General features: G+C 44.8%; 1 protein-coding gene across 4 annotated transcripts; it reads right to left on the bottom strand.

Moving 5' to 3' along the window:
- Positions 1-19511: 19511 nt before the first annotated feature.
- On the bottom strand, positions 19512-54577 carry AZIN2 (antizyme inhibitor 2). Of its 4 annotated transcripts, none has more exons than XM_049878673.1 (11): positions 54466-54577; positions 54237-54357; positions 53398-53583; positions 51664-51837; positions 42775-42947; positions 41675-41809; positions 40752-40917; positions 39366-39528; positions 38075-38187; positions 23544-23758; positions 19512-19954 (listed from the first exon to the last, which is right to left on the bottom strand). In XM_049878673.1, the coding sequence occupies exons 3-11, from the start codon at positions 53500-53502 to the stop codon at positions 19816-19818; spliced, it is 1383 nt and encodes a 460-aa protein (XP_049734630.1). In that variant the 5' UTR covers positions 53503-53583; positions 54237-54357; positions 54466-54577; the 3' UTR covers positions 19512-19815. The 4 variants fall into 4 exon arrangements, with proteins under 4 accessions (XP_049734630.1, XP_049734627.1, XP_049734628.1 ...); XM_049878670.1 differs by lacking the exon at positions 54466-54577 and adding an exon at positions 53672-53811 and having other exon boundaries at positions 54237-54353; XM_049878671.1 differs by lacking the exon at positions 54466-54577 and adding an exon at positions 53672-53963 and having other exon boundaries at positions 54237-54253.
- Positions 54578-72089: the final 17512 nt, after the last annotated feature.

The following is a 72089-nucleotide window of genomic DNA, read 5'->3' as shown; positions in this document are numbered from 1 at the left end:
GCCAGTTAATACTACTATTATTCAAATTTACACACCAACCACTAATGCCATAGATGAAGAAATTGAAGATTTTTACCAACTTATACAGTCTGAAATTGATCAAACATGCAATCAAGATACATTGATACAATCCCAATCCAAATACCAACAACATTCTTTAAAGAAATAGAAAAACTAATCATTAACTTTATATGGAAAAGGAAGAAGCCCTGGATAAGTAAAGTGCTACTGAAGACAAAAAATAAAGTAGGAGGACTCGTACTATCTGACCTCAGAACCTACTATACAGCTACAGTAGTCAAAACAGCCTGGTACTGGTACAACGACAGATACATTGACCGATGGAACAGAATTGAGAACCCAGATGTAAATCCACCCACCTACGGTCACCTGATCTTCGACAAGGGCCCAAAGTCTATCAAATGGGGAAAAGACAGTCTTTTTGACAAATGATGCTGGCAAAACTGGATGTCCATCTGCAAAAACATGAAACAGGACCCATACTTCACACCACACACAAAAACTAATTCTAAATGGATCAAAGACCTAAATATAAAGCCAAAAAGTATAAAGTTCACAGAAGAAAAAATAGGATCAACACTCCCTATCCCCTACAGGCCCTAATACACAGCATTAACAGGATACAAACCATAACCAATGACACACAAACTCTAGAAGATAAGCTAGATCAATGGGGTCTTCTAAAAATTAAACACGCTCATCAAAAGACTTCGCCAAAAGAGTGAAAAGAGAACCTACAGACTAGGAAAAAAATTTTGGCTATTACAAATCAGGCAAAGGTCTAATCTCTAAAATTTACAGGGAAATCCAACACCTCTATAACAAAAAGACATATAATCCAATTAAAAAATGGGCAAAGGAAATGAACAGACACTTCACCAACAAAGACATTAAGGCAGTCAACGGACACATGAGGAAATGTTCGCAATCGCTAGCCATTAGAGAAATGCAAATCAAAACCACAATGAGATACCATCTCACCTCAGCATTACTGGAACAAATCAAAAAAACAGGAAATAAAAAATGTTGGAGAGGCTGCGGGGAGATCGGAACTCTTATGAACTGCTGGTGGGAATGCTAAGTGATGCAACCATTTTGGAAAATGATATGGTGTTTCCTTAGAAAGCTAGAAATAGAAATATCATATAACCCAGCAATCCCAGTCTGAGGAATATATCCTAGAGAAATAAGAGTCATCACACAAATAGACATATGCAGATCCAAGTTCATTGCAGCATTGTTTACAGTAGCAAAAAGATGGAAACAACCTAGATACCCATCAACAGCTGAATGTATAAACAAACTATGTTACATACACACGATGGAGTATTATGCAATGATAAAGAAAAATGGTCTGTCTGTGAAGCATCTCATAACATGAATGAACCTGGAGGGCATGATGCTGAGTAAAATAAGTCAATTACAAAAGGACAAATATTGTATGAGACCACTACTGTAAAAACTCATGAGAAGTTTTACACACAAAAAGAAACAATCTTTGATGGTTACGAGGGAGGGGAGGAGTGGGGATGGAAAAACACTAAATAGACAATAGGTAAGTGGTAACTTTGATCAAGGGTAACCCAGCGCCCTCGAGTCGATTCCAACTCATAGCGATATGACCAAGGGTAAGACAGTACAAAATACTGGGGAAGCCAGCACAACTTGTACAAGGCAAGGTCATGGAAGCTCCATAGACACATCCAAACTCCCCGAGGGACTGAATTGCTTGGCTGAAGGCTGTGGAGACCATGGTCTCAGGGAACATCTAGCTCAATTGGCATAACACAATTTATATAGAAAATGTTCCACATTCTACTTTGGTGAGTAGTGTCTGAGGGCTTAAAAGCCTGTGAGCGGCATTCTAAGATACTCCACTCGTCTCACCCCTTCAGGAGCAAGGGATAACAAAGAAAACTAAAGACATGAGGGAAAGATTAGTCCAAAGAACTAATAGACCACAACTACCACAGCCTCCACCAAACTGAGTCCAGGACAACTAGATGATGCCTGGCTACCACCACTGACTGGTCTGACAGGGATCGCAATAGAGGGTCCTGGACAGCGCTGTAGAAAAATGTAGGACAAAATTCTAACTCCAAAAAAAAAAAAACCAGATTAACTGGCCTGACAGAGACTGGAGAAACCCCAAGAGTATGCTCCTGGACACCCTTTTAGTTCAGTAACGAAGTCACTCCAGAGGTGCACCTTTTAGCCAAAGATTAGACAAATCCACAGGAAAAAAAATGAGACTAAAGGGGAAAGCCAGCCCAGGGGCAAGGACTAGAAGGCAGGAGGGGACAAGAAAGCTGGTAATGAGGAACCCAAACTTGAAAAGGGAGAGTGTTGACATGTTTTGGGGTTGTTAACCAATGTCATCATAAAACAATATATATACTAACTTCTTAATGAGAAACTAGTTTGTTCTGTAAACCTTCATCTAAAAAAAAAAAAAAGTACAATAATAATTTTTAAAAAAACTTAAAAAAAGATGCATTGAAAATTACTGGTGATTGGAATGTGAAAGCTGGAAACAAAGAAGGATTGGTAGCTGGAAAATATGGCCTTGGTGAAAGAAATGACACCAGAGCTTGCATGATAAAATTTTGCAAGACCAACAACTCACTCATTGCAAATATCTTTTTTCAACAACATAAACGGCGACTATATACATGGACCTCACCAGACAGAATGCATAAGAGTCAAATGGCCTACATCTGTGGAAAAAGATGATGGAAAAACCCAATATCATCAGTCAGAACAAGGCCAGGGCCACTGTGGAACAGACCATCAATTGCTCCTATGCAAGTTCAAGTTGAAGCTTGAGTATATCCTACCTGAATTTAGAGACCATCTCAAGAATAGATTTGACGTGTTGAACACTAATGACCGAAGACCAGATGAGTTGTGGGAAGACATCATATATGAAGAAAGTAAAGAGTTATTACGAAGACAGGAAAGAAAGAACAGACTAAAATGAATGTCAGAAGAGACTCTGAAAGTTGCTTTCGAACATAGAATAATTAAAGTGAATAGAAGAAATGATGAAGTAAAAGAGCTGAACAGAAGAGCTCAAAGGCGGCAGCTCCAGAAGATAAAGTATTGCAATGAAATGTGCAAAAACCTGGAGTTAGAAAGCCAAAAGGGAAGAATACGCTTGGCATTTCTTAAGCTGAAAGAACCAAAGAAAAAATTCAAGCCTCAAGTTGCCATACTGAAGGACTCTATGGGCAAAATATTGAACAGCACAGGAAGCATCAAAAGAAGATGAAAAGAATACACAGAGTAACTGTACCAAAAAGAATTGGTTGACATTCAACAATTTCAGGAGGTAACATATGATGAAGAAATTATGGTATTTAACAAGTCCAACCTGCACTGAAAGCATTGCTGAAAAACAGAACTCCAGGAATTGACAGAATACCAACTGAGATGTTTCAATGAATGGATGCAATGCTGGAAGCGTTCACTCATCTATGCCAAGAAATTTGGAAGACAGCTACCTGGCCAACTGACTGGAAGAGATCCATATTTGTGCCCATTCCAAAGAAAGGTGATCCAATAGAATGTGGAAGTTATTGAACAATATCATTAATGTCACACGCAAGTATAATTTTCTTGAAGATAATTCAAAAACAGTTGCAGCAGTACATCCACAGGAAACTGCCAGAAATTCAAGCTGAATTCAGAAGAGGATGTGGAACGAGGAATATCATTGCTGATGTCGGATGGATCCTGGCTGAAAGCAGGAAATACCGGAAAGATGTTTACTTGTGTTGTATTGACTATGCAAAGGCATTCAACTGTGTGAATCATAACAAATTATAGTTAAAATTGCAAAGAATGGGAATTCCAGAACACTTAATTGTGCTCCTGCACAATAGGCCAAGAGAGAGTTGTTCAGACAGAACAGGGGGATACTGCATGGTTTAAAATCAGGAGAGGTGTGTCTCAGGGTTTTGTCCTTTCACTATACTTATTCTATGTGTATGCTGAGCAAATAATCCAAGAAGCCAGACTATATGAAGAAAAACGTAGCATCAGGACTGGTGAACAACTCATTAACAACCTGCGTTATGCAGATGACACAACTTTGCTTGCTGAAAACAAAACCCATTGCCATCGAGTCAATTCTGACTCACAACAACCCTATAGGACAGAGTAGAACTGCCCCATAGAGTTTCCAAGGAGCGCCTGGCAGATTTGAACTGCTGACCCTTTGGTTAACAGCCGTAGCACTTAGCCACTACGCCACCAGGGCTGAAGAGGAATTGAAGCACTTACTGATGAAGATCAAAGACTACAGCCTTCAGTACGAATTACACCTCGATATAAGGAAAATAAAAATCTTCACAACTGGGCCTGTAAGCAATATCATGATAAATACTGAAGTTGTCGAGGATTTCATTTTACTTGGATCCACAATCAATGCCCATGGAAGTAGCAGTCAAGAAATCAAAGGACATATCACATTGGGCAAATCTGCTGCAAAAGACCACTTTAAAGTGTTAAAAAGCAAACATGTGAGGACTAAGCTGCACCTGACCCAAGCCATGGTCTTTTGAATTGCCTCATATGCATGCAAACGCTGGACAATGAATAAGGAAGACCAAAGAAAAATTGATGCATTTTAATTATGGTGTTGGCAAAGAATATTGAATATACCATGAAATGCTGGAAGAATGAACAAATCTGTCTTGGAAGAAGTATAGCCAGAATGCTCATTAGAAGCAAAGATGGCGAGACTTTGTCTCACATACTTTGGACATGTTATCAGGAGGGACCAGTCCCTGGAGAAGGACATCTTGCTTGGTAAAGTACAGGGTCCGTGAAAAAGGGGAGGACCCTCAACAAGACGGATTGACACAGTAGCTGCAACAATGGGCTCAAGCATAACAAAGATTGTGAGGATGGCGCAGGACCAGGCAGTGTCTTGTTCTGTTGTACATAAGGTCGTTATGAGTCAGAACCCACTCAACGGCACCTAACAACGATGGTTACCAAGTGCCAGGTGTCCTAAGTACCTTAAATGTATTGGTTTATTTAATCCTTGAACAATGGTATCAGGTAGGTACTGTATGACCCATTTTACAGATACAGAAACTGTGGCACAGAAAATCACCTGTCCCAGAATAAACAGCTAATAACTGGCAGGAACAGAATCCTAACACAGGCATCAGGGATCCAGGTCATAATATCCACTTCACAGGCTTCTAAGGATTAAATTAAATAATACAAGTGTACGTCGAAGGCAGGGCCAGAAGTTACTCTTTATTATTATAAAATGGAAAGCATCCTGTTCTGGAAGTCAATAACTCATTCACATCCCTTGAGGAACCGCACACGTCTATGGCTCTTCTACTCAAGGATTCTACTTCTTAGGTGGAAGCGGAAGTAGCTGGTAGTCAAGGAGCCCACTTCCGTTGTTACTTTAGGCCTTTCTAGCCCCACAGGGACCAGGTCTCCACCTTTCCACGCCGCCGCAGGCCCCGACTGACCCCTTTTCCGTGGGAGTCCCGCCCCCGGAGAAGGTTCGGTGTTCCATTGGTGGAAGCCGGGGGGCGGAGCTGCGTCCTTCCGTCTTTCAACCAATGGACTCCGCGGTCTCGTCTCACTGTTGGCTTGGTAAAGTCGGCCCACCTCCGAACCGGCAGAGGGCGCGAGAGCACGTGGCTCGAAGCCGAGGAGGCTCTTGGCCGTGTAAGTGACATAACGGCGCGTCACGGGAAATGTGCGGCCGGCGGGACTTGGGGTGTGATGCGGGGTTCCGGCTGCTAGAAGCCCGGCAGTCGGGGCTCTGATGGGGTGATCTTTAAGAACATTGTGTCCACTTCTCGCAGTCCGATTCTCCAGCTTGAAAACTGAAGCCCCTAGAGGAAGGGGCTCGCTCATATTCACTCGGCGAGAGACTCTCGAGACCAGCGCGCTTCCACAAGTCTCAGGACGGAGGGACGGCCCCTTGGGGGAGTTTTGCTCCGCCTGAGGAGTCCCAGAGATAAGTCTTACAGAAATATCCCCGTTTCACAGATGTCCAGAGAGGGATATGGACTTGCCCAGGGTGATCCAGCAGACAGGGATTTGCCAGAATAGGATTGCTACATTTAGCAAATAAAATGCAGTGTGCCCAGGTAAAGCTGAATTTCAGGTAGACGAATAATTTTTTAGTGTAACAATGTCCCAAATACTGCACTGAACATGCCCATACTAAAAAAAAAAAAAAGTTTGTCGTTTATCCGAATTCAACTTTAATTGGGTGTCCCATATTATATTTGGCAACCCTAGCCGCAGGTCACCCATTGAAGTCACCTGCCTTTCCGCACCTAGGACTCGCCAGTGTGTTTCCCTGGGCTCTTCTAAGTGTAACTGTGAGATGGTGTACAGGCTTCCATTCAGTGGCTTTGAACCAGTATCTCCCACTGCAGGATCTAGGCTACTGTTAAGGAGCAGAAGGGGCCAGATGCACTGCCTCAGGATTCAGGGACACCCCCAACTCTTCAAGACCAGTTCATTCAAAAGACACGGAGCACCACCTCTGCAGTGCGCTGTGCTGGGCTCTGGACACATAGGCAAGTAGGAGAAACAGTCCATGCTCTCATGAAATTAACAGGTTTGCAGGGAGGCAAGCAGAAAAATTTTATTACGTTGTGATCAGTAGTTTCTAATCGAAGTAAATACAGGATAGAGGCCCTGGGGCACAGTGGTTAAGTGCTTGGCTGCTAACCAAAAGGTCAGCAGTTCAAACCCACCAGCCACTCCATGGAGGAAGATGTGGCAGTCTGCTTCCATAAAGATTTACAGCTTTGGAAATCCTATGAGGCAGTTCTGCTCTGTCCTACAGGTTTGCGAATGAGTTGGAATGAACTGGATGGCAGCGGGTTAAATATAGGATGCGATGGAAACCTACAGAAGCAACACCTAATCGAGGCATAGAGACTAAGAGAAAAAGAAGAGATACACAAGCTGAGACCTGAAAGAGTCATCCATTCATTCATTAAACATTTATTGAACACCTATGTGTAAGACAGTGTTCTAGGCATTAGAGACACAGCAGTGAACAAAATAAACCACCACCACAACAAAAAAACTGCCCTCAAAAGCATCCTAAGTAAAATCTATAGTATGTCAGATGGTGATCAGTGAAAAAAAGACAAGGCTAGGAAGGGGATTATCAAGTGCTCAGATGGGATTGTTGGGGGTGTTACAGTTTTAAACTTGGTCAGAGAATGCCTCACTGAGAAGGTGACCTTTGAGCAAAGACCTGAAAGGGGTGAGGGAGGAAGGTCCATGAAGATTATTTAGGGCTGTAAGAAATGAACCTGGCATGTTTAGGAACAGAAAGGGAGCAGTTTGATTAAGGAAGGAGACTAGAAGGAGATGGGTCACAGAAGTAACAGGAGAAACCTGGCAGATTGTGTGGATCCTGGAAGCCTCTAAGGATGTTGGCTTTTACTCAGTGACTTGGAGAGACAGGAGATTTGACCAGGGAGTGACATGAACTGACTCTTTTTAAAGGCACTCTGGAAAGCTAAATCCATAAAGGGGAAATAATCCAGACAAAGGGAACAGCATATTTCAAAGCTCAGAATAAGAGCTGACTTTGGAGGAACTGAAAGAAGTGATGATGGACAAAATGATGGGTGGTTGGATGGACAGACAGATGGAGAATACAAAAAGAAGTGGATGTGGGTAGGAGATAAGGCAGGGACCAAATCCTATGGAGCCTTATAAGTTGTCTTGAGGAGTTTGGACTTGATTCCAAGGGCACTGGAACACTACTAAAGAGTTTGAAGCTGAGGAACAACATGGTCAGATTTGTATTTTAGAAAGACCACCAGTTGGGAGGCATGGCCAGGCCAAAGACGGTGGCCTGGCCCAGCAGGATGAGAGCTGTGGATGGATGTGAGCACTGATATCAAAGGCAAAATAGAAAGGACTTGGGAATGGAGTGGGTTGGAGATACAGAGAAGCCAAGACAGTGGTGCTGCTTACTGAGATGAAAAACACAGGAGAAGGAGCAAGTTTGTGGTGGGGAAAGGGGGCATTGTAACTTCTGTTTTGCATATGTTGAGTGTGAGTTAGAGTGGAGGCACCCTGTTGGATACGCAGGTCCTCAGCTGGGGCTGGGGGGGCAGCGGGGGGCATCTAGGCTGAAGATGCTGATTTGGGGCTCATCAGCATATGGATAGTAATTGGAGCTGCAGAGATGGCAAGAAGTGTGACTAGGGGAGTAGAGAAGCAAACACCTTGAAATCACTAGCAGATGGGACTGGTGTTATGTAATGATGGCATTTGTTGAGTGCCCACCACATGCCAGGCACTGCACTAAGCACTGTAGGTACATCATCTAATTTAATCCTCATAACACCCTATGAGTAGGCCCATTATACAGACAGGAAGACTGAAACTCAGAGAGGTATGCAACTTTTCCAGTGTTACATGGCTTGGAAACAGCAAAGCTGAAGCCTGAATCCAAGATTCTTAAACACTATGGGATAGTCTCAATCTTCCTAAGAAATCAGTGGCGCCACCTCCTGCTAAGGTCTTGGTGGGTTCCCACTGCAGGGGCTGTAAGTTTTGGATGTGCCTGGTGCCTCCTTAACACCCTAAACCCAATCAAGCTTGGGGTGGAGAGAAATTAGAAAGGAGTATTAGAATGAGGACATAAACCAACCTAGTACTTCCCACTCCTTGGAACTGTTCTCTGGCCCAGTCTCCTCTACCCAGGGTAAAGTCATTGCTGTAGGTGCACCCGAGTAATGGCAGCTCAGCACTGGGCCTTTTTTTTTTAGAAGGAAGGAAACCCTTAGCATGAGGAGGAGGGCCTAGTTGCTGTGGGGTTCGGTGCAGGAAGGAGCAAGAGGCCCCTGGAGGTCCAGCACCCAAGCATGTAGCTGATTTGTGTTCCCAGCACTCAGCACAGACCCTAGCCCGGAGGAGGCCTAGGTGTTTCCTTCATTCATTTTTGTTCCCTGACTTTGTGACTAGCACTGCTCTAGGTGCTGGGAATATACAGTAGCAAGACAGGCAAGGTCCTTACCCTCTCGGAGCTTTCAGTCTAGCAGAGGAAAAAACAAACACCCAGGACCATTTCAGAGCATGATAAGTTCTGCTAAGGAAATAAATAGGGTGATAGATAATGTTTCATAACTATACCTTCCTGAGCCAAGAAAAAAAACGTTTTTTTTTTTGAAATCCCCATTTAACAGGTGTAGAGGATTCCCCTTGCCCTTGAATTCATTGGGTGCATGACTCTTCAGCTCCTTTCCAGGGCCTCAGTTCCTGCACTCCTCCCATCACATGAATGCTCCATTACTCTGAATGTGAACCTAGTGCATAAAAAAACAAAAAGAAAATCCCATTGCCACTGAGTCAATTCCAACTCATGGCGACCCTATGTATGTTAGAGTAGAATTGCACTTTACAATGTTTTCAGTGGCTATACATCTTATGGAAGAAGGCCCCTGGGTGGCATAAATGGCTTGCACTCAAGTATTAACTGAAAGGCTGATGGTTTGAACCCATCTAGTGGCACCATGGAAGAAAGGCTTAGCAATCTGCTTCCGTAAAGATTACAGCCAAAGAAAACCCTATGGAACTCAGTTCTATTATGTAACACATGAGGTCACCAAAAAGTCAGAATTGACTTGCAGACAAATAATTGGGTTTTGGTTAATCTTACAGAAGTAGGTTGCCAGGCCTTTTTTCAGTGGTCCATTTGAGCCATCCAGGGACCTTCTGTTTCTTAAAGATCTCTCCATTCCAAGTAGTGTGACCCCTACATGGAAGGAAACTCAGGCATCTGGTGTCAGGAGAAAGAACAATCTGCTCCAGCGATGGAGGGACAACTGGCCATGTTGGGCTTGCTGAGATGACGTGCTACCCTCCAACATGAAAGCTTTCTAAGGGGGTTTCAAGGATAATTTTGACAATGTGCTTCTTGCTTTAAATACTGTCTTTAGAACCTAATTCCTGTGAAATGTGACTCCACATAACTTGGGTGGGGGCCACTTTGGATAGGGTGTTCAGAGAAGGCTTTCCAGGAAAAGTGCCATTTAAGCTGAGGCCTTTAAGATGAGAATGGGCAGCTCTGGAGAAGCTGGAGGAAGAGCTGTCTAGGCAGGGGGACAGCAGGGCAAAGGCCTGGAGCCAGGAACGGACTTAAAAAATGCTGAAACTGGAAAGAGGCCAGCGTGGAGTGTGGTAAGAGGAGAGTGGCCAAGATGAGATCGGAGAGGTGGGCAGGGGTCTCAGGCAGTTTTGCTTTGTAATGGGAAGCCACTGAAGGGTTTTCAGCAGAGGAATGACAAGTTCTGATTCCCATTTCAAAAAGATCCCTCTGAAAGGAAGTTCTGATACATGCTACAACATGGATGAGCCTTGAAAACGTTATGCTGAGTGAAATAAGTCAGTCATAAAACAGCATCTATTATATGCTACCACTTACATGAAACATCTAGAATAGGCAAGTGCTTAGAGACAAAAGTTTTTTTTTTAAATTAAGTTTGATGCCAATTTTATTTTTAGCATACACACACATATATATATTCATATATACATATAAAATACTAAAATGCAATGTGCTATGTGGGTAAATAATGTATAATTCCTAAACCATGAATCTTGTGGGTCAATTTTTTTTCTAATTATCAAATTTGATAAAACACACACACATATTATTTTTGTAATCAGAAAGAAAAGGAAAACATTACTAAAGAGATAAGCAACAACACATTATTTTTATCTTTAGTAGGAGTGTAAAGAAATCATTTCAATTCATAGTCCAGTGTACATCTATCTCTCTTTAAAGTTATCACACTCGTAAATTTTTTTTAAACCCATTTTAAAGTGTTAACTCTCAAGGTAATCCATTTGGTACAAGTGGAATGTGATTCTATCTGCCAGATTAGTGTTATCATTTTTAAGAGGCATAATGTGTAGGAATCATGTGAATGGTTAGTTCCACTGAATAAGTCTCTTTGAAGGAAATTTCCAGTGGGTCCTAAAGTAGCCATTTCTTTTGTGGCATGGTAACAAATTTTGAATCTTGTGAGTTAGGGTCTAGTTTTCTGCCTAGTGGTGGTAATCAAGGTAGTATAAGCTCTTCAAACCCACAGGAGATGAATGGGCATAATTAAGATTAATTTCCACTTTTAAATTGGAGCTGTATATGGCCATGGGAAGATTCATGACATGGAACAGAGTCCTTGCCCCTCAACAGGAATCTCTCTCAGTAACTGAATTATATTAAGAACGTTGTCTAAGGCATGGGCTCAACGGCCTGAGAGCGAGTGCCTCCTTAAATTTTGTGTCGTGGCTGCCTCCCTTCCTGGCCCCTAGTCCCACCTCTGGCTGGTGGATACTGGTGTTTGTATTGACTCCTGTTACATAAAACAGATTAAAATAGGGGTGAGATACAGTTAATATGTGTGTGTGTGTTTTGGTGTGGAGTGGGGCAGGCAGAGGTGTGGGCATGAGCCCCATCCTCTTGCCCTCCAACTTGCCCTGTAAGACAGTTTGTGGAGCTCACCTATACCTTATGAAATCCCAGGGACTGTATTTTGAAGCCACAGGTTATCTTGTCTATATAATGTCTAATGTATTCAAAAACATTTATGAATATAAGACTACTACTATAGTTATTATGCTTAGGGTATGCTTGACTATAGAGCATGCAACAACAAAAATTAGTAATTAGCTAAAATATAAACTTATTTCTTTATCATTTAAGAAGACAGGCAGAAATTTTTGGTCAGCAGGTACTTTCCTCCCAGCTGATTAAGGGACTGGCTTCATCTGTCCTACGGCTCTTCCACCCTTAGGGCATCATTGTCCCTTGGAGCCATCAGATGGAAGGGAAAAGAGTGCATGGAACAGACAGACCTTCATGAGAGCATAGCCTGGGAGTGACCCACATCCTGTAGTTGAGAACTAGTCACATGGCTGGACCTAACCTCAAAGGAAGCTGGGAAAGCTACTCTAGTTGTGTTCAGGATGGAGAGGAAATGGATGTTTGGTGAAAGCAGCAGACTGCTATTATACGAGGTACTGCGCTAAATGGTGGGGCAACACAGTATGTATTCAACTCGTCAAGTCTCTGTAGATTCTAGAGGACTGCCAGTGCGACAGAGTGAGACGACTACATAAAATAGAATCTAATGAAAAAAAGGAATGGATGCCTGTATATAGAGGCCGTCTACTCTGAGGGCAATATCGATTTATCCTTTAGTCTAACTGGTTTTAGACAGATGCCTACATTTGTTGGTTCCTTCATTCATTCATTCATTCAGCATTCTTCTCACACTGAAGTCTGCACAGCTGCTCTAGAGCACAGGAAGAAAGGAGCGAGGAGACTCACTTCCCGGCCTGGAGCACACGGAGTCAGCTGCAGGCGATGTGGAGTGACAGGCAGGTTTCACCCCGAGGCTAGGTTCGCTATCCGTGCGCTCTGCGGGAGGGGGAGGTGGGGATCGTTTATCACACATGGGGATGATCTTAGTAAAACTGCTTGAATGGAATTAGAGCCCTGATGGCACTGCAGGACTTAGATTTTTATAGATGCGGATGGGAGATGTGAGTTACTACACATCCGGGACCCCAACACCAAGCTCTCTGGGTCCCCCGGGAGGGGTGGGGGCGTCAGACCACGGGGCACGGTCACCAGAACTTGCTCCTGGACCTCTTACGTCCCGTCGTGAGGCGATGAAGCTCTTCTGTTCCCTTCCGGCCTGTCTCCAGTGCCTAACGTCGGCCTTCTGAAGTCCGTCGTTCTGGGCACTTTCCTGATCACTATCCAGCTTTACTGTCTAAATGTTATATTTTCCTTTGATCGTATTATTTCACCCAATTACTATTTTGTGTTCCTTGTATAACTGCACAGGTTTCTGTTTAATAGCCATTTTCCTTTCCATTTACCTGAGCTAAGGCCTTAAATATCTCACATTTATTTCTAGTAAAAGATGACCTTCTCTAACTGACCTTTAGTCTCTTATCTTTAAACATTGGGCTGATTTTTATAATCCACTCGAGAACCTGGGCCAATTCATTTCAAAGGCATTTTTCAACTAAATATCGTAAAAACCTAAGAATTACATAATATCTACCCCCCTGGGTGTACTACAATTATGACTGAAATTTTTCTCAGAATTTCATAGTACTGCCTATTCAGGAAATTGAAGTGCAAAACACTAAAGGCATAAATTGTTCAAGAGACATTTATAGTTTTAATACTATATGTTCTTCAAAGGACTTGTTTAGGTATTCATGGTCAGAAAGGTTTTATGTATTAACTTTTATTTTGGGCCTTAAAAATTTAGCTTGCTTCCATTCTAGAAAAATAAAAGCAATGACGTGAGAAAGATTTGCTTTGAGAGTGTACAGTGACAACTTTCTAACATTAAAAACAAATACTTACATTTTCAGCAGTTCTATTTCAACAAGATCAGCATGGTTGCTCTGCAGAATGGGGCGTGTGGGCCTGGCATGGCCTCAGTAAGGAGATAGCGCAAGGGGCTGGCTATATATATGGAACATTCTTGTGCACTGTTTGAAATACCCACTTTATAATTTAATTGTACAATGAGAGCCATTTATTCTCTTTCCTGTAATTATGTATCTCAGAACAGGATTTGATTCATGGTGTACCACCTCTGTGCAAAATTGTCATAAATAACAGGGTACCAGTTTTAGAGTATGCCAAGAAATCCCACCTGGAGGTGACAAACAAGAACTGGGAATAAACAGAAATCAGCACAGTCAGAGAGCACTGATGGGGACAAAAAGTTGCCTAGCCCTCCACACTTACTTCCACCTACATCCATCACTCAGAGGGACACCAGCAGATTGAATAGTCCAAGTCCACGGGGATAGGCCAAGCTCTTTTTCCAGTCAAGCCTGGCATAGATTACAAGGGATCTGAGCAAACAGGCCTGACATTACTGGAATCTACCTGAGTTGCCTGAGGCATGCCAGAATCAGGGGCTCAAGTTTCAGGCCTAACCCCAGGGGAAGGGTCTCCAAGGATCCAGCTGTGGAGCCTTGCCACCTCCCACCTACCTCCACCTGGGCTCCGTGACTGGGAACAAACACGTGGTTCCAAATCTTACTGAGAAACTCTGCGCCACCAGCAGCAGGCTGAACATGCAGACTGGTCATACACAGTAGAGGTGGTAGGTATGGAGTCCCCAACTTGACGACCACTGGCTCTTCAAGCTGGACACAGAACAGGTCCTACCCAAAGGCCGTCCTCCCCAGTAGCTATCTAGACTTCACGCCTGGCTCTGTTTGTGTTAGGTTTTAAGAGAAAACCACCAGTTGCTGTTAAGTCAATTCTAACTCATGGCAACCCCCTGTGTGCCGGCGTAGAACTGTGCTACCTTGAGTTTTCAATAGTTGTGTTTCAGAAGTGGATCACCAGGTTTTCTTCAGAGACACCTCTGGGTAGACTCGAACCTCCAACCTTTCGGTTAGCAGCCGAGCACGTTAACCGTTTGCACCACCAAAGGTTATCTCAGACATGTGGGTCCTCTTGGGGAAGCAGGAATACAGTATATATTTGTAGTGAAGACAGTAAAACATGGCCAGGTAAAATACTTTCAGATATTGAACTTATGGGGGTACTGGAAATGATCAAATAACAAGATGTCATTAAACTCCTCCTAATAAGCTATTAATATTTATCAAATAATACCTGTGGGATTTCCGATAAAAAGCAGTTTCGCATGTGGCAAGGAAATTTTTCCCAATGTTGATACACTGAAATCAATGTAATTTTGTTTAGCATAGGTATCTAATTGAGGTACCAAAGCTTATTAGTGGTTACCGGGGTGGGTGGGAAGGACGGGGAGAGGAAGCCACAACGCCTCTGCTAAGGGTGGTGGAAAAATTCAGGAATGGTTGATGGTGATGGTTGAACAACATGATGAATTTATGTAATGTCACTGAGCTGTACATGTGAACCTTGTTGCAATGGCATATGTGTTTACCTATATGTTTACCACAATAAAAAAGAAAGATCCATCTGGTTGTGTGGAGAAAGGATTGTTGGGGAATGTTCCCAACAATGAAATAAGAGACCAGCTAGGAGACTATAATGTCAGATAATTTTGTTGGGTGAATTTATATAGGTTTAGCTGTTCACCCCAGGGGTGCCAGGAAGAGGGTTTAAAATGGAGCAAAGGGGTGGGTGGAAGTCCCCACCCAATTGCCTTCCCTACTGCCCGCTTATAGCTGGAATGAGCTAGCTTAGGCAGGTGGGCTTCCCAGGAGAGGGATGACAACCACCCAGAGAGCCACCAGCCCCCTCTTGAGCAGGGGTGGACAGAGATGACAACTTGAGTCCCTCTGACCCCTGTCAGGCTCCCTGGCTCAGCCTGTGTTGCCTAGGCTGGGGGCTGAAGGAAGTGTATGCTGCCACCAGCCTACCTGATCTCCTCTCTCTGCCCCTTTTGAATGCACCTCTTCACAAAGGTCCTGTCCTGCTTCTGCTCCAAAAGTATCTAGGGCTCCCTACTGCCTGCAGAATTAAGTTCAAACCCCTTGCTCTGTCATTCAAGACCCTCTATGACCTCACTGTGCTGTGAGCTCCTTAAGGACTCACAAGGACTCACCGCTGCATCGCCAGTATCACAGAGGGCATGGCCACAGAAGTGCTCAATAAATGCTCATGGAATTATCTTTCAATGTTATTTATTGAGTACCTAGGGATGTGCTGTCCCTGGGTGGTGCAAACAGTTCATGTACTCAGCTGCTAACTGAAAGGATGGAGGTTCGACTCCACCCGCAGGTACCTCAGAAGAAGGGGCTGGCGGTCTATTTCTGGAAAATCAGCCATTGAAAACTCTCTGGAGCACAGTTCTACTCTAACACACACAGGATCGCCACAAGTTGGAGTCGGCTCAGTGTCAGCTGGTCAACTGGTTATAATGATGTGCTAGGTAGGCTCTGAGCTGAGTACTTCGTACCTGTTTTCTTATTTAATCCTCACAATAATCCTCTGAGAGAAGTATATTTAGAAGCCACATTTACAAATGAGCAAACAGGTTCAGACAGGTTTTAGGTGTTATGTTTATTTATTCTATTCGTCCATTTTTGAGCACCTACTCTGTTCTAAGTCATAAGGATACAACAGTGAAAAAGCAAATAAAGTTTCTGCCACCAAGGAGCTCACATTCTAAAGCGGCTGACACGATACAGAGACAAGCATGTTATGCAGTGTCGAGCAGTGATAGGTTCTATAGAGAAAAAGAAAAGCAAGTAAGGTATAAGAGGTCGGGGAGTGCTGTTTTCTGGCGCAGAAGCAGGTCTTCTAAAAACCAGGGAAGGCCTGTCCTAAAGAAAACATTTGAGCATGAATGAATGAATTGGGTGAGCCCCACAGATAACCAGGGGGATCATTCTAGAGTAGGACGGTAAGTGCAGGCCCAGCAGGAGTGATGTGTGGAGTGTTTGAAGAGGCCAGTGTGGCCGGGGCCCAGTGGAGGAGAGGGAAGAGTGGGAGTCAAGAGGTAGTTGGGTGAGGACTTTAAATTTCATTCTTGGTGAAACAGGAGTCACCAGAGTGACAAGATATGATGATGTTTTTAAAGGATCTCTCTGGCTGTTGAGTGAAGGGTAGACTGTAGAGGTTAAAAGGAAGTAGCAGGGCCAGCCCCTGGGTAGGAGAGGACAGTAGCCTGGTCTGGGGCAGAAGCAGGTCTGTTAGCCTCTCAGAGTGAGTGAGTGAGTGAGTGAGTGGGTGGGTGGGTGGATAAGTAGGTGGATGGGTGAGTGAGTAGGTGGGGGGTTAGTGACTGGGTGGGTGGGTGAGCAAGTTAAGTGGGTGAGCGAGTAAGTTGGTGGGTGGGTGGGTGAGTAAGTGGGTGAGTGAGTGAACAAATGCCTGGTCTGAGCACACAGGAGGAGATTCGTGAGGCACAGGTGGGTTGTGGGAAAGTGTTGGGAGGAGGATGTCCTTCAGGTGAGGCTCCAGGAGGTCCCTGGACAAGATGGGCCTGTGAGAGGCTAACAGAAAAGTCTAACTTCCGGGCCAGCTAGCGTGGCATGAGAGGCCACTGCCAATGGGTTACTTAGGGAGGAGCTTGAAGGAACCAAACGCCTGTGCAGCCAAGGCTGCAGGGGACCTTGGGTCAAGTTTGCCCTCGCAGGCCTGAAGCCCCTCAATGTTCTCCAACATTCTCTACATATTTAATGCTTTATTGTTCTTTCTCTTGGGAAAAAGATGGAAATGAAAACAAAGAACTGAAAAGTGATCGTGAACTATTTTTCTCAAGTAGGTCACATGAAGTTCTACGTGTATCTTTCTCAGAAGGTAAATCTCACATCCTTGCAACAATTGGATGCGCAGCCCTTGAAAAGTCCCTGTGAGAAATCTATTCAAAATCCTTGCCAGCTGCTATCACCGTAAAAGCCAGAGACAGCCCAGCAATCCCAACCCTAGGTATATATCCAGAAGACACTGTACACCAATGTTCACTGCAGTACTTTTCACAGGAGCCAAAAGATGGAAACAACCAAAATACCCATCAACAGATGAATGGATAAACAAGATGCAGTGAACACATGCAAAGGAATAGTACCCAGCCATACAGAGAATGAAGTCCTGGTGCATGTCACTACACAGAGGAACCTAGAAAACACGCCGAGTGAAGTAGTTAGTCACAAAGGACAAATACTTACCTGAAAGAAGCAAATACATAGAAATCAAGGACTATTAGTGGCCACCAGGGGTGGAACGGAGGGGAAAAGGGGGAGTTTTTGCTTAGGGGGCATTGACTTTATATTAATGGTGGTGGAATAATTTGGAAAAGGATAGCAACAAAGGTTGCACAATATGAAGACTGTCATCAATGTCACTGAATTGTACATATGGATGAATGTTTTGTTGTGTATATTTTTACCACAATAAAAAAATTTGTTTTATATATATATACACACACACACACACACACATATACATATATATACACACATGAATTAGTATAGGGAAAAACAAAAAAAAAGCCAGAGGGCCTTCCCCCAAGAGCCTGCCTCAGACAAGGTAATGGCCTGGAGCTCACAGTGGCCAGTCTTACCTACCTCAGGGCTCCTACTGCCTTTGGAAGCAGATGCCAGGTTCCCAGAGAAAAATCTGCTGCCCTCCCCCCCAAACAAGGAAGCATGAATGGGTCCAGATCCACGTGGACATCTGAAACGGAAGAAATCTCAGGTATAGTCTCATAGGTGGAGGGCTGAGGCCAGGCAAGCTTTGGATGGATACCAAAAGGACAGTAGAGTAACCCTTGTTGATTGCTCTCTACGTCTCTGGGTGTTCTGAATGTTCAGCCTGGAAAAGGGAGACACCCCTGCTTCTGGCAGGCACCTTGTTCACTTAGAAAAGATGGGACATTGATGACCTCATTAGATGACCTCAAAGCCATGTGCAGGACCTGCAAGTGGCTAAGATACTAGAGTGGGGTGGCCAGGCATACTGGGAGAGAAGCTCAAGTGAAGGTATAATAACAACTGCAATGAAATTCCAGAAGAGGCAAATCCACAGAGATGGAAAACAGATTAGTGGTTGTCTAGGGCTGGGAGCATGGGAGGATGGGGAGTGACTGCCAATGGGTACAGGATTTCTTTTTGGAGTGATGAGTATGTTCTGGAATTAGACAGTGGTGATGGCTGCACAGTTCTGTGGATATACTAAAAAACACTGAATTGTACACTTCAAAAAGGTAAATTTTGTGGCATGTGGATTATATCTCAATTTAAAAAAAAAAAGAAGAAATTGCAGAAAAACAACCTGTAAGGCCCCCGGCAGCACTGGGGAGCACTCTAAGATCTGAACTCCTTCTTTGCCTGGCAGCTCACACAACCCAGGTGTGCAGCTGGGGACCCTGGCAACGTGAAGGAAACGTCAGGGCCCTGGGCGCTGGACATGATGGCATTCTATGGCCAACCCTGTTCTAACAGTTACTGCTGGGACAAGCAAAGTCAACCACCACGCAGTTTGCTTACTCTTAACTGCCTTGCCGAACTGCAAGGAGGGTAAGAATGCAGGGTCCCTTCAAAACCTCCCAGCCTTCCATCCCTTTGGTCTTTATCTTTGGTATGAATTTCCCAAGCTGTGTCAGATAGCTGCCCTTACTCCGGCCCAGGCCTCCGCTGGGTGTTAGATTGACACAGAGGCCACTCATCAGCTGCAGAGCTGAAGGGGGACTACTCTGATCTCCCACCTTAAGCTAACAGCTCACCCTTCCTCATGACACCAGGCATGGCGGCCTGCAAAGAGGAGAGAGAAGAGTCAGGGAAGGTGGGTGCCTGTGGGAGATGCCACACTGCAGCCGGGGCTCAAGAGAGTGGTCAGGACAGAAGCTGAGGGCAGGGGTCAGCAGTGCAGTCAGTGGAGGCATCTAGCCCCAGGCCTAGCCTAGGCTGCCTTGTAAATCAAATTGCCAGATTCCACAGGAGTATTTAAAAAAAAAAAAAAAACCTAAGTATTTATTTGCTTCATATTTACAAAGGTGGGAAGGAACCAAGCGAGACCCCAAAAACACCCCCACACCTGGCTGACCAGGCCCGATGCACTGCAGAGGAGGCAGACACGGCTGGAAGGGACAGGATTTATGTTGCATACTTGAACTACAGCAAGTGTAAGACTGGTCCTATTTACAGGGCAGAAACACTACAGGCAGAGCGCAGGGGCGGCCGAGCCGGCACCAGAGTCCTGGCCAGAGGGTGCCGCTGCTTGCCACCTCCCCGCCTCTCCTAGAGGCATCTCTGTGGCCCCACTGGGGAGCTGGGGGCAGTGGGGCCTGCTCACATGATGCTCGCCGGGGTGAAGACGGGGGCCACGCACAAGGTGTCTGTGATCTCCCAGCCACAGGACAGAGGCTTGCACATGCCTTCGGCGTCCTCGTCCTGTTCTGCAGGCAGCAGCTGCCCACGCAGCGCTTCCCTAGAGGCAAGAGAGAGGCCATGGAGGCAGCCAGCACCAGGCCTGCAGGCCTGGGGCTCCTGAGGGCCCCTGTTCAGGGAGATTCCGCCCCATGGGGCACAGGGCTCTCACCTGAGGCCCAGGAGGAGCAGAGGGAAGGCCTGCTACCCCTCCACCCCTACTGCTCTCTTCTCCCCTCTACTGCACCCCCCGAGGGAAAGGCACCCACATTTATTGAGCACTTACTACATGCCAGACACTGCCAGGTAATGTAACAGAAAAAAAAAAAAATCCTCTGAGGGAGGCATTACTATCCCCATTTTACTGATGAGGAAATTGAGGCTCAGAGGGCAGTGACCTGCCCAAGGTCACATGCCTAGTAGGCAGTAGAGCTGGGACTGACCCCAACTCTCTCCCTTCCAAAGCCCCTGAACTTCATGCTTTAGGACATGGGGAAAATCACCTCCTGCCCCCGCCCCCAAAAAGCTCTACAAACTTTCTCCTCCTTCGTACCCATGTTAGTGACAACAGCTCCACAATCGGATCAGCTGCTCCAGCCACAAGCTGGGAATCGCATTCCCATACCTGTTCCCACACCTGCCACGCCCACCTCCCCTGAACACCTTCACAGGGACCCCCTTCTCTTCATTCCCACAGCCACCACCAGCACTAGCCCCGTCTCCTGATCTGCTCTTGCCTCCTGCAGGCAACTCTCAGCACTGCCCCAGGTTTGTCTTTCCAGAAGGCAAGTCTCTGCTTTCGAACTGCTAGCAGCTCCCCTTCGTGCTCAGACGCTGTGAGATCAGCCCCTAACCGCCTCTCCTGCCTCAGCGAGGGCCATGTTTGCCCCCACACACATACCACACACACATACACCACACACGCACACACACCCGGTGCCACCCAGAAAGGCCAGGTTCTCCCACGCTTGTCCCTCTGCCTGCATCATGGCCCTGACCTGGCTGACTCCTCCCAGCCTTCAGGTCTCAGCTTCAATGATGTAATCTCAGGGAGGCCTCCTCCAAGTCCCACTGCATATTCTACTTCTTAACGATAACAAAGGTTCAATATCTGCTCCCCTGATATTCCTTAAACTTCAGCCGAGCAGGGCATATATCTTCAGTCGTCACTATGGGGATCCCAGCCCCAGGCTGGCTCATATAGTGAGCACTCACTCAGTGGGATGGGATGGATGGCAGGTGGCAGGGGTGGGGGCAGGGAGCGCTGGATTCAGTGTCAAGAGGCCTGGCTGGGCATGCTGCTTGCCCTTACTTCTGCTGGGACCTGCTTCCCTTCCCCACAAGACCCTCCTCCTCCACATAGATCCTCCCTTCCCTCCTCTCGTACTTCCAGGCCCTTGTCAGCCTGTCTGCCAACAGGTAGGCCTCCCTCTTTGCTGATCCATTCAATACCACTGCAAATCAGTAGTCAGTGTCTTTATACAGAGCCCAGTCAACCTGCTTCCTTCAAGGTGGGAGGCTCTCTAGGCCAAGCACCCTGTGTTTGAGCCTCAGTCTCCTTATCTTTAAAAATGGGTTGGTCCTGTGTCTTAAAACCCCTCAATGCCTCCCTGTTGTTGTAGTTGTCTTGTGCCATCAAGTCGATTCCAACTCATGGCGACCCCATGTATTACAGAACTGTGCTCCATAGTGTTTTCTTGGCTGTAAGATTGCCAGGTCTTTCTTCCGTGGTGCTGCGGGGTGGGTTCAAATCGCCAACCTTTCAGTTACTAGCCAAGTGTAAACCTTTGCACCAACCACCCGGGGACAATAGCTCCCCACTGCCTTCAACATCAAGTCCAATCAGGGACTTAAGTTCCGGTTTGATCCAGTCTTCCCCCACATGCCACTCCAGCCAGGCTGAATGGCAGGACCACACCTCCCATGGCCTACCTGTCCCCTGTGCCCACTAACTCCTCTTCCCCTCGGGGCTCACTTTAGGTGCCACCTCCTGAGAAGCTGCCCCAACCACCCCTCCCAGCTCACTGTTCTTCCCTCCCCAGGGACCTCACAGTCTTTACACCAATGTCTGTGTGCAGGCCTACAGCCCCCACTCACCACATCCTCTCAGATGCTCTTGTATCCCCAGTGCCCGGACCAGAACCAGGCTCTACAGAGGAACATTTTCATGAGACCCATTTGATATGGGGAATTTTTGACATGGCGATTTTAGTACATCAAAAGATCTTGTTCCCACCGATGAGTGTGACTGCCTCCCTGCAGCCTCATCCAGTGGAATTCCTGATGACATGCCAGGGTCGGGGTAAGGAAAAGTCCCCTTCATGGTGATTTTTTTTTAGGCCTTATCAAAATACCACTGGTGCCAAAATGACTGCATCAGTCTGTATGGTGCCCCGACATGGAGTAGAAACAACAGTTTGTCGAATGAATAAGTGAGAGGTGACTTTGGTCGCTGATGCCCTCTGAGGCCTAGTGTGTCCTGGTGATGCTCCTGGGAGTCCTCAAGAACCCAGCATTTAAGGCCTTCCCAACTGTTCCTGGTGTTGGGGAAGGACTCACCCACAGAGGGCCCCCTCACCACTGACCAGCCGTGTCTCTGTCTGTGATAGTGCTGACCCCACAGAGCTGTGGGTGGGTACAATAATCACCAATGCCTAACGTAAGGCCTGATGTAAGGGCCCCACAAATCTGACTTTCTCTCCACCCTGCACACCTGTTGCCTCACTGGTTCCCAGCACCAGCCTGGTGAGGCAAGCAGCATAAGTGTGGTCATGCTCATTTTCTGGATAGGAAGACTGAAGTCCAGCAAGCAGGCAAGTCTGTCCCAGGTCACAAAGCAGCCACCCAGTGGGTCAGGTCTGTCTGCATCCTCTGTCTTCCCTTAGCCCACGCAGTAGCTAGAGTGGTCTCTCTAAGACACAAATCAGACCATGTCACTCTCCTGCTTCAAGCTAGTCCACGACTTCTGTTCTTCTCAGAGTCCTTCACTTGGCCTTCAAGGTCCTTCCCAGATCTAGCCCTATCTCCCTCTCCAGTCACGACCAACCTCAGTTCCTTGAAGGCACCACGCTTATTCCCCATTCCTTCTGCTTGGACCCCCTTCCCGCCACTCCTGCCTCCTGCTAGCTAACTCCCACTCCGCTCTCAGGCTTTGGTTTAAACACTCCTTCCTCAGGGAGACAGAAACCCTGGTGGCATAGTGATTAAGAGCAACAGTTGCTAACCAAGAGGTCGGCAGTTTGAATCCTCGGAAACCCTATAGGGCAGTTCTACTCTGTCCTATAGGGCCACTATGAGTTGGACTCGACAGCAATAGGTTTTTTTTGTTTGTTTTTCCTCAGGGAGACAGGTCTGGGCCTCAGGGAGGGCGCTAAACTTCCATGGCCCCCACCCAACTGCCCAGCACAGTATTATCACGAGTGTCTATCTACTTCTCTGTGTCTCTCACTAGGCTGTGAGCAGTACAAAGGAGGCTCGGTCTCATTCATGAGCACAGCCAGGTGCCTCGCCTGGAATCAGCAGCCAAGAGCTACTTTCAAATTGGAGAACACAGATGCTGGTCTCACATCTCAGGTTTCCCTCATGGCTTCTGCCCAACCTGCCCCCTTCCCTGCACACCCCCTCCCTAGTTCCCAGCAGAGCTCTCTTACCAGGCCACACGGGACATGGCATAGGTGACACGGCAGGCCTGGGTCCCCCCGAGGAGGGAACCCACACCCACGGTGTACGCGCCCATGTTCTCAAAGACCAGCCAATCGCCTACATGTAGTTGCGGCAGCCACAGGCCCTCGGCCACACAGTCATAGCCATCAACTGCCGGACCCCACAAGCTGCTGCTGTACAGGGGCTGCTCCGTGGATGGTTTCTGCAGGAGAAAGGGATGGCCACGTTCAACTTTCCTGGGCAAACCACAGCCTTAGCACTCCCCCCCAACCAAAGGCCTCCCATGGCTCCCATAAACCAAAACATACCAAACCCAGTGCCACTGAGTCGATTCCGACTCATAGCGACCCTACTGGACAGAGTAGAACTGCCCCATAGAGTTTCCAAGGAGCGCCTGGCGGATTCGAACTGCCGACCCTTTGGTTAGCAGCCGTAGCACTTAACTACTACGCTACCAGGGTTTCCGTGGCCAACAAATAAAGACTGAGCTGGGCCTCCTAGCCTGGCATTGAAGGCCCTCCCCACCTCTTGTATTCACTGCCTCCTACACTCTGAAGCCACGCTTCCTGGTCTAGGCTCTACCCTGTACTATCTATATGACCTTGGGCAAGACACTTAACCTCCCTATGCCTTAGTTTGCTCATTTGTAAAATGGTAATAATAATAGTACCTACCTCATAGGCTTACTGAAAGGACAAAAGAGTTAGTGTATGGAGAGGTTTAGAATAGTGTCTGGCACATGATAAGGACTCCATAAGTTCACACGGTTATTATCATTGTTGTTACTGTTACCATCTCTATGCTTTGGTCTTCATGGGCATACCTGCTGCTTTCCAGACCACTGGTGTGTCCATGCCTCCACAGCCCTTCCCCAGCCCTGAAATCCAGCCTATCATCTGGGCCAAGCATGGGGGTCCCTCAACTCAAAGTCCTCCTTAGACCCTCTCATTCCATGCCAGGCCCAATAACAAGAGTCAGAAATACACAGGCAAGTTAGACTCACCCCTGCTTGGGGCTCTCAGTTGGGTAAGAGAGACCCGCCCTCCAACAGACAATCAGAGGGCGACCTGGCAGAAGTCATAGAGGACCCTATGGGGTAGACATGATCACTCTCACTTTAGGGAAACTGAAGCCCTGAGAGGTTAAGTGACTTGCCCAAAGGCACACCTTCCAGTTACATAAAAATGATCATTTTTTTCTCAAATGACTTCCAAATCTGGAAAATAAGCCTGTAATACAGACCATTTTTAGACAACCAAGGTATCAGTGCAATTTGTCATGGTGTGGGATCCTGGCAAGGGCAGGTCCTAGAAAAAGAGTCTTGACTCTGAAAGTCTATGGGGGGAAATCTTACTGTGCCCTTCGAGGCCCCGGCTCCACCTTATGCAGCACTCACTGTGTTCCAGTTACTCCAGCTGCTGTAGGCTCCCCAATAAACCCTGCTCCCCTTGCCCGCCCCAGCTGTTCCCTCTGGCCTCAAACTTGCTAATCCTATTTGTCCTTTAGATTCCAGCTAAGATGGCCTTGGGGAAGCGTTTCCTAGCAGCCCTAAGCTCCCCTGCCTTGCCTTCATAGTATTTACCCTAACCTGTAATTAAATATTTGTGAAATGCATCTCTCAGTCTCTCTTCCTTATAAAACTATACACCCCATGACCCCAGGGATCATGTCCATCTTGTTTACCCCCATCTCCTCTGTGCGTAGCATCTGGTACACAGTAGGTGCTTTTCAGAATAATAATTTTTTTAGATAAATGAATGAACGAATGGGAAATAGATGAACAATGAGAAGGAGAGATCTCAAGAGAGAAAGAAAAAAGTAGAAACAGAAGCCATCCAAAGAGACTAGGGGAGCCCTGGCGGCACAGTGGTTAAGAGCTCGTCTGCTAACCAAAAGGTCAGCAGTTTGAATCCATCAGCCACTCCTTGGAAACCCTATGGGGCAGTTGTACTCTGTCCTATAGGGTCGCTAGGAGTCAGAATTGACTCAATGGTCACAGGTTTTGTTTGTTTGTCTGTTTTTTGGTTGAAGAAACTAGGAGGCAGCAGTGGAAAAGACCAATAGAGAAAAAGCACCTTAGCCAGGAGCAGGAATCTGTAAAATCGAGAAAGAAAAGGCACAGGGTTCATAAGCAGGACTAATATTCATATATTTGAAGAAAAATTAATAACTTCTTACACTAATAAAAAAGAAAAATGTGCATGTTATTAAAATCAAGAATGAGAACTATTCTATACTCATGCATTCATTCATTCATTCCAACCAAACCTGTTACCTTTGAGTTGATTCAACTCATAGCGACCATATAGGATGAAGCAGAACTGTCCCACAGGGTTTCCAAGAGCAGCTGGTGGATTCAAACTGCCGACCTTTTGGTTAGCAGCCGAGCTCTTAACCACTGTGCCACCAGGGTTCCTTCATTCATTCACTAAATGCTTACTGAGCACCTACTATGTGCCAGGCTCTGATCTAGGAAGTGGGATGCAGCAGTGAACACAGAGAAACAAAGTCCCTGCTCTCCTGCAGCTCATGTTCCAGGAAAAGGAGACAAATATGTCCTTTTTCAAGTAACTAACATGCTCGTTTACAACCTTCTGTTAATGAGTAAAATTAATCTCACTTGCTCTCAATGATTTCCCTTAGCTCCAATCACTAAAAAACATGAAGCCAGCTTTTAAAGATTTGGAGGGGAAGGGGAAAATGCTACATAAAAGTATCCACAAGGATCCTTGAGAAAATAGGTGTTAAATATTCTTCCACAATAAAGTAGAGAGGTTATAGTAAGTTAGCATTCTCTCACTTCTTAGTAGTGGTATAAATTTTAAAAATAGGTTGGGGGAAAAAAAAAGATTTTAAAACTCCACAGGAAATAATGTAACGCTGCCCTTTTGCCATTTAAAGCCATTATTTTAAAAAAGAAACCCGCAAAATAAATATTTCAAATGCATGTAGCGACAGGCTAACATTTCTCAACTCTTGTTTACAAGTCTGATAACAGAATACACATGGACAAGCGCCTATAAAAATCTAAGACACCCAGTCTGCCACTAACCCCCCTGCAAGAGAGGGCAGGGGATCCTAGTTTACAGGTCACACCCACCACTTATTCATACCCCATCTGGGAGCTGGTGGGACAAGCTGTAGTTCCAGAATGGGGAAGTGAAACCGCCCCAGGTTCTGGAGGGAGTCAGTGGCCGAACTCTGAGTGGTCACAGACAAGGGGCTTCCCGGGCCACACCTGCTGTCCTCCTCAAAGAAGCCCAATGTGTGAACAGGTCCACAAAATAAACAAAGTCAAACATTTAAAAAGGCACATGGCCCTGATGGAGCCCTTCCGTAATACCCTAACTTTTTAAAGGATAAATCAAAAATTCCTATACTACATAAAGTGTACAAAAATACTCTAAAAGCAAAAAAAAAAAAGGATGAGACAAGGGGAGCACACGGAAAGAAAAAAAAAGGGAACAGAAACCTATGGTTAAACGCACTTGTGAAAACATAAACTCAAATCCTAAAGGAAATCTCAGCTGATCAAGCACACCTTCATATCCAAAGGGCCATCACCAATGAGCAGGTAATTTATTGTTAAAATGGAAAGCAGAGACAATAGAAGCAAAGTCAATCACTGGCTTCATCCTCATGTGGAAAACAGAGATCTACAACTCAAATTTAACTTTCCAGTGCGTGTCAAAATGGCATTCAGTAGCCTGTAGCATCTTTTTTTTTTTTTGGACTTTAGATGAAGGTTTACAGAACAAACTAGCATTCCCTTAAACAGTTAGTACACATATTGTTTTATGGCTGTAGCATCTATTCTTGATTAAAACTACAGACAGAACAAAACCCCACAATGAAGAGAGACTATTTTAAATAAAAAGTCAACATTAAGCTTAATGGAGAAGTACAAGAATGACTTCATTGCAGAACCAGAAGAAACCTTAGTAATTAACGTTCAGCCCCCTCATTTTTCAGATGAAGAAACTAGTGAAACAAAGCTCAGAGAGGTTAAGTAACTTGTCTAAGGTTACTCAGCTAGTACATGACAGAGCCAGGACTCGAACCCATGTCTTTTGACTCCAAGTCTGATGCTTTCTGTCATTCCTATTTTATATATATCATGAGAAACGCTGGCCATAGCTTTTTGGAAAAAAAGGAAACAAAAAGGCATAATACATAGAAAATGAAGAAATAAAACATGACATGGAGGATAACATGCTTGCCTACCTGGAAAATCCAAAGAAGGGTGCTTATTAGAGGAAACCAATGAGTTTCAGCATGTAAGCCAGAGTCACAGCTCAAAAACACAGCGGAAAGTTTCCACCCATGATAGTAATGAAAACATTAAACTGTTAAAATTCTTGGATGTACTTGGGGTGCAATAATATTTATTCAAAATAAATAAATAAAATCTTAATGGGAGGAATAAAATACACAAGCTCTACCCTCTCCTGGCTAGGAGAACTCAGTAAAGCAAAAAAGAATATTTATAAATATCTACTAAAAAATAATATTCGTAGAAGGTGTAAGGCATAAACTGAGTATGCCTGTACACACGTTTACTATATTTTAATAATGCCAAGTTTTTTCCAAAGTAGATACACGAGTTTCTATGTCATTTATATTTTTAGTGTCTGAGAAATCCTATAGCTCTATATCCTCAGCAATACTTGATAGGGTCAGGCTTTTACATTTTTTTCAGACTTTTAAATTTTTTATAATCTAGTAATGGCATCTCATTTTCATTTTAACTTCTGTTTTCTTCACGACCGATAAGGCTGAGCACATTTTCATTTTCTATTTGACATTCCTCTTCTATGAACTGCCTGTTGAAGTCTTTTGTCCATATTTCCATTAGGCTGTTTTTTTTCCTTATTTTCTTAAAATTACTTGTCTCTATTTCTTATTTGGAAACCCTGGTGGCATAGTGGTTAAGGGCTACTGCTGCCAACCAAAAGGCCGGCAGTTCGAATCCACCAGGCACTCCTCGGGAATGCTATGGGGCAGTTCTAATCTGTCCTACAGGGTCGCTATGAATCAGAATCAACTCAGCGGCAGTGGGTAGTAGGTAATATTTCTTATTTAAGAATTCTTCACGTATTTTGTCTACTAATCCTTTACTGGAAATCCTGGTGGCAGAATGGTTAAGAGCTCAGCTGCTAACTGAAAGGTAGGCGTTCCCTGCAAACCCTATGGGGCAGTTCTGCTCTGTCCTATAGGGTCACTGTGAGTCCTTTACCAATTATGTGTTTGAATACTTTCTCCCAGTTTATGACTGCCCCTTTATTTTAACTAATGATATTTTTTGATGAACAGAAGTTCATCCTAATATAAACAAATTTATCAGGTTTTTTTTTTCCTTTTGGGTTTGTACTTTTTACATTTTAAGATATTCTTCCCTGTTTCAAGGTCAGATATGCTCCTATACTGGTTTCTAGATGTGCTGTGTGAGACAGGGATCAATTTCATTTTTTGCATATGGGCAACCAGTTTCGCCACCACCATATACTGAATAATCCCCAATAATCTGCTTGGAAGCCCTGTCAAAAATCAAGTTCCCATATATGTGTAGGTCTTTTCTGTGCTCTCAACTATGTTCCACTGGTCTATTTTTTCATGCTGGTATCAAAACTGTTTTAATTGACCTCTATGTTAGAAGTATTCTATTGAAGGATTCTATGGGGAAAATATTAAACTATGCAGGAATCATCAAAAGAAGATGGAAGAAATACACAGAGTCACTACACCAAAAAGAATCAGCAGATATTCAACCATTCTGGGCGGTAGCACATGATCAGGAACTGACGGTAATGAAGGAGAGATCCAAGCTGCACTGAAGGCGCTGGAGAAAAACAAGGCTCCGGGAATTGACAGAATACCAATTGGGATGTTTCAACAAACAGATGCAGTGCTGGAAGTGCTCAATCCTCTAACCAAGAAATTTGGGAGACAGCTACGTTGGCCAACTGACTGGAAGAGACCCATATTTATGCCTGTTCCAAAGAAGGGTGATCCAACTGAATGCGGAAATTATCAAACAATATCATCAAGATCACGCGCAAGTAAAATTTTGCTGAAGAGCATTCGAAAGTGGTCGCAGCAGTACATCAACAGGGAACTGCCAGAAATTCAAGCTGGATTCAGAAGAGGACATGGCACCAGGGATATCATTCTGATGTCAGATGGATCTTGGCTGAAAGCAGAGAATACCAGAAAGATGTTTACCTATGTTTTATAGACTATGCAAAGGCATTCAACTGTGTGGATCGTAACAAATTATGGATACCATTACCAAGAATGTGAGTTCCAGAACACTTAATTGCACCTATGAGGAACCTGTACATAGAACAAGAGGCAGTCATTTGAACAGAACAAGGGGATACTTCATGGTGTAAAGTTGGGAAAGACGTGTGTCGGGGTTGTATCCTTTCACCATACCTATTCAATCTGTATGCTGAGCAAATAATCCGAGAAACTAGAATATCTGAAGTAGAGTGGGGCATCAAGATTGGGGGAAGATTCAAAACAACCTGTGTCATGCAGATGACACAACCTTCCTTGCTGAAAGTGAAGAGGACTTGAAGCACTTATTGATGAAGATCAAACACCATAGCCTTCAGTACGGATTACACCTCAACATAAAGAAAACAAAAATCCTCACAACTGGACCAATCAGCAACATCATGATAAATGGAAAAAAGATTGAAGTTGTCAAGGATTTCATTTTACTTGGATCCACAATCAACACCCATGGAAGCAGCAGTCAAGAAATCAAACGATGCATTGCCTTGAGCAAATCTGCTGCAAAAGACTTCTTTAAAGTGTTCAAAAGCAAAGATGTCACCTTGAAGACTAAGGTGCACCTGACCCAAGCCATGGTGTTCTCAATCGCCTCACATGCATGTGAAAGCTGGACAGTAAATAAGGAAGACCAAGAACTGACGCCTTTGAATTGTGGTATTGGCAAAGAATATTGAACATACCATGGGCTACCAAAGGAACAAACAAATCTGTCTTGGAAGAAGTACAACCAGAATGCTCCTTAGAAGTAAGGATGGCGAGACTATGTGTCACATACTTTGGACATGCTGTCAGGAGGGATCAGTCCCTGGAAAAGGACATAGTGCTTGGTAGAGGGTCAGCAAAAAAGAGGAAGACCCTCAATGAGATGGACTGACACAGTGGCTACAGCAGTGGGCTTAAGCATAACAACGTTTGTGGGGATGGCAGAGGACCAGGCAGTGTTTCATTCTGTTGTACACAGGGTCACTGTGAGTCGGAACCAACTCAATGGTACCTAACAACAACAACAACTATGGAAGATAGAGAGAACAAGTTGGACAAGGTGACTACCCTCATAGAGTCTACATACTAGTGGGAAGACAGACTAATCAATTGTTTAAAAAGATAATTAAAGATTATGATCTGTTCTAAGGAAAATAAACAGGACGACAAAATTATCTGGTGGTGGAAGGTGAGCTCACTTTAGCAAGGATGGTCTGTAAAGGTCTCCCATGAAAAGGGGACATTTGAGCTGAGACATAAAGGAAGAAAATAAGGCATTGTCTCGGGAGGGAGCAGAAGAGCATTCTGGGCAAAGCAAATGGTGAGTGCAAGGCTTAGGTGTCCCTGGAGTACAAAGGAGGCCAGTGGGGCTGCAGTCTGGTGAAAGAGGAGCGGGGTGGTAAGAGATGGGGCTGGAGAGGTGGGCAGGAGCCTCACCAGCCATGGTGAAGAGTCTGGATTTTATTCTGAGAGCAATAGGGAGCTGCTGAAGGTTATAAGCAGGGGAGGAACATGACCTCTGGATTTTTAGAAGGCCACTGTCTCAGTTATCTAGTGTTGCTTTAACAGAAATACCACAAGTGGATGGCTTTAACAAACAGAATTTATTCTCTTACAGTCTAGGAGGCTAGAGGTCCTAATTCAGGATGCCAGCTCCAGGGGAAGGCTATCTCTCTGTCCGTTCTCGAAGAAGGTCCTTTTCATCCATCTTCCCCTGGACCAGGAGCTTCTCCGCACAGAGACCCCAGGTCCGAAGGACACGCTCTTATCCTGGCACTACTTTCTTGGTGATATGAGGTCCCTGTGTCTTTCTGCTGGCTTCTTTTATATCTCAAAAGAGATTGATTTAAGAAACAATCTAATCTTGTAGATTGAGTCCTGCCTCATTAATATAACTGCTACTAACCCCATTTCATTAACATCACAGAGATAGGATTTACAACACATAGTATAATCACATCAGGTGACAAAATGGTGGACAATCACACAGTACTAGGAATCATGGACTAGCCAAGTTGACACACATTTTGGGGGAACACAATTCAATCCATGACAGCAACTTAGCCTGCTGTGTGGATATGGGCAGCAGGAAAGCTGGAGTGGATGCCAGAAGGCCAGTTAGTGTTTACTGCAGTAGCCCAGGCAGATGATGGGGGCTTGAATGGGTGGGGGAGGGGGGTGGCAAAGAAAGAATGAGATGGATTCAAAATGTATTTTGGAATTAGACTTCACAAGAATTGCAGGTGGATTGGCTATGGTAACAGAGGGAAAGCAAGAATAATGCCAATTTTTTTTAGCTTGAACAGCTGGCTGGCTGACAGTGCAATTTACTGAAGAGGGGAAGACTTGGGGAGGAAGAAGTTTTGGGTTGGAAATCAAGGGTTCAATTCTGGAGTTTCCATTAGCGGTGGTAGAATAACTTGGCAAAGAAGAGTGGCAATGGTTGCAAGACATGACAGACATAATGTCACTGAGTAATACACGTAAAAACTGTTGAACTCACAAATGTTTTGTTATATATATTTTTACCACAATTATATAAATACATATATGTATACCCAGAAAACAATTACAACCACCAAAAAGAAAACACTATGGAATTTAAAGAAAAAAAAAAAACTTGAATTTTCAAAAAAAATTCTTGAACCGATATGTTACTTTTGTAAAGCAACAGGATATAAGCTCAATATATGTAAAAAGCCACTGTATTTTAAAATAGCTCAGTTTTGAACAGTTAAATTTGAGAAGACTGTGAAATACCCAATTAGAAATGTCAAGTGGGCAGTTGGACACATGAGTCTGGAGCTCAGGGGTACAATCCAGCATAGAGATAGAAACTGGGAAGTGGCTAGGGTACAGAAGATATGTAAAGCTTCGGTCTGGAAGAGTTCACCTAGGAAGTGAATGTAAACAGAAAAGAGGATCAAGGACTGATGGCTGAGCTAGTCAACATACAGAAGGTGCACAGTGGAAGAATGGCCAGGGCAGTTAGGTGAGAGTAGTCAGAGGGATAGGCAAGGCCAGCAATATTATCACAGAAGCCAGGAGAGTCAAGGCAAAAATGAAGAGAAGGAGGATCGGCTGTGTCAAATGTCACTGCTGAGGACAAAAGAGCCACCTTTGGGCTAGCATCATGAAAGAAACTGGTGGACTTTCCAAGGCATTGTCTATGAAGTCATGGGACAGACACAAGATTGGAGCACTTCCAAGAGTGGAAAGAGCTGAGGGAGCAGGGGCAGTGAGTATAAACCACTAGGGGGAGAAGCTTGGACATGAAGGGCAGTAGTATGAAAGAAAGAGGTTGTGGGTTGAATTAAAAAAAAAAAAAATGTGTCCCCCCAAAAGCTATGCTGAAGTCCTAACCCCTTCTACCTGTGACTATGACCTTAGTTAGAAATAGGGCCTTTACAGGTATAATCAAGTTAAGACGAGCTCATACTGGATTAAGATGGGCCCTAAATCCAATGACTAGTATCTGTATAAGAAAGTCATATGGAGACACATACACGGGGAGGACACCATGTGACAACAGTGACAGAAAGTGGAGTGATGGAGCTGCAAGCCAAGGAAGGCTAAGGATTACTAGAAACCACCAGAAGCTAGGAAGAGTCAAGGAGGGATTTTTCCCTAGAGCTTTCAGAAGGAGCATGGCCCTGTCGACACCTTGACTTTAGACTTCTAGCCTCCAAAACTGCAAGAAAATTAATTTCTGTCGTTTTAAGCCATCCAGTTTGTGGTATGTAGTTATGGCAGCCCTAGAAAATTAATACAGAAGGTTGAAAAGTCCCTGGAAGAAGAGGAAACATGTATGGTGAATAAATAATGTCCAACTTCATTAGTCATCAGGGAAATACAAATCAAGACGCAGTGAGATACCATTTCACATTCATTCAATTGGGAAAAATGTTCAAGTCTGACAATACTAAGTGCTGGGAAGGAAGTAAATCCACTGAGTCTCTTAATCACTGCTGGTGGGGCTGTAAATTAGTACAACCACTTTGGAAAACAGTTAACACTATCTCATAAAGCTGAATGTTCATGTGCCCTATGCCCAGCCACCCCACTCCTTGCTCATGTACAAAAGAGACGTGGATGACAGAGACGTGAACAAGAATATTCATAACTTCAGTATTCACAGTAGCAAAAACCTGGAAACAATTCAAATGGAGAGTTGGATGAAGGATCTGCAGTGTATTCTACAACAGTGTGTTATACAGTAGTTGAATGAATATACCCTAGCAACATGCAGCAGTAGACTCTTAGACTATGGTATTTAATGGAAAAAAAAAATGGCTGCATATATCACAATACCCTTTTTATAAAGCAAAATAAAGCATCACCACATGTAGATACATTTTAGGAATATATTTGGATATAATAAAACTACACAAAAGAAGGGAGCAAGGGCATGATAAACACATGATTCAAGACAGTGGTCACTTTGCATTGGGGGGAGACGGGGATAAAGTGGTAAGATGATAAGGATTCTTGTTACACAAAAAAATGAACAAAATATTTTTATTGGAAAAAAAATATATCAACCCACAAAATCTAACTACCTAGTCTCAAAGAAATATAGGACACAATGAAACATGTTCAATAACACCAAAGGGAAATCCAGGAAATTCATCAATCTGAAAAACCCAGAGTGTAGAAAATTCTACAGGAAAAGCAACTCAGCTTCTTCAACAAATAAAATGCCAATAATAATACTAATAGGTTAAGCAGTAGACCTTCTCTAGCTCCTGAGTTCAGCAAATCAACTATAAAGAACATTCATGAAACAGCAGGGATATTTGAACACCAGCTAGATAATCGTAGATACTATAGAGTTGTTAATTTTTTTTTACCTGATAATACTATTGTGGTTGTATTTTAAAAGTCCTTATCTTTTAGGACTATATACTAAAATATTTTTTGAAAAAAATTAAATAAAAATTGTTCTTTACTTTTCTCTTGATACTGTTGTAGCTTGTGTACAAGTCACACAGACGTGCACACACATACATCTACATACCCAAGTCTTTTTACCCAACAAGGTTGTACTTCCGAGGCACAGACCATTCTTACTCACCTATTATCCTCTGCAAGCCTAAGCACAGGGCTTTGCGTATTGAGGGTACTCAATAAATATTTCTTGAACTTAAGGAAAAAAAAAAGAGGGCCAAGCATGATCCAAAGATGGGAAGTATGCTTTGAACCAAGGATTATATTTAATACAACCTTTTACACCTGATGTCAAAAAATAAAGTCCCCGGTTTCTAAGTCAATTGGCAAAATAATTCTATTATGAAAACATTCTGCATCCCACTTTGAAAGGTGGCGTCTGGGGTCTTAAATGCTAACAAGCGGCCATCTAAGATGCATCAGTTGGTCTCAACCCACCTGGAGCAAAGGAAAATGAAGAACACCAAGGTCACACGACAACTAAGAGCCCAAGAGACAGAAAGGGCCACATGAACCAGAGACCTACATCATCCTGAGACCAGAAGAACTAGTTGGTGCCCGGCCACAATCGATGACTGCCCTGACAGGGAGCACAACAGAGAACTCCTGAGGGAGCAGGAGATCAGTGGGATGCAGACCCCAAATTCTCATAAAAAGACCATACTTAATGGTCTGACTGCGACTAGAGGAATCCCGGTGGCCATGGTCCCCAGACCTTCTGTCGGCACAGGAGAGGAACCATCCCCGAAGACAACTCATCAGACATGAAAGGGACTGGTCAGTGGGTGGGAGAGAGATGCTGATGAAGAGTGAGCTAATTAAATCAGGTGGACACTTGAGAGTGTGTTGGCAACTCTTGTCTGGAGGGGGAATGGGAAGATAGAGAGAGAGGGAAGCTGGCAAAATTGTCGCGAAACGAGAGACTGAAAGGGCTGACTCAATAGGGGGAGAGCAAGTGGGAGAAGGGAGTAAGATGTATGTAAACTTACATGTGACAGACTGATTGGATTTGTAAATGTTCACTTGAAGCTTAATAAAAGTTAATTTAAAAAATAAATAAATAAATAAAGTCCCCGGGAGCAAATAGCAGGGGTATAAAGCTGCCACAGCCACCAGCGAGGGGGACCTTCCTTGGGGAAGAAGGTGCAGACACCCAGGCCAGGCTGAGTCCCTCTGACACACTCCAAGCATAACTGTAGCTAATTTATATTATGTGTGTTGTCATCAGACTACACAGGCCCTATGCTGGATCCAGCCACATGACCGGGCTCGGGGAGTGTTTGACAACCTGAAGGAAGAAGCTCAACACTGCCCAGAGGAAGAATGGCACAGATCGCAAAGTGGGTCAGTAAGACCCCGGTGCCCAAGTCAGCAATATCATATCAACTAGAGATTAGTCAAAACAGAAACTCTGGAAAAACTGGCTACCACTATTGAACGCTCTGAACAGGATCACAATAGAAGGTCCCAGTTAGAGTGGGAAAAAACGTAGAACAAAACTCAAATTCATAAAAAAGACCAGATTTATTGGTCCAAGAGAAGGCAGAGGAACCTCCAAGACTATGGCCCTTAGATACCCTTCTAACCTGGAACTGAATCCATTCCTGGAGATCACCTTTCAGCCAAATGCTAAACAGGCCAATAAAATAAACGGTAACACCCATGAGGAACGTTCTCCTTAGAACAATCACCTATGAGACCAAAAGGGCAACATCTGCCCAAAAGCACAGATGAGAAGGCAGGAAGGGGCAGAAAAACCAGACGAACGGAAATAGGGAGCTCAGGGTGGTGATGGGGAGAATGCTGACTCATTGCAGGGATTGTAACCTATGGCACGGAACAATTTTTGTATACGCTCTTGAATAGGAAACTAATTTGCTCTGTAAACCTTTGGTTAAAGCAGATTTAAAAAAACAAAACAGAAATCCTGGAGGGGTGGACATGGTCTGGGACCATAGTCTTGCTCATCAGAGGAGCTGATAAAGGGAATGGAGGTCAGGGTTGGGGGGACATTGGCATGCAAGGGGAAGAGGGAAAGCAACTGGGAAACAACTGCTGCCTGCTCTGCAGCTTCAGGTTTGGCTGGCCTGGTCCCTCCCATGTGCAGTAGGATGTGGGAGACCACAAGAATACAGGCAACGCGACTGCGTCAGACAGCGAACTCTGCGGTCCTCAGCACATCAGGGAGGCCTAAGCAGACATGACATATAAACAGCCATGCTGCTACCGGATGAGGAGTCCATCAAGCACGCCCACGGCAAGCACGTGGAGTCTGGAGGAGGGAGTTCTTTACACCTGCAGTCGGATCAGGAACCAGAAAACCTACAACTAGGTGCTGACATCCAACTGGGTCTTGAGACCACACAGGATGAGAAGAGAAGGTAAAAACACGTATCAAGTCTCATCATGTTCTAGTAGCTGGCGAGACACTTCAATGAACATTTTCTTCCAGGAAGAAGAGCAGCACAAGCAAAAAAAAAAAAAAACTCCATTGCCATGGAGTCAGTTTTGACTCATAGTGGCCCTACAGGACAGAGTAGAACTGCCCCATAGGGTTTCCAAGGCTGTAATCTTTATAAAAGCACGCTGCCACATATTTCTCTCAAAGAACGGCTGGTGGGTTTGAACTGCTGACTTTTAGGTTAGCAGCAGAGCTCTTAACCACTGCACCACCACTGCACCACCAGGATGTGAAAATATCATAGCGCCCTTTCTTTCGCCTTTGGAAGATGCTCACTCAAGCTGCTGGAGGCCCTGGACTGAGTTCCACAGGCTAGGGGAAATGTTTTCTCTATCACTGTTCCCTTGTTAATATGGAAAAAATCTACTAAAGATGAATTGTTTCTTTCTACTTCTAGGAAGTCACCCCAGAGCAATAATCAGAGATCTACACCAAGAACAGGAAACCAAATATCCAACCATTAGAATTAGACTGTTTAAAATACCACGTAGTCACCAAAAAGTATGTTGCAAACAATGAGTTAATGGCAAGGAAATAGCTACAACCATATTAAATTAAAAGGGCAAGCTATAAAACAGTATGATCCCAATTTCATGGAAAAAAGGAGAAATATACATTAAAAAAAAGTCTGAAAGGAAATACATCAAAATATTCAAAGAGCTTCACTCTGTATGGTGGGATTATGGGTAATATCCTTCTTCATCCTTGTTGTCTATTTTCTACAATGAATGTGTTTTGCTTTTTTTAATTAGATAAAAACACAATGCTTTTGTTTTTGTTTTTTTTTAAGCACTTAATTGAAAACAGGCCCACGTGGGGTAGGCTCACCTTCTGTAGGATGGGGGTGGGGCAGGCGTTGTCAAACAGGACTGAGCTGAAGATCCCATACACGCCCTCCTCAAGGTGGTACACGATGGTCTTGGGGGTGAAACCGTTTTCCTCTGCAGGGAGGGGAGGGGTCAGGGGCCACACGGGCAGCAACGTGAGGGGGGTGGTAGTTGGGAGCTAGCATGAAGGTGTACTCAGCAGGCCTGACAGATCTCTGAAGCAAAAGGACAGGCCCCTTCCTCAACTATAGGGTGGGTCATGTGGGGTGTGCCATGAGGTTCAGCAGCGTGTTGGGAACACTAGTGCTTGCAAGTGAGCAAGCCTGCCCAGGACACACTCCCCTACCTGCATGTGAGGCCCTTGATGCAAAGGCAGCCCACCTAATCACAGAGACCCCCAAGAGGTTTGGCCACTTGCTCAGGGGCACACAATGGGGCCAGGGTGAGCCAGAACGAGAAGCCAAGTCTCCTGGGTGGACTAGATAGGTCAATCCCCCAGATCTATAAAGGAGGCCAGAAGAATGCGGTTCCCCGCCACACACACAGGACATTCTACCTGGAACCCACCACTCTCCCCACAGATTCTCTCTGAGGAAGAGCACATTAATCTGTCTCTGCTCTCCTGCCTGAGGGTCCCAGAGCAGAGGCCAAAGCTCCAAGACCAGAGTCCCTGACACCTCTCACTCACAGGGAGTAAAGGAAGGTCTGATAAGGAAGGGCAGGGAAGAGCGCTGATGGAGGCAGGTGGGCACAGAGGCTTCGTCAGCCTGGCCTGAACTTGAATCCCAGCACTGACCCTCATCAGCTGTGTGACCTTGGGCTAGTGACTCAACCTCTCCATGCCCATGTTCTGACACCTGTCAAGTGGACTTAAATACAGTAATTAACTATTTTCATTACGTTATGAGAAGCAGCAGGGTGAGTAAGACCCTGCACTTCGAAGAGGAAACAGACATAGGGTCAAATTCTGGCTTACGTCTTACTAGCTATTAAGCAAGTCACTCCTACTTTCTTTGGCTCTCAGTTTTCTCATCTGTAAAATGGGAGTTAATAAAATATTCTTTCTAAGGTTGTTTTGATCACAATCTTCACAAAATATGAACATGCCTAGCAAAAGGAATGCTAAGCATCTCTGAGGTGCGGGAAATTGATTGTAACTTTCCCTAAAGCAAGGGCCCCTTGTCTAGATTCCGTCACCCTTTGCCACTAGGCCTAAAACCAGACCCTGCTCAGTCAGCCACTGTCCCCAGCCACAGGGGAGAATGGGGCTTTCCTGCCCACCTGGCACCTACCCTCCCTGCTGGGCTGATCTAAAAGAACCTCCTTCTTGGCAATGATGTTGACAGCCAAGGTGAACGCCGAGGTCACGTAGTAGCGCCCTAGCTCGGCAAGGATGTCCACACCACAGCCCTCTGGGAAATACAGGTCCAAGGCCGAGTTGATCACAGAAGCAATCTGGGTAAGAAGAAAGGTGGGGGGACAATTTCATGTTTAAAATGTGAGGTTTATGCTAAAGACTTACAATAGCTCCAACTCTATTTCTTGAAAGATTCTTTGATTTCATGAAGAAAGATTTGGCAGCTGCTGCGGTCCCAGCTGGTAACTACAGACAGCTGGCGAGGGAGGTAGGAAGGAGACAGATCTGGGTTGAGACCTTCATCATGTATAAATAGCCTCCTCTAATGCCCCCAACAATGGGAAGGGGCACTCTTAATATAACAGCTGGTACTCCAACTCCAGAAGTCTTGATGTAGATATTTTACAAATAACCAATTTGTTAAACAACACATTTTGATTATAAAAATTTCAGAAAATACAGAAAAGGAAAAAGAAGATAAAGTCATCCTTCATTCCATCACCCAGAGGAACCTACACATCGTTAACTTTTGGGAGTAGCTCCTTTAATTCTTTTCTATACAAACAAGCCTATTCTTTTATAGTAAACATGGTAGGGCTGCATGATTTTTATAACCTGTTATACTCAACTAACTGCCTGCGAATGACCTTCCCATATAATTATTTTCATCATAAAAAATGTACCAATCCCCAATCGTTAGGTAGACCAGGGAAATCCACTAGATTCTGTTATAACCAATGCTGCAATACTCATCTTTGAGGTTAGCACTGTGTCCACCCCTGATTATGTCCTTGGGGTCATGCCTAGATGTATTTCAAGACAGGAAGCTTTTTCTAAAGGAAGCGACCCCTAGTGGTTGGAGTGGGGAGTGAGACACATCTTTCTTGATTTCATCTCACAAGTGAGCAGACAGATGGACTGGGAGTGGACACAGAGGTGGGCTTTTCCTTCCCTTGCTCTCCCACCAATATCTTACCAGTCCACCTGAGGCAAATAGGGGATACTTAGACCCTCAAAGAGTCTATGACTTATGCAGATATGTCCTGTGAGGCTGGTCATGTGCATGGGCTGGCGTCAGGCAGAGCTAAGCGTCCGGCCAAATTCTGCCGTCGACTCAGGAAATGAGTTAACTTCTATAAGCCTCAGTCTACTATGCTGTTGTAGCATGGGATAATAAGTGAGATAATCCAGATAAAGCACCCAGCCCAGCATGCAGCACACAGGACCACTCACAGCAGGCTCCCTGTAATCACTAAACCCTCAGTGGCCCCTGCCCCCACCCCCTAGAAGGCAGTGCAGACACTGCTGGCCCCAGGGTTACCTCTTCAAATCTCACTTTGGCTCCCTCCACACCAGGGAATCCACCACCAAGGTCCAGGATGTACATTCTGTGGCCCAGCTCAACACCCATTTCAAACACAAGCCGGGCATCTGCGATGGATTGAGCGAAGGCCTGAGGGTCAGGACAGCCACTGCCAATGTGAAAACTGGAGAGGGAGGGAGGGATAACCTTGGCGTACATGCAGGGCACCAGTGCCACCACCCCAACCCCAGCTGGTCAGGCCTTGTCTTTGGCAGGCCTGAAAGGTTAAATGGGTTGCCAATAGCCATGTGGCATGTAAGGGGTGGACAGGAGGCTAGACCCAGAGTCTCATCACTTGGTGCTCCTCCCATCCCGCCATGCCACGCTGCCCCTGGAGCTGCGCCTTCTGGGATGAGGGCTGGAGCCCCAGCGTCAGCCAGAGCTGGATATGCCTCTTAGTTAGCCATGTGACCCTGGCAAGTTACTTAACCTGCCTGTGTTCTAGTCTCCCCATCTATAAAATGGGGATAAGACCCCATACCACACAAGGCTGTGGGATAATGTACATAAAGCATTTAGCACAGTGCCTGGCTAAGTAGAGAATACATGAAAGCAATATTGCTGGGTCATTATTATACCTCTTTCCTCTCCCTGCAAGAAAAGAGGCAGAACAAGCATGTGAATGTACAATCTTTGGCTGATAAAAGCCCCAGGAAGCCAGGTCCCTGGGTGGACCTTCTGGGGACTGTGGGGGTTAGGATAGAAGAACACTCCAAACCTTCTTTTAAATGAGAGGGCACTCTCGAAGGGCCTAATTCCAGGCCCAGTGACAGGCCCTTCTTGGAGGCCCTGGGGGAGGTCTCATCCGGAATTGATCAATTCCTGGGAAACAGACAGTGGGCCTGGCATGGCGGGGGGATGGCAGAGATCCCAGAGCTCACCTCACACCCACCACCTCTATGTGGCTCTTCTTGGCATTTTCAAGTAGGTGTCTGCAGGATTTCAGTGACGCTCCAAACTTCATGCTCAGTCGGCTCAGGGAGTGGGAGTCATCGGTAGCGATACACAGAACCATCCTGAGGAGACACGGAGCCCACTTCCACTGGGGCAGCCCCGCCTCCTCCACCCCAAATACGTCTTCTCAGAGTCCAGTATGTGACCCACATGGCTCAGAACTGCCTCACTCCTCCCCAGGCGCTGCTCCGGTTCCCTGAGTGCTGTCCCATTTATCCCCCAAATGTCCCTGGGCTTCTCCTTCTCTGGGTAGCTCCAATCGCCCTCCACAGCAGCCAGAGTTTTAAAACTTTTCATTCAGGAAGGGAACCATTTTTAAACAAAATCTTAAGGAGAACCCCAATACTACATAAAACAGACAAAATGGAAAGTGCTCTGGGTGAACCAGAGTGATCCCGCCCACCTGGCCTCCCCTTCACCAGGAGACCCGCCCTGGAATCCCCACAGAGTCACTAACAGTCTGGAAACCACGGCCTCAGTGAACGGTCCAGCCTTGACCCATTTGCATCAGGTCCCTGGCCAGCATCATTCACTGTCTCCTTCTACCTCTTGCCTGTGGCACATTCCAGCCACACCAAATTTCTGATTATCCACCAAACACCCCATGCCGTTTCTGACCTCCATCCATTTCCTTATGCAGTTCGCTCTATGTATATTTATGCTCCCCTCCCAAATTCTATTCATTCCTCAAGGCCCCCTTCAAATGCCACCTCCTTCGAGAAGCTTCCCTGACACGCCATCCCACCCTCTTAGCCTGTGATTCTGACCTCCATAACACCACGGACTTTGCTCTGCCTGGGCTGCTAACAGTTATTTCTGCCTTTGTTCTAGCCAGGCCCTGGAATCCTGAGTCCAGCCCAGGAGTACCTGCCCCAACCTCCTGTGACTACGACCAGGTCTACTGCAGGGGACACCAGCACTACCTCTTTCTCCTCAAGCTCAGTCCTCTGCCCTAACTCCACTCCCCAAACCCCCTCCTCCCTCATACACCAGCCCAGCCTCCCCATGCAAGTGGTTCGCAGCTTACCTGGCACCAGGGTGACTCTTTGCCACCTTTGCCAGCTCCATCTCATTGTCAAAGCTCAGCAGCCGGACCCCATGCTTGGCAGCATACTTGATCTGTGCAATTTGCTTACAGGGGTTGGCGTAGATGATCTTACTGGCAGGGACACCAATCTGCTGGACCAACTCCATCTCTGCCTGTGGGGTCCCAAACGTGGTGGTGAGGAGGCACCAGGGCCTGCTGAGCCCACGGAGCCCAAGGAAGCACAGATGAGGTCCATAACAGGTGGGCCTCGCTTTAAGACAATAGATATACAGAAATTAGGACTGATGCTGGTTCACCATTCTTTGACAGATAGGGCTGCCACGGAGAGCAAAGCAGGTTAGATACTGCACAATCCGGGTGGGGGGCATTATTCACATAGAATAAAGGGCAGATTTATATATTTATTATAATTTCCTGATAGTAAAGCATCTTTTTTAAAATAATATTTTATTGTTTTTGAAATAATATTTTGTTGTAAAAAAATTACACAGCAAATTAGGTTCCCATTTAACAATGTCTACACATTTTGTTTACTGACATTGGTTACATTTTTCAGTGTGTCAACATTCTCATTATTTCCATTCAGGTTGTTCTGTTTCTAGTACTCTAGCCTCCCTGCCCCCTTGCCTTCTCATCTTTGTTTTAGAGTAAATGTTGACTGTTTGGTCTCATGTAGATGACTTTTTAGAGGAGTGCAGTACTCACAGGTGATATTATTTCAATCTGTTATTTAGCTAAAAGATGACCTCATACAGTAATTTTGGCTCAAGGTTTAAAGAGTATCTCAGAGCCACAGTCTTGGGGAGTTCTCTAGTCTCAACCGACCCAGTAAGTCTGGACTTTTTAAGAATTTGAGCTCCGTTCCACATTTTGCTCGCCTTCTATCAGGATCCTTCTATTGTGTCCCTGATCAGGATGGTTGGTAGTGATAGCAGGGCACCATCTAGTTCTTCTGGTCTCAGCAGTGAAGCATCTTGTTCTGACAAAATCAGTATACTGATTATAACTGTTATAAAAAAATAACAATAACAATCAGTATACTGATTATAAAATAAATAAGGGATGCATTTTCTAATTCACACAAAGGCACTCTATGGACTCATAGGGGCCCTAACAACGGGATTCTGACATTTTCCTGGCTGATTTAAATGTTTAGAGAATATTACTTGGTGTATTAGAAAGCCCACCAGATCATGATAAAAATTTGGCAATGGATATTGGTTATGGTTGCACATGATTAATGTAATTGATGTCTCTAAATTGTACATTTGAAAAAGCATTAAATTGGCCAATGTTGTATTATATATATATGTACAATAAAAAATAATAATTAATTAATTAATTTTTAAAAAAGAAAGTCCACCAGACCAAGCATCTTTTTGAAACAGGTTACCTAACCTCCAAAGACCTGCTCTGTATGTGGCACTATGCTGGGGGACCTGTCTCCCTTCAGGGGCTCGTCTTCTTCACATTCCTCTACCTGACTGCTGTATTAATGATACAGACAATAATAATGACAATGTGATGATGACGATGGTAACGATGTTCGCTGAGCACCTACTACAAGCCAAGCACTGAACTAGACGATTTACATCTGATGTCGGGAAACTTTTTCTGCAAAGGGCCAGAGAGTAAATATTTTAGACTTTCTGGGCCATACGGTCTCTGTTGCAACTATTCAACTGCCATTGTAGTGTGAAAGCTGACAGAGACAATACGTAAATCAGTGAGCTTGGCTGTGATCCAATAAAACTTCACAAAATCAGGTGACAGGCTGGACTTGCCCCACCACCCATAGTTTGCTGACCATTGCTTTAGCTTACTATTTTATTTGATACTTACAATAACCAATCAGATGGTATTAGTGCCATTCTACAGAGGAGGAAACTCATGCTCAGAGAAGCCACATAGCAAGTAGGTGGTAGAACCAACTTTCAAACTCAGGTTTGACTCTCCATGAATAATGGAAGGAAGTCATGAGGAAAGCAGTTTTAAAACACAGTGGGAGACAGGAGAGCAGCTTTTAGCCATTATGATTCTGCAGTAAGACCCTAGTTTTAATCTAGCAACTTTCAGTCCTAGACATTTATGCACGTTATCTCATGTGATGCTTCTAACTACCCTATGATATTATTTATTGGTATATCCTATGATCCTATTTATTATTACTATCCGATGACCCTGTTTGGAGTCCCTGGGTAGTGCAAACAATGCATCTGGTTGCTAAATAAAAGGTTAGAGATTCGAGTCCACCCAGAGGCACCTCACAAGAAAGGCCTGGTGATCTACTTCTGAAAAGTCAGTCATCGAAAACCCAGTGGAGTATAGTTCTCCTCTGACACACATGGGGTCACCATGAGTCAGATCAACTCAACAGCAACTGGTATGAGCTTATTCATTAAGGAGGACAAAACTGAGTTCAGAGAGGTCCACCTACCTGTGGTGACACAGCCGGGAAGTGGCAGAATGGGACACAAAGGTCCAACCAACTCCAGATCTGGAATTGCTGCCATGACAACTTGTTTTCCAGAGGCAGGAATGTCTCCCCCACGCCCCCCTGGAGTTTGAATGGATATGAAAATGTTTTGCTCCTGTTTCAACACATATGATGAAAAGAGGAGAATCTGTGATTTTGCTTTGATTATAAATATTTAAATCATAGCTATTGTCATTCATTGAAGGTTTATTGTCAGCCATTGTACTAAATATTTTATGTGCATTCTCATTTAACTCTCATAATAATTTTATGAGGAAGGAAGCAGAGGCTCAGAGAGGTTAAGTGACTTACACAGCATGTAAGTAGCAGAGCTGTAATTCTAACCCAGGACTGTCAGACTTGTGCATCCCTGCTTTTAACCACAGTACCGTAAGGGCGAATACAATCTCGGGGCTGAACAGATATTTATTGAGCATCTAATAAGTCATCAGGCTCTGTGATAGGCTGATGAAAACAAGTAGTGAATAAATCAGACTGGTTTCTGACCCCATGGAGCTTTCAGGCTGGTGGGGAAGACAGGCAGCCTCAAGGAAATACTGAGTAATGATAGAATTACAAATGAGAAATAGCCTTGAAGAGTAAGTACAGGATGCTAGAGAACCTGCAAGGGGGAGATCTGAGTGTGAGGGGTGAAATCTAAGGATCAGAAATCTAAGCTGAGTCCTGCAGAAGAGAGCTCAGCCAGGCCAAGAGGAAGGAAGGATATTTCCAGTGGAGGAAATAGCCTGTGCAGAGGTTTCGAGGCAAGAAGATGATGGATCTGATCAAGGAGCTGAGAGAAGGCTGCAGTGCCTGGGCAGGGTGAGCACAGAGGGGTGCAGATGAGGTCAAAGGGAAGCAGCAGAGCCAACAGGGAAACAACCGAGAAGGCTGCATAGAGATTTCGTTATTCTACCCTGAGAGTGATGGGAAACAGTTTGAAGGGTTTCAAGAAGGGAAATGACTTGATCAGATTTGCATTTTAAAATATTGCTCTGGCTACCATATGAAAATGGGCTGAGGGAAGGCAACGCGCAAGGGGTTCTGGGGAGATCCATCAAGCCACTCCAGCGGCTGTCCAATGGCCTGGGGAGAGACGCGAGCCTGCTCTAGAAATGCATTTGGGAGGCAGGGTTGTCAAGCTTGGTGACGGCCTGCGCGTGGGGGCGGGGATGGGGGCATAAGAGGGGCTGCAGCAGCCAGCAAACTGAGGTTCATTCACTGAGGGAAAGGGGAAGATCATGAGGGCATTTGAGCACAATGGGTTTCAGACACCCTGTGGTGTCAAGTCAGCAGCTGGACACACAGGTCTAGGCTAGAGGTCAAAACATGGGCAGCATACTGATGGCATTTAAAGCCATGGGAGGAGATAAAATCCCCTAAGAAGAGGGAGAGTTTACAAGGGAAGGGGGCCTGAGACTGAATCCAGCAGAGCTGTACCATTTAGAGGGCAGTATACGACAGGGACGACCACTGTCTGTCAGTTTGTCATACTGCAGTGGCTTGCATGTTGCTATGATGCTGGAAGCTACGCCACCAGTATTTCAAGTACTAGCAGCGTCACCCATGGTGGACAGGTTTCAGCAGAGCTTCCAGACAAAGAAAGACAGATAGAGAGGCCTGGCAACCTACCTCCAAAAATTAGCCAATGCAAATCCTATGAATCATAAGAACATTGTCTGATATTGTGCTGTAAGATGAGCCCCATAAGTCGGAAGGCACTCAAAATGCACAGTGCCTATACCAATGGACTCAAGTCTACCAACAATCATAAAGATGGCACCAGAAGAGTCAACATTTTGTTATGGGTCACTGTAAGTCGGAGCCAACTTGACAGCAACTAACAACAACAGGAGACATGGGAGAGCCGACTCCTAGGACCTGAGAAGAGGTGAGGAGAGAGACATCTCCAGAAAAGGGACAGTCGTACACAGAGTATGATGCCATTTTTTTAAAAGCAAACCCTGTCAGCTTGTGTCTGGGCAGAAGGAAGCATCTCAACTGTCAGAGGTGCCTAGTGAAGGTGGCGGCAGGACAGAGCAGTGTTCACTTTTCATCTTGTATACTTTTGAATTCTCTAAAACCAGTTCATATGTTATTCTTGAGTTTCTTCTTTAAAAATCTGTGTTGAATATTGTTGAAAGGTCAGATAACAAGAGGACCAAGGAGCGTCACCTGAGCTAAATACATCAACAGGAACAGGTCACCAAAACCCGCTGAGTTTAAAGCTATTGAAGAAAGGTATACACCGTATGAACACCTTTTATATTTTATTATAAAATTACAGAATATTTTATATTTTTTCTGTGGGTCATATGTATAAGTACTTTTAAAATACGATATACCCACCAAATTTATAACAGTGATTATCTCTGGTGACATAAAGCTGATGCCCTACCCTTTATTTTTGGCAAATGTATCAATTTATTTGAATCATTCAAAATTAATGTTTAAAATAAGGTACTCACAAAAAATAATAATAAAATAAATAAGATGCTCAGTGGGTTTAGAATCCCGGAGATTGCTGGGGATCTTGGGTAAGAGGCAGTGGCTTAGAACAGTGAGAATGGAGGTCAGGAGGCAGTGGCTTAGGGGGTGGGTGCTGAGGAAAGACACAGTAAGTATAGACAACTCTGTTGAGTCTGGCCATGAAGAGAGGGCAAGGGATTGGGCTGGAGGGGGATGTGGTTCCAGGGTGGGGTTTTAAATAAAATGGGAGGATGCTGAAGAAGACCGAGAGACAGGGCAAGAGTAGATGGTGCCTGGCTACCACCAATGACCGCCCTGACAGGGAACACAACAGAGTCCCAGGCACAGCAGGAAAAAAAATGTATAACACATTTCAAATTCACGTAAAAAGACCAGACTTAATGGTCTGACAGAGACTGGAGGAACCCCTGAAACTACTGCCCCCATACGCTCTGTTAACCCAGAACTGAAACCATTCCCAAAGCCCAGTTTTCAGACAAAGAATAAACAGGCCTATAAAACAAAAAATAGTATAAGTGAGGAATGTGCTTCTTAGTTCAATCAAACACCCGAGACCAAATGGGCAGCTCCTGTCCAAAAGCAGGATGAGATGGCAGGAAGGGACAGGAATCAGATGAATGGACACAGGGAACCCAGGGTGAAAAGAGGGAGTGTGCTGTCATATTGGGGGACTGTAACCAATGTCACAAAACAATGTGTATAAATTTTTGAATGAGAAATTAACTTGAGCCATAAACTTACACCTAAAGTACAATTAAAAAAAAAAAACTACCAAGAGAAAGGGCAAGAGGCGGGAGCAGGAGAGATGGCGCAAGGTCCTTGAGAAGATGGGCAGGTGCACCCAGCGCTCCTGTGTAAGGCGTGGCTCAGTAGCCTGTCCAATCATGCCTGGGCTTCCGTCAGCTAAGGCAAGGTGTTGTCAAGGGTGCCGCGCGATATGGCCAACCAGAAGAGGGCAGCCTCGGCCTTCCTAGAAAAGCTATGCATCCAGGAGCCATTTCTCATAAATGCACCAAAGGGTCTGCGAGAAAGGGTCGCCAAGAAAGGGACTGGCTTTTCCTCACCCTTGCAGTTGGCCGAGGGCACCCACCACTGGGAATCCAAGGCTCACCTCAGCCATCCGCTGCTGGAAAAGAAAGCTGGGATGGAGTCCAGACCACATTCCCATATTCACACTACCACTTCCCAGTACCTGACCCCGGGCAAGTTGCTCAACCTCTGTGCCTCAACTCACTTCCTTATATACTAAATGCTTCCTCACAGGGTTGTCAGAATCCTGGCAATAATGGCCTCACAGAGCTGTTACGAGAATAAAGTGAGATCATGTACAGAAAACACTTGGCAAAGCGCCTAGCACCACAGAAGCACTCACCAAGCTGGTAGCTGCTTTAAATGTCCCCAATTTTCAAGGTCTTTTTAAGCTTCACAGCCAACAATCTGATCTTTGGAGGCCAGGCCCTGAGGCTAGAGGGCCAAGCACCTCACCACTGGGTTTCCAGAAGCTGAGGACACTCGTCAGTGGGATTTGGTCCTGCTCTTCAAACCCTGGTGGTGTAGTAGTTAAGAGCTACAGCTACGGCTGCTAACCAAAAGGTCGGCAGTTTGAATCTATGAGGCGCTCCCTGGAAACCTTATGGGGCAGTTCTACTCTGTCCTATAGGGTCGCTACGAGTCGGAATCGACTGGACAGCAATGGTTTTTTTTTTTTTTTTCCTTCATTTCTGGACTAAGGGGTCGGAAAAGGCTCCCCTTTCTCCTGACCTGGAGCAGAGACCCAGTACACTGCATGCAGCAGCAAGAAGGCAAGTCCTGCCTGTTACCAGCAAGCTGTATGCAAATGGGCCCCCGGGTTTCCTCAACCGTAAAACAGAAATAACTCTCCCTATGGAGTCCTGGTGGTGCAGTGGTTAAGAGCTTCACTGCTAACCGAAAGGTCAGCAGTTTGAATCCACCAGCCGCTCCTTGGCAACCCTACAGGGTAGGTCTACTCAGTCCTATGGGGTCACTATGTGCTGGAGTTGACTGGACGGCAATGGGTGTGGTTATGATTTTAGGCACCTCACAAGGAGTCCCTGGGTGGCGCAAACGGTCAGGTTAAACACTCAATTACTAACAGGAAAGTTGGTGGTTTGAACCCACCCAGAGGTCTGGCAATCCGCTTCCAAAAGGATACAGCCTTGAAAATCCTATGGAGTGCAGTTCTAGTCTGCAGTACATGGGGTGGCCATGAGTTAGAATCAATTTGACAGCGCTTGAATTTTTGTTTTGGTTATGCACCTTGCAGGGCTTTATGTAAGACATACACCAAATGAGGCGTGCAAAGGGCTTATGCAAAGAGGCTTTGCAGGTGACAAGAAGGAGAGACTCATCTAGTACTAAGAGCACTGACAATGAGCTAGCTAACCTGCTCATTCAGCCCATCCCATCCTAGGACACACCTCTCTCCCACCCGGAATACCCTTCAGCCCTGCCATCCTGCCCATGCTAGCTCTCCTCCTTTCTCCTCCAGGAAGCCTTTCTAGCTCTCCTCACAACATTCAGCCATATTGCTCACCAGGATTTAAAAGGGTACCCCTCTCAGAACCACCATTGCTAACCATTAAGGAAATAACAGTAATGACAATATCATAAATCAATGCACACAGCTATGTGTCCGTCTCAGGGCCTTTGCACTTGCTGTTGCCCCGCCTAGAACACTCTCCCCCTAGTTAACCACGTAGCTTGATCCCCTGCTTCCTTCACTTCTATATGCAAATTTCAGAGAAGCCTTCCATGGTCAAACTATTTTAAATTGCAGTCCTCCCTTCCAACATTTCCTCCTGTCCCTCCAAGGCATTTACCATCTAAAATACATATTTTAAATCCATCTAAAAAATATATTTTAATTCTTTAACTTGTTTATTTTCTAGAAAGCAAGTTCTATGAGGAAAGGGCTTTTGTTTTGTTTTGTTTTGGTCACTGCTAAATCTCTGCCTAGAAGAGTGCTTGGCCCCATAGTAGGTGCTCAATAAATATTTGCTGAATACATAAGTGAGATATGGTCAGTACTGTACTCTCAGGAAAAATATACCGCTTTAAAGGCTTTTATCATTAAGTAAGAATAGAACAAAAATAGATGCACCAGGCATTCCACCCAAGGACAACCGAGTCCTACTGCACCCTGTACTGCCAGCCCTACCTAGCAGTCACTAGCACATGGTAGGAGTTCAATAAATATTTGGGGAATGAATAATAAATGACAGTATATATGCAAAGTAGAGAGTAGGAGGGAATTAAGACACCAACAGAAATCAAATTAGAAGACAGTAGAATACACACACACACACACACATACAAAAACCTATTCCCGTCGACTTGATTCTGACTAATAGTGACCCTATAGGACAGAGTAGAACTGCCCCATACGGTTTCCAAGGAGTGCCTGGTGGATTTGAACTGTCGACCTTTTGGTCAGCAGCCATAGCTCTTAACCACTATACCACCAGGGTTTACACATACACACACACACACACACAAGGAAACCTAAAAGGATTAATTAAGAGAATGCAGTCACATATTATTAAGATTACAGAAGAAAAAATAAAATAAAACCAATGATATGAAGGTTTTTTGTTTTTTAATTAGAAGAATACCATGCATAGATCTATGCCAAGAAGTTTGAAAATCTCCATTAAAAATGTGGCCCATTCACTCAGGGACACACGAGGTTCCAAAGTAGAACTTCAAGGATGACAAAATCCACGCTCAGAGCTCCTCATTTCTCCCTCCCTCCTTCCCCTCAGAGAGTAGGGGCCAGCTGCAGGTCACTCCTGCTTCCCCAGGGCCCACCCACACCAGCCCAGCCATGTGCATGCTCAGTAAGCAGCCAGTCTCAGCACACCGATGGGAGGCAGGGGGCTCACCTTGTTGGCACAGCTGAAGCCCAGCCCCAGCTCAGCCAGGGCCTTCAGCACACCTGGGCTGCTGTTGCACTTGACAGCGTAAAAGGGCCGGACTCGTGGCAGGCACTTGAGAAAGCCAAAATGCTTCCTCACTATGGCACCCAGATCAGCCACGAAGAAAGCAGCAACCTCGCCCTGTGCAACAAGATGGGTGGGTGTGAGACTCCACCCAGCTCCCTCCCTGTCCATGCCATCCGCAGTCCCCAAGCACTCAACCCAAGCTCAGCTCTGGCCACAATGCTACCCTGCTCTAAAACTTTCTGGGGCTCCCCACGCCTACAGGGTAGAAGATAAACTCAGCCTGGCATTGGAGACCCCCATGGTCCAGCCCCAGTCCCTCCCCTGATGCAGCTCAAGCTCCAGCTGCAGGCTGGATCATTTTCCCACCTGCAAGCCTTTGTTCCTGCTAGGCCCTCCATTTAGGATGCCCTTCCCCCACTTCTGTCTGGCAAAATCCTAATCTATCTTCAAGTTTCAGCTCAAATGCTACCTTTCCCAAACCGCTAAGGCAGCTCTGCCCTGGATGCTGCCAGCGCACTTTGCATGTGCTTCCGAAGTACCACAGCTGTGTATACATCTGTCTTCTCCAGAAAAGGGCAAATTCCTTGAAGGCAGAAGCCACAACTATGGCCTACAACCACTGCCTTTCACGTAGTAAGTGCGCAGTGAGGCCCGGAAGTAGTCCCACTGCCAGCACAATCCAACCTTATGGACAACTGCTCATCACAGATTTGCGAGAGCTGAGCATGTATGAGGCTGAGGGTAAGACAGTACTTAAACCCTCCCTGGGACTCAGTTTCCCTTTTATGCAACACTTTTTTTTTACTGATGCCCACTGGTGTCAGACACTATTCTAAGGGACAGAGATGACCAGACAGGGCTCTAGCACAGAAGGGGCTTGTGTCTGGAAGAGCAATTAAAAGTCCATTCAGCAAACGTTAGTTGGGAGTTGCTACAGAGTGCAGTGAGGGTGCCATAGAGAAAGAAAATGCTAACTCCACCTGAGGCCATCAGGAAAAGGCAACACTGATGAGAAGTAATGACCAGAAATAGGTAAGGGAGAGGGGCTGGGAGAAGGGAGGCCCAGGCAGAGGACACAGCCTGGTCAAGGCGTGGTATCACTGGGACGTATGAGTTGAGTAGCTCAGCTCTGATGGAGCACAACGTACACTGTGGGAAAAGCCGGAAATGGAGCTATAAAGGCAGGCAGGCCTCCCTGTGCCATGCAAAGAATTTCTTATTTGATTCTGTAGGCAGTGGGGAACCGCTAAAGAATTCTAGTTTTGAGTAGGGCTGTGATGTAGTTGGAGGAGGTGAGATGAGGCAGGGAGGAGGTTAGAGGGGTGGTTTGGGGGCCTTTACAGGGAGGAGGACTAAACTCTGCAGTGAGGTTCCAGAAGAGCACAAGGGAGAGTTATTTAAGGAGGCAGAATTCACAGAGCTTGGTGATGCCCAGATGTGGAAGGTGGGGGTCGGGGGGAGGATTCCCAGGTTTGTGGCCTAACACAAAAAGGAGGTACAGGTTTGGAGACGAGGACCAGGAATTGGGAAAAAATGAGTCCCTCTCTTGCCAACAGAAAGGGCTGAATACCAAGTAAGTGAAAGAAAAAGATGAGGGTCCTGGGGGCCCTTCCAGAGGAGGCAGCTGAGCCTGCACAGGGAACAAGCCATCCACTCCCACCCCTAGCCCCTCACCGTGGTGGCCTGTGAGGCCCCCAGAGTGAGTTCCTCCAGCAGGTCTCGGGTGCTGAAGCCCTCCTCCACCATCACAAAGTCTGATTCACTCAGGTAGCCAGCCATGCCGAGGAGGAGCAGGAGCCCACGGGCTGGATGGAGCCGCCTCTTCTGCTGCTGCTGCCGCCTTAGAAAGTATGCAACACACTATGGGGGGAGAGGGAGAGGGCCGATGTGGGGGCCGCCCTCCGCTGCTCCCTCCCTCACCTCCTCAGGCCAGGACACCCAGTCTCACCACATCCCGCTCCCAGAACAAGCCTGGGGAACTTAGTTTTACTGGGAAGGCTGGGGATGGGGATGAATCCTGGATTCTAGACAGGGGCAAGGCATCGTATGCCTTGAAGTCACAGCCTCTCCAAGCCTCAGTTGTCCCATCTGCAAAATGGAGGGATTGTTTTGGAGATGCTCACCGGCTCTGAAATTCCAGGAACGAGGGAAAGAATGAGAGAGAGGGAGCTGGACAGCTGAGAAGCTTAGGTAGGGAAGGTTCCAGGGCCCTCAGTCAGCACCACGCCCACCTAGAGAGACTGCGTATAGCCACGCAAAGCAGGAGTTTAGGTTCGACTCCACTCTCTGCTGCATGGCTTTGGGTCCGCTTGGTCCCCTCTCGTAGCCTCAGTTTTCTCGTTTGTCGATGGGGGCCTGGCTAGTCCTCCTGTGCTAGGATTCTAAGCGCACATGGGGACGCCACAAGGTGGTGGGGGCTGCGGGCTCGCAGCAAGAACAGGTTGAGGCTCTGTCCGAGCGACCCCTCCTGAATGCGGAGCCAAGGTCCCACTCCCCCAGCCCCATCCCCTTACCAAGCCCCGTCCTCCTTCGCGGGGGTCAGAGCCAGGTGTGCTGCTAGGGGGGGTCGCCGGTGACCTCGAAACTTGTGCAACACCCCGAGGAGGAGTGGCAGTTGCGGAGCCGAGGCCCCTGCTGAGGAAGGCAAGAGGGGCGGGGGGCGGGGAGGGGAGCAGGTCAGCACTGGAGCTAAGGGCGCCCCGTCCCCAAGGCTCCCAAAGCCACCTCCTCCCCCGCACTCGCCTTAAAACGCATTTACACGGCTTCGGCCCATAGGTCTCCCCAGCGAGTGAACCGGATCCTCGGCGTCTCCGCTCTCTCGCTCCCCCCGGCTCGGGCCCCGCGGCCTGCGCCCCGCCCGCCCAGCAGCCACCGACCCCACACCCAGCCTTCCGTCCGCTGCCAGCTATATAAGCCCCGCCCAGGCCCCGCCCCTGGGACCTAGGCCCCGCCTCTGCGCTGCCGCCTCTCCGTAGCCCTGGTAACCGCGTGCCGCCATCCTATTGGTCGATTCTGACATAAAGCCTTCAGCTCTGCCTGACTGCTCCGCAAACCTGCGGCTGAATCCTCGCCGCCGATGGTTCTCTGTGACTGGCCCACGTGAGGAAATCCGAAGTGCAGGGCTTGACTCTGAACCCCAAGCGCCCGCGTGGGTAGGATCCTTAGATCCTGGATCTTGGATCTTAGAAAGAGATCAGAAACCGGAAGGTTTCCTATTTGCTCCCGAGAAGCCTTTTATTCTGTGCCTACCACAACTCAGTGGTGCCTCTCTCCTCTTCTCTGCCCAGGGAACTGCTACTCATCCCTCAAAAAGCCCAGGTCAAATGTCATCTCCTTGTATTACTTTTATAATAAAATCCGTTTTTTAAAAAAATTGCCTCCAAGCACCTTCTCTGACTCCTCCAGGCGAAAACCCAGCTAAAATGTCTTCAGAGAGCCTTCTTGTGACTTTCCCAGCTCGGGCTCCATTCTTTATCCTACCTTCTGAATCTGGCAAGCTCCTAGTCACTTCTAAGGTGAAATGTATCATCTCCAAGAAGCTTTCTCTGATTTCCTCAACTCAAAGCATTTATTTTCTTTTATACCTGACAAACTGCTTATCCATCAAAGTCCAGTATAAATGTCACCTCCTCTGCTGAGCTTTTCCATGGCTTTCCTAACCCCAGGGAACAATAGAACTCACAGCACTTATTTCTAGTGGACTCCTCATTCATTTGGCTCTTGTTGCCTATAGGATGAGAGATTGTTGCTTTGCACTTCTTGTTTGGTTATACTTCCAGCTAGCTTGTGAGCTCCTGAGGGCAGGAACTTAGCGTGTGGCACCTCAGAGGGCCCAGAACATGGCATAAACATGGTGCTCAAGAAGATTCAATAGCTGGGTTACTCAAAAGCTGATTCTGAAGTTCACCTGGAACGGTAAAAGAATAGCCAAGACAGTATAGAAAAAAGAAGAAAGACTTCCACTACCAGATATCAAAATATTTTATAAAGCTTTAGTATTTAAAACACTGTAGTTGATGCAGGAAGAGACAGGGGTAGAACAGAACAGAGTCTAGAACAGTTTTATGCATACTGGAGAAATTGGCATACAATGAAGGCAGCATCTCAAATCAGTGGGACCAAAAGGTCTTTTGAGGTGACATATGTGTTCAAGTCTCTGTCAGGCTGTAGGCTTCTTGAAAGCCGGAGGCACTTCTTATCCAGACTCAGTAGTTCTCTAGGGCACCTCACACAGACTAGTCAGGAAATGCTGAGTACACAGGTGGTGCAAGGCAGTGAATATGGAGTCTGGAGAGCTGTTTTCTCTTCCGCACACAGGCTGGCCACATGACTACTGGGTAACTTTGGCTGGGTCACCCTGCCTGGACCTGGATCATTTTTACCTGGCTTGATTTCTTCCTGTGTGCTGAAAGGGTTCAGATTGAATAATTCTCTGGGCCTTTCTGCCTGGAATCTTCTTGCTTTATATGCATAAGAACTGTCTTCTGTAGGCAGTCAGATTCATAGAAGGGGTCATTTGTAGATCCAGGCTTTGAGGCATTGGTAGTCATTTGCACCATAGTATCAGTTAGTGAGGAATCATGGTGGCTCAGTAGTTAAGTGCTTGGCTGCTAATTGAAAGGTTGGCCGTTTGAACCCAGCAGTGACTCCAAGGGAGACAGGTGTGGTAGTCTGCTCCTGTAGAGATTACAGCCTTGGAAACCCCATGGGCAGTTCCACTCTGTTCTGTAGGGCTGCTATGAGTCAGAATCAACTCAGCAGCAGTGGGTTTGGTTTTATAAATTAGTGATTTAGGTCCTCCTGACAGCAAGCATGTCCTGACTGGGAGGGGGTAGACCAGGATGGCCATGGCAGAAACCTTGAGGGAAGCCCTCAAGAAAAGAAGATGAGAGTAAGGGGAGGAGAGGGGACTCAGACTCTGGTTCTACTTTTTTTTTTTAATCATGTTTTGAGCCAATTGTATTTGAATGCCCTGGTCTAGGTCTGCCCCACTCACTTTCTCATCACCTAGGCACTTTTTATTCTGTAGGTACTAGTTGCTTACTGAATGAATCAATGAAGGAAAGAAGGAATGAACCAGAATCCAGCCTGTCAATTTGTAATCAGTCAAGGGCAAGTAATCTGACCAGGGGGAAAAAAAAAACTGCATACTGGGCTGGATACAGATAGGCTGGAGCTTTGTCTTTTTTCCCTACTGGTTATGTGATATCACTGAATTTCCATGACAACCCTATGTCATAGGGGCTATAACTGTTCCCATTTTATAGATGAGGAATCTGAGGCTCAGGGAAATTCAGTAACTTGCCCAGGGTCACACAGCAAGTAAGGGTAGAGGCTAGATTTAAACCCAAGTCTGTTCTGGCCTTTAACTGTTATGCTTGAACGCCAACCAACAGCTGAGAATTCTGACTCCAGCTCAACAGAAGTCACCCAATCATCCTGCTGACATCCGGTCCAACAGCCAGCATCTCCTTTCTCGCCAGCCTCCCGGGGCGCCGCTGTTATCTCAGCGTCTGTGAATGTTGTGCAGAGCCCTTGAGAACATGGAGCTGAAGGAAGACAAAGAGCTTCTGACCTCTGGCCAGGATCATCACAGCCCATTTCAACCTCTTTTTCCTAAACCAGTCACAATCATAGTCACGAATAATGCAAAAATGAAAATTCCTTATATGTTGTGGAACAGAATTTCAAATTCTGAATGGCATCCAGGCTTTCTGGAGCCATTGAGACTGAATGAGCCCCTGAAACTATTGCCCTGAGATAACCTTTAATCTTTAAACCAAAACTATCCCCTGAAGTCTTAGTAAAGTATGTCTGCTTTGAGCATTGTGCTCTTTTCAAGAATTACCTGTGTGAGATCAAGTTGACAATGGCAACTCAAAAAGTCGGATGGAAAGCTTAGGGGGCAGTAAGTTTAAGATAATGGTGGTAGAATGATTTGGAAAAGAATAGTGAGAATGGTAGCACAAGCTGAAGAATGTAAACAATGTCACTGAATTATATATGCAGAAATTGTTGAAATGATATATCTTTGGATGTATATACATTCATCAAAGTTTAGAAAATTATTTTAATGCCTTTCGTGTGTACAGAATGAGCCCTGGTGGCGCAGTGATTAAGAAATCAGCTACTAACCAAAAGGTTGGCAGCTCCTTGGAAACCTTATGGGGCAGTCCTATAGGGTCCTATAGGGTCACTATGAGACAGAATCGATTAGACAGCAATAAGTTTGGTTTTGTTTTTATGTGCATAGAAAGAGAGCCCCAGTGGTACAGTGGTTAAGCATTTGACTGCTAACTGAAAGGTCAGCGGTTTGAACCCACCAGCCACTCCAAAGGAGAAAGACATGGCAGTCTGTTTCCATAAAGGTTTACAGCCTTAGGAACCCTATGGGGAAGTTCTACTCTGTCCTATAGGGTCACTGTGAGTCAGAGTCCACTTGATGGCAATAAGATGTTCATAGAACTGGAGAATTTGCAAAATACTTTCCTGTTTATCATTTCATTCAGGCTTCCCAATACTTCATGGGGTTGTATATCAGTTAAGTTTAGGTTTGGCTGAGGAAAATACAAAAGTCAAAATAACACAGCCATGCATAAATGTGGGTTTATTCTACTATGTGTGTAGTATAACACTGAAGATGGGCAGTCCAAGTCTGGTGTGACAGCTCCACAAAGTCATGTAGGGCCAAGGCACCTCTTCTCTTTCAACTGTGCCATCTTCAACTCCTGGCTTCTATCCTCAAGGTTTCTCTCAAGGTCCAAAATGGCTGCTGGAGCTCCAGCCACGTTCCCAGGTCTCATATTAAGCCAGAATGCACAACTGTATGAGGCATTGATTCAGTGGTAGAAGTCTCACTTTCCATGCAGGAGACCTGGGTTCGATTCCCTGCCAACGCACCTCCTCTGCAGCCACCACTCATCTGTCGGTGGAGGCTCGTGTGTTATTATGAGGCTGAACAGGTTTCAGTGGAGCTTCCACGCTAAGGTAGACTAGGAAGAAAGGCCTGGCAATTGACCTCTGAAAATCAGCCAGTGAAAACCCTACGGATCACAATGGTCCAGCCCACTACCAGTCAGATAGCATTTTGCTCCAATGTGCACGGGGTTGCCGTGAGCCAGGGGCCATCTCAATGGCAACTAACAACAATAACATACACAAGTGTGGCCAAACAAGGTGTTTGAGGTCAGTATTGTTTCTGATTGGTCAGTGCCATGTGATTGTTAAATATTTTAAAAAACCAACCCTGCATACTCCAGGCAGAGAGAAGAAAGAAAGAAGGAGGGTCCCTTTAAGCAGTCATCCCCAAATTCCACCCAACACTTCTTTTCATATTATTGGCCAAAACTTGGATACATGAGAAAACCTAGCTGCGAGGGAGGCGGACATTGCTGCTTCAGTACACAGAAGTGTAAAGTCAAAATATTAAAGAAGAAAAGGAGACTGGGTATTTGGTGGCAACTGGCAGTCTCTGCCACAGGGAGGGTGGGCTACTTCCCCCTTTTACAGATCAGGATACTAGTTCAGAATGATTATAGGATTTACTTCATGGGGAGAGACGGACAGGGAAGTAAATAAACATTTTCTAAGTACCTGTTGTGTGCTGGGAACCACACTGGATATTTACAAACTCGTCATTGCATTTAATCTTTAGGGCAACTCTGCAGAAGACGCACTATTAGCCCCATTTTACAGAGGGGAATATTGGGCCTAAATCTTGTGTCTGAGAGTAGAACTGCCCCATAAGGTTTCCAAGGAGCGGCTGATGGATTCGAACTGCCAACATTTTGGTTAGCAGCCATAGGTCTTAATCAGTGCACACCCGGGGTTCCAAGTAAAAGAACTGGGACTTACCTCTGGTCTGTCTGACTCTATGCTGGTGAGGTGCGCCCCAGGAATAGGGCATATGGTCAGGCCAAGACCAAATGGCAGGACACCCGAGCAGTGGCTAGAACCCAGGATCAGGCATCACATAAATTGGCAGAAAGGGCACCAACCCCAAATCAGCACTGCAAACTCCTTGAAAGCATAGTGAAATGGAGATCCTGAAGTAACCAGAGACCAGAAACAGAAAGAAACCTCCGGGCGTCACAAGATCAGAGCTGTCAGCAGGGTAAGGATGAAACTAACAAAATAATAGCAGTAGCCATCATTTATTGAGCATTTACCATGAGCCAGGCACTGTGTTAGGTTCTTGATAGTAATAATAGCTAACGTTGCTGGAGTGCTTACTATGATGCAGCCCTGTTGTAAGATACAGGTAAGCCCCGACTTATGACATATTCGAGTTATGAGAAACCACACTTGCCACCACCCACGTTGCTCGGTTTTTTTTGTACATCTTATCGTTAGTAATATGTACTACACACAATGTTGCAGCATGTAATTTGCTGACGTTACCATTCTCAGATGTAATGTTTCCAACCCCCAAAGACAAATAAAGATGGGGTTTATAAAGATACTGATAATAAAAGGCCATAACAATGAAAAAAAAAATGAGGTATTCAACTTGTATCAGAACCGACTTACGGTGGAGTAGTTGTCAGAATGAAACCCCACTGTAAGTCGGGAACTACCTCATAACCTTTAACTTCACAACAGCCCTATGAGGTATGTAGCATTAGTAACCCCATATTAAGTTGCTACCACCCATCTGTCATTTTTTTGTACTACAGTGGCTTGAATGTTGCCATGATGCTGGAAACTATTTCAAATATCAGCAGGGTCACCCATGCTGAACAGGTTTCAATGGAGCTTCCAGTTAAGACAGACTAGGAAGAAAGACCTGGTGATCTGCTTCCAAAAGTTAGCCAGTGAAAACCTTATGGATCACATCAGAAAATTGCCTGATATAGTGCTAGAAAATGAGGCCTCATTACACGATAGCAACAACAATGGACTCAAACATACCAATGATTATGATGATGATGCAGGACCACACAATGTTTTGTTCTGTCATGCATAAGGTCTCCATGAGCCAGAGTCAACTCAATGGCGACTAACTACAACAACATGCTGTAGGGAAAGAAACTGATACACAGAAAACTAATTTGCCAAGGTCACACAGCTAGTGAGTGGCACCACTACACTACATGCATTTTCTCCACCCTCACAACAAGCCTGTAAGGTAGGAATTATTACTTTCATTTCACAATGAAGGAATCTAAGGCCCAGAGAGGTCAAGTGATTTGCCCAAAGTCACACAACCAGTAAGTGGCAGATCCTAGACTCAAACCCAGGGCTGTGCACTGGCGAGGTATCTGAAATGGTGTGGCCCAGGGTTGTGTTGGAGCAGACCCATGGGCCCCAGCCCCTGAAACCCCAAATTCTAAGTATCTGTGAGATGTCTGTGTCCCCTGACAATCTGAGAGCTCCCCACCAGCAGAGCAGAGGCCCAGTTTGTGCCTTGGAACCCAGCCCAGGACCCAGCACTATGGAGGCAAAGCTGAAGGGTATCAACAACCATTTCCTAGACAGACAACATGCTAAGATGCTGAATGTGGTTGTTCGGATTTCTTTGTATTTTCACTCTCTTTTAGAATGAGTACACATGTGAGAAAAAAATCATAATTGTGTGTGACAATTAAGGAATTCATACACCTTCTTTCAAGCCAGATCTGAGTCATTTCTGACAAATGTCATGAGAAAACTATGACAGAAACATACTCAGCTGAAAAATTTCACTTCCTCCAGCTGCTCTTTTCAGAGTCACCTGGTAGTGGAAAGGAAAAGAATGTTGACTACAGCTCTCTTCTGCATTCTCCGGACCTTCTCAGACTTGGGCTTACCTCAGAATCACCCAGATTGCTGAGCCCAACCCCAGAGTTTCTGATTCAGTAGGTCTGGGGTGGGTCCAAGAATATGCATTTCTGGCAAGTTCCCAGATGATGCTGATGCTGCTGGTGCAGAACCACACTTTGAAAACCACTGGCCTAAACAAACTTGAAGCACAGCAGACAAAGAGGTCAAAGCTGTGTACTCTTGCAAAGAAGGCATCAGGTTGTAGTTCCCAGGCCTTCTCTGCCCGAAGGTAGGGTGGGTCATTAACAACCTGGGCTGGATGGCTGCACTGTCTCCAGATGCTAGGAATACAAACTTCAGGGGTATATAAGTCTCAGTTCTTCTCCTGGGGCACCCCTCACTGGCTGTGTAACCCTGGCAGAGATTTTCTCCAAGCCTCACTTTATTCATCTGTGTTGCTGTTGTTAGCTGCCATCTATTCTACTCTAACTCAATGTCAATTGTATATACAACAAAACAAATTGTTGCCCAGTCCTGCATCATCCTCACGATCACTGCCATGTTTGAGTTCATAATTGTGACTACTGTGTCAATCCATCTCACCAAGGGTCTTCCTCACCCTTGTTAGCCCTCTACTTCATCAAACATGATATTGTCCTCTAGAGATTGATCCCTCCTGATGATATATGCAAAGCAAGAAGGTTGGACAATGTTCTGTTGTGTTCCATAAGATTTTCACCAACTAATTTTTAGAAGTAGATTTCTAGGCCTTTCTTTTTTATATAATTTATTTTATTTTGATGTTGTTTTTGAGAATATACACAACAAAAACATAACCATTTCAATTTTAAAAATTCATAGAATCAAATGAGAATGAAAATACATCTTACCAAAACCCCTGGAACACAGCAAAACAGTACTTAGAGGTCAATTTATAGCAATAAATGCACACGATAAAAAAGAAGAAAGGGTCAAAATCAAAACATTAACCCTACAACTCAAACAAATAGAAAGAAAGCAGCAAAAGAAGACCACAGGCACCAGAAGAAAGGAAATAATAAAAATTAGAGCAGAAATAAATGAAATGGAGATTAGAAAAACAGTAGAAAGAATTAACCAGACCAAAAGTACATTCTTTGAAAATATTGACAAACCATTGGCCAAACTGACCAAAAAAAAATCAATTCAAGTTTCTACATGTACAATTCAGTGACATTGATTACATCCTTTGAGTTGTGCAACCTTTTCTGAGTTGTTCCTCCGCCATTAACATAAACTCACTGACCCCTGGGTTTCCTATCTAATCTTTGGGTTGCTGTTCTCAATTTGGTCCCATATAGATCTTAAAAGAGCATAATGTTCAAGGCAGACATTCTTTATTCGTTAAGCTAAACCATTGTTTGGTTTTAAGAAGACTCCAGGGGATATTTTTGGCTTAAGGTTTAAAAATTATTTCAGGGCAATAGAGATTTTTTAAGGCAATAGTTTCAGGGGTTTATTCAGCCTGCTGGAAGTCACCAAGCCTCTCTGTGCCTCATCTGTAAAATGGGGATAAGACTACCTGCTTCACGGGGTTGCTATAGTAAGCATAGAGGTAATCCTGTGTAAAGTGGTTAGAACAAGGATGTGCATGCTAAGCACTCAATAGTCATTAACCATTACTATTATCATTCATTTACACTGGCTTGGGTGGGCTTTTGTTCCTTACAATCAGTGCCCTTGCTTAGACACTAGCTCAGGTTATAGCCTAAGCAAGTCACTTCATAGAGTTGTTATGAGTACGACACTGTGATCCCAAATTAAACAAACAAACAAAAAATTGCCATCGTGTGGATCCCGACTCATAGCAACCCAATAGGACAGAGTAAAACTGCCCCATGGGGTTTCCAAGGCTGTAATCTTTATGGAAACAGACTGCCACATCACTCTCCCACAGAGCAGCTAGTGGGTCTGAACCACCAACCTTTAGGTTAGCAACTAAGCACTTAACCACTGCACCACCAGGCTCTTTATAGTGAGCCCAGGCATCCCAAACTCAACATCCAAAACCTCAGTGATCATCTTACTCCTCAACTTGTTCCACTCCTGTTTCCTCACTCTCGCTCAAGCCAGAAACCTTGACGTCACACTGTCTTCTCCTTTTCCTCCATTTTCCTGTCTCCCTTTCTGCTTCTCAAAAAGTTCTCCAATTTGCTTCAGCTAGCTAGTGCTGCAGAACAAATGACCCCGAAACTCAAAGCCTTAAAAACAATTACTGTTTTATTGTTTCTCACGAGTCTATAGCTTGGCCAGGTTGTTAGGCAACTTTTCTGCTGATCTCCCTTGGGGTCTCTTGCAGTTGCAATCAGAAGGCAGCTAGGGCTAAAGTCATCTGGAGCCTCAAATGGGACACTAGAATATCTGGGTATCTTTCTCTCTCCATGTATATCAGGGTCTCTCTACATGACTTCCACATAGTCTCACAGCAGGGAAGCTGGCTTCTTACATGTCAGCTCAGGGATCCCAAGAGGGCAAAGGTGAAGCCACCAGGCCTTAATGAGACTTAGGTCCAAAATTGACAATGCCTCACTTCCTCTGCGTTCTATTGGTTAAATCGCATCACAGGGCTGTTCCAGATTCAGTGTGGGATGGGACTACACAAGACTTCAATGCTGGGAAGCATGGTTCATTGGAGACATTTGGAGACTATCTGTCACAAAATCCATGCAATCTCTATACGTCCACTGTGTCCACTCCATCTAAGCCATCGCCTCTAGCCTGGAAGCCTGCAATAATTTTCTAAATGATTCCCTTGCCCTATTCTTACCTCCAGCCAATCCAGTCTCTCCATTGCAGCCAGACTATTGCTATGGAAATGCAAACACTGTCCAAAGGCAAATCAAGACAATCTCTATTTAAAACCCTTCAATGACTTCCCAAAGCTCTTGAGACAAAGTCCTAGATCCTTAACAAAATCTACAAGCCCCTCCTTCAGACACCTCCAGCCTTATCTCTGCCCATCTCCTCTCCTTGGCACCACCATCCAGAGCTTCCTGCTGTGCTCTTTCCGTTCCTTGGGGCTTTGCATTAGCTGTACCCTCTGCCTGAAACGCAATTCTTCCACTTTTCACCTGACCCACTGCCGCTCATCCTTCAGGTCTCTGCTGAAACGTCCTTTCGTGACGTCCCTGACGCTTTGGATCAATCAACACATTTTTTAGTAGCAAGTAACAGAAACTCCAACTAAAACAGGCTCAAGCAGAAAGAGAATTGTCGTAGTCATCTAGTGATGCTATAACAGAAATACCACAAGTGGATGGCTTTAACAAAGAGAAATGTAGAGATCGCTTTTGGTAGAATAGACATTTTTATAATGTTAAGTCTTCCTATCCATGAGCAAGGTATGCTCTTCCAGTTATGTAAGTCTCTTTTGGTTTCTTGCGGAAGTGTACTGTAGTTTTCTTTGTATAAGTCTTTGACATCTCTGGTAAGATTTATTCCTAAGTATTTTATCTTCTTGGGTGCTACTGTAAATGGCATTGATTTGGTGACTTCCTCTTCGATGTTCTTTTTGTTGATGTAGAGGAATCCAACTGATTTTTGTATGTTTATCTTATATCCCAATACTCTGCTGAACTCTTCTATTAGTTTCAGTAGTTTTCTGGAGGATTCCTTAGGGTTTTCTGTGTGTAAGATCATGTCATCTGCAAATAGAGATACTTTGACCTCTTCCTTGCCAATCCGGATGCCCTTTATTTCTTTATCTAGTCTAATTGCTCTGGCTAGGACTTCCAGCACAATGTTGAATAAGAGTGGTGATAAAGGGCATCCTTGTCTGGTTCCCAATCTCAATAGGAATGTTTTCAGGCTCTCTCCATTTAGGGTGATGCTGGCTGTTGGCTTTGTATAAAATGCCCTTGATTATGTTGAGAAATTTTCCTTCTATCCCTATTTTGCTGAGAGTTTTTATCATGAATGAGTGTTGAACTTTGTCAAATGCCTTTTCTGCATCAATTGATAAACTCATGTGATTCTTGTCTTTTGTTTTATTTATGTGGTGGATTACATTAATTGTTTTTCTAATGTTGAACCATCCCTGCATACCTGGTATGAATCCCACTTGGTCATGGTGGATTATTTTTTTGATATGTTGTTGAATTCTATTGGCTAAAATTTTGTTGAGGATTTTTGCATCTACATTCATGAAGGATGTAGGTCTATAATTTTCTTTTCTTGCGGTGTCTTTACCTGGTTTTGGTATCAGGGATATGGTGGCTTCATAGAATGAGTTTGGTAGTATTCCATCCTTCTCTATGCTCTGAAATAGCTTTAGTAGTAGTGGTATTAACTCTTCTCTGAAAGTTTGGTAGAACTCTGCAGTGAAGCTGTCGGGACCAGGGCTTTTTTTTTGTTGGAAGTTTTTTGATTACCTTTTCAATCTCTTCTTTCGTTATGGGTTTATAAGGTTGTTCTACCTCTGTTTATGTGAGTTTAGGTAGGTAGTGCGTTTCTAGGAATTCACCCATTTCTTCTAGGTTTTCAAATTTGTTTGAGTATAGTTTTTCATAGTAATCTGATATGATTCTTTTAATTTCAGTTGGGTCTGTTGTAATACTGCCCCTCTCATTTCTTATTTGGGTTATTTGCTTTCTCTCCTGATTTTCTTTTGTCTGTTTGGCCAATGGTTTATCAATTTTGTTGAGTTTTTCAAAAAAACAGCTTTTGGTCTTGTTAATTCTTTCAATTGTTTTTCTGTTTTCTATTTCATTTAGCTCAGCTCTAATTTTTATTATTTGTTTTCTTCTGGTGCCTGTGGGTTTCTTTTGTTGCTGTCTTTCTATTTGTTCAAGTTGTAGGGATAGTTCTTTGATTTTGGCCCTTTCTTCATTTTGTATGTGTGCATTTATTGATATAAATTGGCCTCTGAGCACCGCTTTTGCTGTGTCCCAAAGGTTCTGATAGGAAGTGTTTTCATTCTCGTTGGATTCTCTGAATTTCTTTATTCCATCCTTAATGTCTTCTATAATCCAGTCTTTTTTGAGCAGGGTATTGTTCAGTTTCCAAGTGTTTGATTTCTTTTCCCTGCTCTTCCTGTTATTGATTTCCACTTTTATGGCCTTATGGTCAGAGAAGATGCTTTGTAATATTTCAATGTTTTGGATTCTGCTAAGGCTTGCTTTATGACCTAATAGGTGGTCTATTCTAGACAATGTTCTGTGGGCATTAGAAAAGAAAGTATAGTTGGTTGCTGTTGGGTGGAATGTTCTGTATATGTCTACGAGGTCCAGTTGGTTGATTGCAACATTCAGATCTTTCGTGTCTTTATTGAGCTTCTTTCTGGATGTCCTGTCCTTCACCGAGAGTGGTGTGTTGAAGTCTCCTACTATTATTGTGGAGCTGTCTATCTCACTTTTCAATGCTAATAGAGTTTGTTTTATGTATCTTGCAGCCCTATCATTGGGTGCATAAATATTTAATATGGTTACATCTTCTTGGTGTATTGTCCCTTTAATCATTATATAGTGTCCTTCCTTATCCTTTCTGATGGATTTAACTTTAAAGTCTATTTTGTCAGAAATTAATATTGCCACTCCTGCTCTTTTTTGATTGTTGTTTGCTTGATATATTTTTTTCCATCCTTTGAGTTTTAGTTTGTTTGTGTCTCTAAGTCTAAGGTGTGTCTCCTGTAGGCAGCATATAGATGGATCTTGTTTTTTAATCCATTCTGCCACTCTCTGTCTCTTTATTGGTGCATTTAGTCCATTTACATCCAGGGTAATTATGGATAGGTATGAATTTAGTGCTGTCATTTTGATGTCTTTTTTTGTGTGTTGACAGCTTCTTTTTCTCATTTGATTTTATGTGCTGAGTAGATTTTCTTTGTATATCGTTCTTTCCTCATATTTGTTGTTGTCGATTTTGTTCTGCTGAGCCTGTATTTTTCCCCTGTATTTTATTTTGATGAGTAGGATAGTTTGTCTCCTTTGTGGTTACCTTATTATTTACCCCTATTTTTCTAAATTTACAACTAACTTTTATTTCTGTGTATTGCCGTATCTTCCTCTCCATATGGAAGGTGTATGATTACGTTTTTTAGTCCCTCTTTATTATTTTGATGCTGTCTTCTTTTATATAATAACATCGTCGTTACCCTGTGTTGGGTTCTTTTTTTAATCTTGCCTTTTTTTTTTTTTTTTTTTTGGATTTCCCTGTCTGGGTTGACTTCTGGTTGCTCTGCCCAGTGTTCTAGTCTTGGGTCGATACCTGATATTATTGATTTTCTAACCAAAGAACTCCCTTTAGTATTTCTTGCAGTTTTGGTTTGGTTTTTATGAGTTCCCTCAACTTGTGTTTATCTGGAAATGTCTTAATTTCACCTTCATATTTAAGAGACAGTTTTGCTGGATATATGATTCTTGGCAGGCAATTTTTTTCCTTCAATTTTTTAAATATGTCATCCCATTGCCTTCTTGCCTGCGTGGTTTCTGCTGAGTAGTCTGAGCTTATTCTTATCGGCTGTCCCTTGTAGGTGACTTTTCTTTTATCCCTCGCTGCTCTTATAATTGTCTCTTTATCTTTGGTTTTGGCAAGCTTGATTACAATATGTCTTGGTGACTTTCTTTTAACATCTACCTTATGTGGAGTTCGATGAGCATCTTGGATAGATATCTTCTTTCACGATATCAGGGAAATTTTCTGCCAACAAATCCTCAACAATTTTCTCTGTATTTTCTGTTATCCCTCCCTGTTCTGGTACTCCAGTCACTTGTAGGTTATTTCTCTTAATAGAGTCCCACATGATTCTTAAGTTTTCTTCATTTTTTAAAATTCTTTTATCTGATTTTTCTTCATATGTATTAGTGCCAAGTGATTTATCTTCGAGTTCAGAAATCCTAGCTTCTACTTGCTCAATTCTGCTCCTCTGACTTTCTATTGAGTTATCTAATTCTGTAATTTTATTGTTAATCTTCTGAATTTCTGATTGCTGTCTGTCTATGGATTTTTCCAGCTTATTAAACTTTTCATTATGTTCCTGAATAATCTTTCTGATTTCTTCAGTTGCTTTATCTGTGTGTTCCTTGGCTTGTTCTGCGTATTGCTTCATTTCCTTCCTGATGTCTTGAAGGGATCTGAATGTTAAACTTTTGTATTCTGCATCTGGTAGTTCCAGGAATGCACTTTCATCTAAAAGATCCCTGGATTCTTTGTTTTGAGAGCCTGTTGAGGTGATCATGGCCTGTTTCTTTATGTGACTCGATATTGACTGTTGTCTTGGAGCCATCTATAAGTTATTTTATTAGTTTATGCTTGCTTACGTGTTGTAGCTGCTTGCTATGTTTTGTTTTGGTATACCCCTACGGTTGCTTGAGTGAGCTAGCTTGATTAGCGCCTTTGGAGCTCTGGTGTCCTGTCCCCAGCTGGCTAGAGCTGTTATCAGGTATATCAGTCTAGGAGTCCATTCAGTTTTCTTGTATGAATTCAGCTCAGGTTTCCAGGTAGCTGATATCAAGTGTGTGGTACAGGCTCTGTCCTACAGTCTTAGAGGGGCAGGGGTGATTGGCATATATACCCGTATCTGATTGCAGCAGGGGGTCACGCTCTGAATAAGGCAGGAGGCTGAGAACCGACCCCCAAGTGTCTCTGAGGAAAACACGCCTCTGTTCCCTAGAGCGTGCTGGTGGGTGGGTTCTGCAGAGGGACCATGGGCACCCAAAGTTTTTGTTGTAAGGACTGGGAGTTACCAGTTATCCCTGGACCCCTGTCGTGGGTGGCTGGGCAACCCAAGTGGAGCCACCAGTCCTTAGGTCCCTGTTGTGGGTAGGTGAGGACCTTGTTTAATAGGCAAAGCAATGTCAAACATCAAACACCCACCTCTCCACAGCACAGCTGAGATGGTTGGAGTTTGCCAACAAGGGCCTATTCTCCCGAAATAGTCCCACACAGGTCCATGCAGAAGGGAAAGGTGCTCAAGGTCCACGGACGGTTTATGCCTGGACAGGAGCCGCTTCTGTCCTGAGCTCCCCCAGTTAATGGAGCTAGCAAATTATCTTTTCACCCCAGTTGCAAAATTTTTCCTTCCCCAAGGCCGGGAGGACTGCTCTAGGTGCTCACCAGGGTCTATCTCCGGCCAAGGGATTCAGCTGCTGAAGCTGGCTTGGAGTTGGGAAGGGCGCGGTAAAATATATGCAAGTACTGAGCTTTTGCGGGGAGTGCCCTTCTCCTCAGGTTCCAGAGGTGCGAGTAGGCTGTGCGGCTGGCTGCTTCTCCCTGAGGAAACTGCGGCCAAACGCTAGGACCAGCCCGCTGCTGCCGCCACTTCTGCCACTCTGGGAATGTTGCCTGAGGGCTCCCTGCAATTCAGGTGCAGTAACTCCTCTCCACTTCTGAACGGTCTCTTCCTTCCCCTGCCCCTCAGTTCGTTGTCTAAGCTTGCCTTTGATGCACAGGGCTCCCAGCTTGTCACAAGTATACTTGTTTCACTTGTTTTTTGGGTCTTTGTTGTAAAGAGAGCTCGACGGAAGTGTCTGTCTATTCCGCCATCTTGGCTCCGCCTGTTTGGTTTCTTGACTGGTGCTTCCATGGGCATTGATTGTGGATCCAAGTAAAATAAGATCTTTAAAAACTTCAATCTTTTCTCTGTTTGTCATGATGTTGCTTATTGGTCCAGTTGTGAGGATTTTTGTTTTATGTTGAAGCATAATCCGTACTGAAGGCTGTGTCTTTGATCTTCATCAGTAAGTGCTTCAAGTCCTCTTCACTTTCAGCAAGCAAGGTTGTGTTATCTGCATAACACAGGTTGTTAATTAGTTTTTCTCCAATCCTGATGTCGTGTTCTTCTTCATATGGTCCAGCTTCTTGGATTATTTCCTCAGCAACAGATTGAATAGGTATGGTGAAAGGATACAACCCTGACACACACCTTTCCTGACTTTAAACCACACAGTATCCCCTTGTTCTGTTCAAACAACTGCCTCTTGGTTTATGTACAGGTTCCTCATGAGCACAATTAAGTGTTCTGAAATTCCCGTTCTCCACAATGTTATCCGTAATTTATTATGATCCACACAGTCAAATGCCTTTGCATAGTTAGTAAAACACAGGTAAACATCCTGGTATTCTCTGCTTTCAGCCAGCATCCATCTGACATCAGCAGTGATATCCCTGGTTCCACTTCCTCTTCTGAATCCAACTTGAATTTCTAGTAATTCCCTGTGGATGTACTGCTGCAGCCACTTTTGAATGGTCTTCAGCAAAATTTTACTTGTACGTGATATTAGTGATATTATTCGATAATTTCTGAACTTGGTTGGATCACCTTTGTTTACAATGTGCACAGATATGGATCTCTTCCAGTTGGTTGGCCAGGTAGCTGTCTTCCAAATTTCTTGGCATAGGCAAGTGAGTGCTTCCAGCATTGCATCCGTTTGTTGAAACATCTCAATTGGTATTCTGCCAATTCCTGGAGCTTTGTTTTTTGCCAATGCCTTCAGTGCAGCTTGGACTTCTTCCTTTAGTACCATGGGTTCTTGATCATATGCTACCTCCTGAAATGGTTGAACATCGACCAATTCTTTTTGGTACATTGACTTTGTATTCCTTCCATCTCCTTTTGATGCTTCCTGCATTGCTCAGTATTTTGTCCATAGAATCCTTCAATACTGCAACACAAGGCTTGAATTTTTTCTTCATTTCTTTCAGCTTGAGAAGTGCCACACAGATTCTTCACTTTTGGTTTTCTAACTCCAGATCTTTGCACGTTTAATTATAATACTGTACTTTGTCTTCTCAAGCCACCCTTTGAAATCTTCTTTTCATCTCTTTTACTTGATCATTTCTTCTGTTTGCCTTAGCTACCCTACTTTCAAGGGTAGGTTTCAGGGTCTCTTCTGACATCCATTTTGGCCTTTTCCTTCTTTCCTGTCTTTTTAATGACCTTTTGATTTCTTTATGTATGATGTTCTTGATATCATCCCACAACTCATCAGGTGTTCAGTCATTAGTGTTCAATTTGTCAAATCTATTCTTAGGATGGTCCCTAAATTCAGGTGAGATATACTCAAGGTCGTACTTTGGCTCTCATGGACTTATTTTAATTTTCTATGGCTTCAGCTTAACTTGCATATGAGCAATTGATGGTCTGTTCTGCAGCCGGCCTCTGGCCTTGTTCTGACTGATAACATTGAGCTTATCAACATCATCTCTTTCCACAGATATAGTCAATGTTTTTCCTGTATATTCCATCTGGTGAGGTTCATGTGTGTAGAGTTGCCATTTATGTTTGAAAAAAGGTATTTGCAGTGAAGATATCATTGATCTTGCAAAATTCTATCATGCGATCTCTGGCATCGTTTCTTTCAACAGGGCCATATTTTCCAACTGCCAATCCTTTGTTTCCAACTTTCACATTTCCATCACCAGTAATCATCAATGCATCTATGTATCTTATAATATGTATAATATATACATATTATGGAAACCCTGGTGGCATAGTTGTTAAGTGCTACAGCTGCTAACCAAAGGGTCAGCAGTTTGAATCCTCCAGGCACTCCTTGGAAACTCTGTGGGGCAGTTCTGCTCTGTCCTATAGGGTCGCTATGAGTTGGAATCGATTCGACGACACTGGGTTTGGTTTGGTTTTTGGTATA

This window comes from Elephas maximus, chromosome 3 (assembly GCF_024166365.1).
Source record: "Elephas maximus indicus isolate mEleMax1 chromosome 3, mEleMax1 primary haplotype, whole genome shotgun sequence".
NCBI lineage: Eukaryota > Metazoa > Chordata > Mammalia > Proboscidea > Elephantidae > Elephas > Elephas maximus.
This window is presented reverse-complemented; position numbering and strand designations above follow the sequence as displayed.

Excerpts from the sequence above, each read along its gene's own strand:
- AZIN2 (XM_049878673.1), bottom strand. The coding sequence starts at position 53,502 with ATGGCTGGCTACCTGAGTGAATCAGACTTTGTGATGGTGGAGGAGGGC. Across the intron at positions 51,838-53,397 it reads GGGCCTCACAGGCCACCACG|GGCGAGGTTGCTGCTTTCTT; the intron begins GTGAGGGGCTAG and ends CTTGTTGCACAG. Across the intron at positions 23,759-38,074 it reads CCACCCCCATCCTACAGAAG|AAACCATCCACGGAGCAGCC; the intron begins GTGAGCCTACCC and ends TTTCTCCTGCAG.